Source organism: Rattus norvegicus, chromosome 4 (assembly GCF_021556685.1).
Source record: "Rattus norvegicus strain SHRSP/BbbUtx chromosome 4, alternate assembly SHRSP_T2T, whole genome shotgun sequence".
NCBI classification, from domain to species: domain Eukaryota; kingdom Metazoa; phylum Chordata; class Mammalia; order Rodentia; family Muridae; genus Rattus; species Rattus norvegicus.
Window position 1 is genome coordinate 146742688 of NC_141537.1, and position 72089 is coordinate 146814776.

General features: G+C 46.9%; 2 protein-coding genes across 12 annotated transcripts; one reads left to right on the top strand and one right to left on the bottom strand.

Annotated features, from left to right (window-relative positions):
- The first annotated feature begins 14994 nt into the window (after positions 1–14994).
- On the top strand, positions 14995–30993 carry Cav3 (caveolin 3). The gene is made up of 2 exons (NM_019155.2): positions 14995–15243; positions 29888–30993. Exons 1-2 carry the CDS (start codon positions 15130–15132, stop codon positions 30227–30229), a joined length of 456 nt encoding a protein of 151 aa, NP_062028.1. The 5' UTR covers positions 14995–15129; the 3' UTR covers positions 30230–30993.
- Positions 30994–31399: 406 nt separating this feature from the next.
- Oxtr (oxytocin receptor) lies at positions 31400–49282 on the bottom strand. Of its 11 annotated transcripts, none has more exons than XM_087656107.1 (4): positions 48186–49282; positions 47629–47782; positions 46498–47531; positions 31400–34947 (listed from the first exon to the last, which is right to left on the bottom strand). In XM_087656107.1, the coding sequence occupies exons 3-4, from the start codon at positions 47414–47416 to the stop codon at positions 34700–34702; spliced, it is 1167 nt and encodes a 388-aa protein (XP_087512233.1). In that variant the 5' UTR covers positions 47417–47531; positions 47629–47782; positions 48186–49282; the 3' UTR covers positions 31400–34699.
- Positions 49283–72089: the final 22807 nt, after the last annotated feature.

A 72089-nucleotide genomic window follows, 5' to 3' on the forward strand; every position in this document is an offset into this window, starting at 1 on the left:
TCACATGATTTCTGTTTTTTTCCCTCAGCCTCACAGAGTTTTCAGGCTGCCTCTGTGCACTGCTAATGTTGCCTGCATGTACTCTCTCCCTGGGTCCCTATAGTGCCCAACTGAGGACCAGGCAGGCCCTGTTCTCCAGGAAGTTCAACTCTAACTGCTCAGAACTTCTCACTGTTTCCCATCAGTCTGTTGCTGTCAGGCATTTCCTTTGGTCTGAAAGGCCAGTACAGATAATTCCTCAGTACACACTGTCAGAAACCTGAAGATCTTGTAGTCTCATTTATTCCCTGGTTAGGCTGGCTTTATGAAGGAAGAGACTGTCATTTCCTGTGCTGTGTTACTTAAACCCACCCACTCGACAGTCTCTGCCCATTCTATTTCCCATCTCACTCAGTGTGCAAAGCCTCCTTCCTTTCATATTAATGTCTCCCTGCCTCAGCTCTTGTATCCATTTTCTTTCTATTGCTGTGATAAACATGATGACCCAAAGCAACTTTGAAATAAGAGTTTATTTGGTTTATATAACCCAACCATGGTCCATTACTGAGGGCATTCAGGGCAGGAACTCTGAAAGGAATGGAAGCAGGAACCATGGAGGAAAGCTGCCCGCTGGCTTGCTTTGACATTAATATTTAGCTACCTGTCTTATACCTTCCAGGTCCCATGTCCACAGTAGGATGAGCCCTCCCATATTAGTCAACAATCAAGAAAATGTCATAACAGACAAGCTTCCAGGACAATCTGATATAGGTGACTATCAAAGACTGGCTTTGATACGAGAAATAAACTGAGGTGGGGCCAAAAGCTGGTAGCACCTAAGAAGTCAGGGCTTCCATTGATCACAGCAGGCAGCCAATGGGGAAGGGGGTGGGGTGGGAAAGGAGTCAGAGCTGGTGGCTCTGACAGTCCAAGCCTAGCACTGCTTACAACTGGCAGGAAATTCTGAACTCTCTTTTACTCTGAGGCAGGAGCTGATTGCTTCTAGCAATCGCTTCCTGCTGATAGCAGCAGGTGATTAGAAAAAGAAACCTAATTACTTGGGACAGTACTCTGTGACCAGTGAGAAATTCTGAATTCTATAAACTCTTCGGCGACCAGTGAGAAAGAAAGAGAAAAAATCACATATACACACATACACACACACATACACACACACACACACACACAGCACAGACACACATGCACACGCACACACACACACACACAGCACAGACACACATGCACACGCACACACACACACACAGCACAGACACACATGCACACGCACACACACACACACAGCACAGACACACATGCACACGCACACAATGGATGAAGCAAAGGGGGCTCCAACAATCAAGTTTATCAATTTCATATGTGCATATGCATACATATACATATATCTGCATACATTCATATATACCTACATATATGCATACATATGTACACACACACATATTTGGTGAATGGAGAGAAGCTCCAATGAGCTGACTCCAACAACCCATGAACTTACATATATACATATACACATATATACTTACACATATACACATATATACATATATACACACATACATGCAGTTGGTGGATGGAGCAGAGCCCCAACAACCCACATTTTTATTCTTTTCTCTTTGCCTCCTTATTCTAGGACAAATCTCCCTATGTGAGAAGAAAGACTACCTCATTCAAAAACAAATAAGATGTTACAGAAGAGGGAGTTACAGCAGGATTATTGGTTATAAGTTTAAAACAGACATTTTATCTCTCATTCCATATGCTCATTTTGACTTGAGAGCAATAGTTTTACATGTTCATGATCTTAGATTATCATGGTGTACACCTGGGGCTTTATCCATGGACCTGACCTAGAATGCTTTTCTTTGATCATGAATCTGTCTCAAGCCTATTTCTCCTCTTAGTGCAATTTTCATGCTTTTGACATATGAAGGATTATAAAACTCTGTCATAGCTTTCTTATTCTGCAGGTCATGGAGGAGGGAGCTTAAAATTACTTGAATCAGTTCAGGAGTTCTATAAAATCATTATCAGGAATCATAAAATCATCAATTCATCTAAACAGCATTTTTTTAATGAAAGTACATCTTCATATGATTCTGCAGGAGATCTGCCCAACAGAGTGGTTTAATACTCAGGACACAATAGGCTTTGAGGGTCTCTCCGTGTCATGTCAGATACATGAGAAATACAGCCATGGCAGGCATGGAAAAACATATCACCAGCAAGAAGCGATTTTTGGGCCAAGTCCCTGGGGCTCATGCCTCTTCAGGGTATACCCATCACAGCCATGCAAAATAGTAGACCACCAGAAAATTCATTTGCTGGCCCAGCCTTTCCTGAATGTCTTCTGCCTGGTGACTCCAGTTTGTGTCAAGCTGACAAAACCTAAGGAGTACAATTCTAAATCTATTTCCCACTGTGGTGGTTTGAATAAGAATGGCCCCCATAGGTACCTTCTTATTCTGAATGTTTGTTCCCTAGCTAGTGGAACTGTTTGGGAAGGATTAGGTGTGGCCTTATTAGAGGAGGTATATCACTGGGGTTGGCCTTTGAGGTTTCGAAAGCCCATCCTCTTGGCTGTGGTGATCATTTGAATAAGAGTGTCTCCCATAGGCTTTTATATTTGAATGTTTTGTTGTTAGGTAGAGGAACTACCTGACAAGGATTAGGAAGTATGGCCTTGTAAGAGGAAATGTGGCACTGGGCTTTTGGGTTTCAAATACTCAAGGCAGACCCGGTGTCTCTCCTTTCCTGCTACCTGTGGATCTGGAATATTGAACTCTCAAGATTCTTCTCCAGAACCATGTCTGCATGCATCCTGCCATGCTTCCTGCCATGATGGCAATGACCTAAACCTCTAAAATGAAAGTGAGCCCCAGTTAAATACTTTTCTATATATAAGAGTTGTCTTGGTCATGGTATCTCTCTAGACAAATAGGAGACTAACTAAGATAGTGAGAGAGACTGTTCCCTCAAAAGTTTGGTGGAGTATGACTAAGGAAGATATCCAGTGTTACCTCTCCACCCTACACACACACACACACACACACACACACACACATCCACACAAACACGAAGATGCAAATCCTAACATGAAGGACTACAAAGAGGGCTCACTGGAGAAAGTCCCTGTTGTACAAACATGAAGACCTGACATCTATAGAACCCATAAAAGCAGGGTGCTGTGGCACATATGCCTGTGAACTAATTGTAGGGGGGAAGGCAGAGACAGGAGGAGCTCGGACATCACTGGCTAGTCATTCCAGCCAAAATGGCAAGTCCCTGCTTCAGTAAGAGACCATATCTCCAAAAAGGTAGAGAATGACAGAGTAAGACACCTGATGCCAACCTCTGGGTTCTGCATGAGCATACATGCACCTGCAAGTGTACATACATACATACACACACACACACGCACACACGCATGTGCACACATACACCAATGCTTGCTCACTAGAACACATAAATATACAACAGCAAAAAAAAAACTATACATGGGCAACAGTTAAGTTTCTCCTTGCAAACTTGTGCCAGCTCTTTAGGTTGAAATGAAATATTATAGTGATATCTCTGTATGTCTGGGAAAATCAAAGAGCTCATGCATCAGAACAAAACAGCGACCCATCACGAGCTACAAAAGCCCCACCATAATAAAATTTGTAATTACCAGGCATTAGCTCCACATTCACAAGATAAACACAATCTGATGAATTGCTCTCCCTCGTGGCCTTTAATGATCCCAGTTGGTATCATTTTTTTTTCTGAAGATGATCAAAGTCCCATGTTTTTTGACACATTATTAAACTTCTGACAGTCCTTTTCTACACAGCCTAGCATGCTGGGGGGGGGTTGTTGCTTTTGTTTTTGTTTTGCTTGTTTGTTTGTTTATGTGGGGTTTTTTTGCAGCAAGGCTCAATGTTAACTAGTGTTAATCAAGCTCACCATGGCTGTTGGGACATTTTTATTCCCTTTGGATTCTGAGCAGTAGCTGACCCAGCACATCTAATCTTAATGGTGCCCACTCCCCAGAGTTCTGTCTCTCCTGTTGTGAACTATTAGAGTGGCTTCTCAGGAGAGATACAATCATGTTTCACATGTTATTTCTATCAATCACAGAACAGAAGGATAGTAAGCAGTACATTTCATGGTGTGGGGGTCGATCAGACCTTCAGTGTCAGTTTAAATGCCATCTATGATGCTTGAGCATTTGTAGAATTGTATAATGACATAATACATTTCTCAGGACATATTCCCAATGAGGGTCACTTTGATAATAGACTCAGGTCCTTGTCCCATATCAGTGACAACAGCCAACACTTTGCGAAGGTAACGAGATCTTGAGAGGGCTTGTGTTATGTGGCAGCTAGACTATCTATCACTCCATATGTGGATCTCTACTCCTCCCCACCCACCCAGTTCCCTAGGGAACTTCTGACCTCTATAATACAGGGTTCTAAGGCTGCAATCATGAAGGTGAAAGGGATTTTGAAAGCAGCTTGAATTCTCACCCAGTCATTCTGTTGTAACTGACAGTGATGGCTTTTCTTGGTTGTCAACTTGACTCCATCTGAAATTAACTAATGCACAAGAAGCTGGATACATCTGTGTGGGATTTTTTTTCTAATTAAATCATTTGAAGTAGGAAGGCCTCCTTTTACTGCAGATAGTTTGAGGTGAGAAGATACACTTTTAATCTAGCTCTTTTGGGGAGAGAAGACTCAACTTTAATCTGGACCACACCTTCTGCTGGCTGCCTACATACAGGACAGGAAGAAGGCGGCTCTCTTCGCTTGCTTGTTCTCACTCTTGTTGGCAAGCTCATTCCTTCACTGGAGTTAGAGCCTACTTCCTTGAGATTCTGGCGTATACATAAGACTAGCCAAGACATTCAGCCTCATGGAATGAACAACTACTGAAATCTTTGGCCTTCTGTTTATAGGCAGCCATTGTTGGATGGGCTGGATTAGCCATGCTTGGATAGCCTGTAAGCCATTCTGATAAACCCTATTATGTATTTATCTACTTATTTTATTTAGACATATTTATCTAGATAGGTAGATTTAGATATCAATTGATGTTGGATAATAGATAGGTAGATAGATGGATAGATAGATAGATTAGATAGATAGATAGATAGATAGATAGATAGATAGTAGATAGATAGATAGATAGATAGATAGATAGATAGATAGATAGATAGATAGGCAGATTCATTCTGTAATGCCTCTTCCTCTAGAGAACCCTGACTAATGCCCTGACCTAATGTGTGGCCTGGACTCTGGAGTTCTCCACAACCTACATGGAACCACACAATTTTCCCCCCTCTCAGCCTATATAACCAATGGGACCCACAATCCTCACCATTCCTTGTTGCTTCCCCACTAAGCCTGAGCACCCCAACTCAAAAGACAAAAGAGAGGTTCTTGGCTCCAAGTCTATCCAACGCAATTGCCATCTAGGCAGGTTTTTCTTCCACCAGGCCTGCTTCCTTCAATGGCCTTCATGGCTGATTGCAAGCTACATTGATCTTACCTCCATTCCTGCCATTGCCCATTCTGTTTCGCTGGGGAAAGACTGAAGCTCAAAGTCAAGATTCTCTCAGAAACCCAAGCTCTCAAGGTCTAGATGCCACGGGACATCTCTGGGCGAGCTCTCAGGTACCCACCCTGTTTGACTCACACAGCTCTGGAAATTGGAAAGACTCGCCTTGCAGGGAGCCCCATTGCTCTTCATCCACCCATAAAATCATGTAGGAAGAGAGAAAGCAAGAGTCTATCATCATATATACTTTTAGCTGACCAACAGGCTCTGCTCGGCTGAGGTCAGCAGGGTCAAGACAGTCTTGGAAAGCTGCTCACTGACAATCACAGAAAGCCCTCCAGAAGCCATAGGTGAGGAGATGCTAGATGATTACAAGCCAATAGGCAAAAACCCTGGGGACCCTTATATACCATTAACAGTGGACCTGGGCAAGAAGAGAGAGAACAGAGGGAAGGCAGGCATCAGGTTCACAGACCTTGTTTTAGAGTTCAGTGCACTTTGATGCTATGAAGGGGATGCTATGAAGCAAGGGATGCAGGAGGCTTCCAGAAACTTCAAGAAGTAAGGAAACTGATCCTTCCCTAGATCCCCAAAGCAGTGCCAGCTTACTGACACCTTAAGTTCAGGGCTTTTGAGTCCCAGAACAGGCATTCAGCACCTCATAGTTAACAAGGTATGAAGACAGAGGTGGAGTATTGGCAGGGCCATTATGGTTTTGAAGATGCCAGGGAGGGGACTCCATGGCTTGTGGCAACAAGATTCTAATACTCATATAAAGGTCTCTGTGTGTGCCTGCTCTGTGTCAAAGTCCAATTCCTTCTCAAGTTTAGAGCAGCTGCTAATCCCTGCATAAGAATGGCACAATGTCAAGTCAGTCACCTTTCCAGGATAGAAGGGGCGGGGCTTGTGAACCTTTGGCTCAGGAGCTATTGACAGTTGATGGCTTCTGGGGAAGGAGGAGTCAGTTTTCATTAAGAGTGTGGCCCCTTGTAGGTCAATCACACTCCAGTCCACAAGCATTGGACAGCACAAATTGGTGGAGGAGAAAAAAGAAGAGAAGGAGGTAGTGGAGGAGACACAAAGTTGGGAAGAAGTAAAAGGTCAGGGGAGGGAGATCTGGGAGGAATTACAATAAGAAGCATGGGTATGAATATGATTATACATTGTACACATGCATGACATTCTCAAATAATTAATAAGAGGATTATTATTTTTAAATGTCAGTCATTTTGGAGTAGAATTCACCCTGTTGACTGTTCTAATGTGAAATCCCCTTTTCCAATAAGATCTCCTTCACAGGTCCTGCGGTTTGCAGCTCCAGCCCCTGACATACCACTGCTCCTAGCTATCTTCCTTACAAAGCCCAGGAAATAAAGAAAGACTGGAAAGCACATGACCCTCTCCTTCCCAGCCTGTTCTCCCCCATTCTTTTCCAGGAGCCCATGAAGCTGATGTACAAAGCTGAGGGAAAGTAGACCCCCCCCCCCGCCATTGGCTCACTGGGACTTCAGGACTTTCTTCAGAGATCCAGCAATTCCTCCAAGGCCCATGTATTCCGTACAGGACTGTTAGGTAGCCAGTTCCAAGGGGGCAGACCTGTGATCCCTCTATTTGAGAGGCTGAAGCACGAGCATCACAAGTTCAAGGTTTGCCTCAACGGCAGAGAGTTTAAAACTAATCTGGACAACTTAGTGAGACCCTGTCATGAAGTAAATGAAAGAGGGCTGAAGATATAGCTCGGTAGTAGAGTGCTTAGGCATGAGGGCCTTGGTTCAATCCTTTCCATCACTAGGAGAGAGAGAGAGAGAGAGAGAGAGAGAGAGAGAGAGAGAACACGCATGAGGTTCCCCCAGACAGAAGCCATGCCTGCCTGAATCCTGGAATCCTGAGGCACCCTTCAAGGACTACATCTCTCTGTGTATACAGGGTTCCAGATCTCTCTCTCTCTCTCTCTCTCTCTCTCTCTCTCTCTCTCTCTCTCTCTCTCTCTCTCTCTCTCTCTCTCTCTCTCCTGCCTGCCAAATTGGGGTCTACATTTTCAGCATTTTATGCTCAATGCCTGCTCTATACCACATCCAGGAAATTCTTGTTGCTTACTTTTTCTTTTGTTCTTTCTCTTAGAGAAAGAGACAGGATCTCAAAGAGGATGACATTTAACTCCTGATCCTCCTGCCCTCTCCTCCTGGGCGCTGGAATTGCAGTCAAGCACTACTATGCCTGATTTATGTACTACTGGTAATGGAACCAATGGCTTCATACACGGTAGACAAACATTCTACTGAGTTATCTCCTCAGACCGATTATTGGTTGAAATAATGCATTATTCATTTTGGTTCTCACCCACAGAGCTGAGAACAAATACCAGCATGAAGTCAAAGTAAGCTGAAGGAGACAGGCCCTGGGAATGCTTCCTTCCACACAGGAGTTCCTGCCTAGCTCAGATCACGGAATGCTATATGCCACTTCTTGTGGCAGCAGGACCGGTTCTGCACGTACCCTGGTGGTAGCGCTCTCTTGCTAGTTCTGGCTTGGGTGGACCACTGGACTAGCGCTAATTTATCTCAGTGGCCCCACACTGCCCCCATCTACTTTCTGACCCGCTGTCCATGAGCCATTCCAACACTGCACCCTGCCAGGTCGCCCCTTCTCACTCACAGTTCTCTTGGCTGGTTTCCACCACACCAGGCATACACATCCCAATTCCATGGCAGGCCAGTACATCCTGTCACCATACACTCTCTTGAACTCAATTAAGTTGCCATATTAAAGATCACACAATATCCTCTGATCCAATTGATAAGATACAATTTGCCCATCTAGACAACACAAAATCTTGTACACACCCATCCCTTGGCTCTGTGAGACTTCCTGCACAGCTCCTGTTCATAAGTCTGGCTGAATGGCATTGATGCAGAGCCTAAGATCCCTTGGGGTTCTGAGTAGACAGAGACAGGAGAAGAGATGGGCAGCTTTTCCCTGCTGTCTTCACCCCACATGACAACAGCATGAGACTTTTGACAGGCCAGAGTAGAGGGACATCAGACTGCATGGTCTTGGGACATTTATGGGTCCCGGGTCAGCCACTACATTCTCCAAGAAATCTATACAGAACCCTTTTTCAGTTTTATCTCTCTGGGCATATGCTGATATGCCGAATGCCTCTGCTCTTCTAACTGCTTAAACATGGAGGCTAGTCTCAGCCTGCTAGAGAACAGTAAGCTTGCCAGCACAGCTCTCCCCTTCCAGCAGTTGACTCCTGCATGGTGCCTTCTGAACAAGGGGTTTCACAATTAGTCCTTGAAGCTGCAAAAAAGGTTCTGGTGGGAGAGTTGATTCTTCCAGAACAAGGTGTCTGCTCATGGGGGTGAACGGAAAAGAAGAAAAAGGTGAAGACATCTCATGGATAGATTCAACTCAGGAAGAGTCTGCTAGTTAACACTGATTGCCAGCCCTACATGAGCTAGAATCAGCTAGAAGATAAATAAAGGTCTGCGTAAGTCTGAGAAGAGTTTCTAGATTGGATTACTTGAGGTGGGAGAACCCATCCTAAATGTTGGTGATTCCATCCCATGAGTGAGGGTCTTGCCTTGGGTAAATTGGAGAAACTGAGCTGAGTGCAGGTATCCATTCCTCTCTGTATCCTGACTGTCAATGTAACCAGTTGCCTCCCACTCCAGCTGCCATGTCTTACCTGCAATGATGGACTGCACTGTCCCACAGAGAGCCAAAATAAGCCCTTTCTTCCTTCAGGTGTTTCTTGGGAGTGTTTTGTCATAGCAACAAGAAAAATGACTAATACAGAGACTGACCCTACCCTGGGTGGGAGGCAGGGAAGCCTGTGAGCATTTCCTGTCCTTAATGATACAAATAACCAGGACAAGTAGAGACTGAACAAGTTAGACTGAAGAGGCTTATTTTAGCACCAACTGCTGTGATACCATGGGCTAGCTGAGTCGCCCTAGACCCAGCTTTCTGCCAGGGCAACTACAGGCCATATGCTTAGAAGATGCCTTGTCAGGGTTGGGATGAAGTGTCCTCTACAGACACTTGTTGGAATGTTTGGTCCTCACTGGTGGCACTGGGAAGGTTATGCAACCTTTGGGACATAAGGTTTTCCTGGCTGATGTAAGCCAGTAGAGGTCAGGCCTTGAGGGCTTTGGTCCATTCCATTTCCCACTTAAGAAGAGAAGAGGTCTGCTTCCCTTCTAAAACCCTGATGCCACCTTCCGTAGGCTGCACAGGCCTCCAGATGAATTTCACTGTCTTTCTGATTCTGATTCTTCTTTCAGAGGGGCTCTTCACATTTAGTATGATATAGACTTGGAAATTTATGTTATCAGTCCTCCTGAAATATTTGCTAACTGGCCCAATAGCTCACTTATCCCTCTTTTCTTCTTACCCTGGGCCATCCCTCAGTTCATTGCCTTCATGAATCTGGACAAGGCAGACTCCCCTTTCCCAAGCAGAACTACATGCCCAGATGTAGCTCTTCTTGGTACCTTGACAGTGGGCCTCCCTTCTGTCACCATCCAGCAACCTGCTGGGAGTCAGGCACTGGACTTAGGAAATTCAGAGTCTACCACTATTCATCTCAGAACCCACCACATCTTCCAGTTATGTCCAAACTTTGGACAATGAGACATGATGTTGACCTCTAGAAAGCTCATATTTAGTTACTGTGCAGTCAAGTTATAAAAGGAAACCCCACAAAACAATCTCGTGATTTTTTAATTAAGTCTAGATTTTGTCCATATTCATGGCTCCCCTGCATCACATATGACCTGTAGGTCATGTTTTGGATGCACTTGAAAAGTTTCAGTAACTTGACAAAAACTCTTTGGTTCCATCCATTTTAGCCATCTCTTTTCCAGCCCCAAACTGTCCTGTTTCTCCCAAGACATGTCTCAAACCCCATTCACTGCACCCACTTACATATGGTGTTGTTACCCAAGACTTCAGTCAGGTGTGGAACCTGAATAAGGCTCCAAGCCTAGTCTGACCTAATCACTTCTCCTTGTTGCTGCGGTAGATTTCTGTTGGTGTCACTAGAGACTTTATTGTCTTATTTGGAAAGTGATTTAAGCCTTTTCAGACTCTCTGGTGGTAGAAAGGGAGGGTATTGGTGTAGTCGTGACACCAGTGAGTTTTGGAACAGTGACATGCTCACAAGGACATGGCAGCCTATCTCCAAATTCCAAGTTCTTCCCTCCACAGCCAAGACTTTAGGGACCTCAGATTCTTTATCTACATGATGGAAAAGCTGGACCTCTTCAGCTCTGTCATACTATGATTTCTCTTTGAAATACAGACTTCAAAGCCAGATAGAGAAGACACCAGAAGCCTTTTGCCCAGTTTTAGAGTCCTAGGAAATACAAAAACCTTTCTTCTCCAAAATAACTCCAGCTTCATAGGCCTTGAAACAGCCAGTTCCTAGTAGGAAGACTACCCATCCCATTGAAAGAAAACAGATACAACCATCCTTGGGATAGGTAATATCCATTCTCTCTGTCATCATCTTGTTATGTCTGTGTCACTCAGACTACTACACTACCACTACTATAGCAAACTACACAAAGTCTTCAACCTGAAAAGAAGCAATGCTTGTTTTGGCTCACAATTTGGAGGTGTCAGTCCACTGCTTAGTAGACCCTGTTGTTTTCACAAGTGATGCAGTGGGCATACCCCAAGCCAGGCTCAGACCAACTCCATAGTCCACCCAAAGCTAAGCCACAGCTTTCCCTCTTTGTCCCAATCCATTCCTAGGACTGGATAACTTAGGAACCCTATGCAGGAGAATGAACAAGACCCCAGTAACTCCTAAGAGACACAGGCAGTTTTTGTACTTGCCTAACATTTGTCTTTAGGGAGGTAACAATGTGGTAAAGCTATAAATATGCAATCCCATCCTGTATGGCCAAGAGAGAACAACAATGACAGACATAAAACATAAATGGAAATTGTTGTGGGGGGAGGGGAGGGTTTCTGATGGGACTAACTCTAATGACAGATACCTTCCCTTGTCCCTCCTCCTTTCCATTTCTTATCTAGACTCAGGTGTGAAGATTGGAGGAATAACATCTACCTATACCTATGAGGTAGCTTTGAGGTGAGCAGAACAGAATATTAGTGATTCAGATGTCTGGCTCACAACGTAGCCAACGCAGTCTTAAACTACTGATTGCAGTAAGCAGGTGTGTGTGTGTGTGTGTGTGTGTGTGTGTGTGTGTGTAGTCCCCATGCTGTTGAAACCACATAATTTCTGCATCTTTATTACGAGCTGTAGACAGAGTCTTGCTGCTTCCAGCTGTACTATTATATCTATACAGAGTCTCAAGCAACTCAGGGCTGGCATCAATTTCCTTTTTTCTGTGTAGCAAAGATGACCTTGAACTCCTGATACTCAAATCTCCACCACCTACTGCTAAGTGCTGGAATTGCAGGCTAAGACACCATGCTTAGATGTATGTAGTGATGGGAACAGAGCCCACGGTTTCTAACAGTTGAGCTACAGTCCCAACCCTTTCAGCTTTCTGACCACCCTTCTTACCTCAAACTTCACCCAGTTCCCATCTACATACATGTGAGCACCAGTGACCTTCCTCACACACAAGCCTGATAACAATCTCAGTAATCAGTTATCACCTCAATGCCATTAGTGGTTTTTCCAATACTTCATGTTAGTCAGTTGTCAATTGCTTCTAGACCTGCATATAAGGAGACAGAACATCCATGTGGAGGAGCAGCACCCCTCACCTCATGGCAGTCAGGAAGCAGAAAGAGTGGAAGGTTAGGTCATGGGATGTGATGTACCCTTCTAAAGCATGTTCCCTGGAGACTACTTCCTCTGACGCTTATGAGTTCTTCAAGGGATGAGTCCATTGACAGAGCTAGAAACCTCACTCTCTAACACCTCTCAACAGAGCCATCATCTGGGGACTAGACCTCTACACACGGGCCTTTGCAGGAGCTGACTCCCATCCAAGCCATAATCCATCTCTAGATAGCAACAAGTGCTTTTCCTGGGATACTTCATCCTGAGGCTACAGCCTACCCTATCTCCTTTCACCTACCCACCCTTTGCCCCACCCACACAGTTATCCAGTCATTCCATGCTTCTCAACACACCAGTTCACACCCCTCTGAAGCCACAGTTAGTCTATTTAAAGGGTTCTCTGGGATTGACTCCTACTTGTCCTCCAACACCTAACTCTACAGCCACCTCCCAGGAAGGCTTCCCTGCGAGCATCAGGGAAACCATCACATCCTATGGGTTTGTCTATAAACCATGTCTTAGGTCACTGGCCACATTGCAGAAGAGTCTATCACTTTCTGATCACTGTCCTAACCCCGGCCCTTGAGGCAGGGACAAAACTTAAATCCTGAGTGAATGTGTAGATTAGTAGATAAGCAAATGTATAGACCTTGGCCTCCAGGACTCAACATTGTCATCCTTCATAAACTGGAGTTTCAAAAGAGAGCTAAATAGTAAGTGGCCTTAAAAAGTGGAGAAGGGGGCACCCCACTGCCCAATGGATTGCCTGTGGACACTCTGAAAGCTGAAACCAGAGCCATGTGAAGGTGGCAACATGGCACTGCCTGACACATTGAGGCTGGAGACATCCCCACCCGCCATGGTTTCCTCTTCCTGTCTCATCCCAAGCCAACCTCACTCTGTAGTTCATTGAGCCTTCACCGCTTGCAAGGGAAACCACAGACCTTCTCCAAGCCACAGGAGAGCAGGGTAAGGTGTAGTCTTTTCTGTGTCACTGTGAACAAAGACAGCTTCTGGTAGGAAAAGTTAACTTCCAAATGCTATAGTCTATTACACCTAAAACAACTGTTATGGTGGAAGAGCCTGCTATAATAACACTGGCAAGATAAAGGAGAGTTTATAACTGGGCCTACAACAACAAAGCCAACCTCAGGCAGGTCCAGCTGGCTTTCAGCTCTGCCCTGAGGAACATGTAAAAGACACTGATGTCCTTTCTCTAGTAAACCTCGCAACACTACAAGACCTTATACCTGTATACAAGGTCCTGATTTCCCTGTAACAGACTGGATTGTGGGTAAGAATGGCTAAGAAAGCCTCTATCTATTCTAGGAAAGGCACTCTGGACCACTCCAGGGGTAAGCAAGATGTAGCAAAAATGGCAGGACAAGACTTACAAATCCAGATACTAGAGGCAGGCCTCCTGCCTTTCTGCAGGATGCACTTAGCCTTTTAGTACTTAGGGTACTAAAAATAAGCTTTCACTATTTGCCCTGGTGTAAATTCTTCTTTCTATGGCATAAAAGAAGCAAGTTTGCTGTGGGTGTTGGGGTTAGAGGAATGAAGGAGAAAGCATCTATGGCAAATCCATCAGGGCAGGGCAACTTACAGCACAGGAGGCAGGAAACAGATGAGAAAAGTAAGGAAACCGGATGAGGTATGCCCTTCAGAGGCAAGCAGCTGGCTCCCAGTGACCCACTTCCTCCAACTACAGCCTGCTCCCACCCCTCTAATGCCTCCAGATCATCCACTTCAGTTCTGAGTCCATTAGCAGACACAGCTGCAGAAACACCCTCACAGGCAGCTCCAGAGGCGTGCTCTTCTAATCACCCAAGGGACTCAGTCCAGTTAACCCGACAGTCCAGATGAACCAGGAGTGGGGAGATGGCTTTCTCTAGAAAGGGCTTGCTGTCCGAGCATGAGGACCTGTTCTCCAGGTGGGTCTGGTGAGATGGCTCAGCAAGTAAAGGTGTCTGCCACCAAGCCCAATCCCCAAGACCCATATGGCAGAAGGAGAGAACAGATTCCTTTGGGATGTCCTCTGATCCTGCATGTATGCTGTGTACTGCTCACTTACACACACACACACACACACACACACACACACACACACACACACACACATAAATAAAATGTAATTTTAAAAATATTAATAATAAAACACACAATGATTAACCACCACAGCCAATCACTAACGTAAAGAGAATCTACCAGACATTTCCAGTTCCAATAGACTCCCCCAGAAGGCCAGTCTCCTATCCTCAGAGTGGGAGGAGTCTTAATGGTAATTTTCTGGTCCTTATATTATCCCCAGTCACAGATAGGGTCATGGTGGCACAGAGAAGGGACATGTGCCAAGGTCACTCAGCAGCTAGCAAGAGGCAGAGCTGGGACTGAGCCCACCTCCCTTCTTGGGCAGCTGCTCCTGGGAGGAGCCTGAGTATTGAGTGGCAAATTCCAGGGACTCCAAGGGGTTTGCTCAGCCCGCCTCCACAGAGTACCGGGAAGGCCAGGCCCTGGAGGCTGGCAGGGAATGCCAGGTCTCCTCTCGCGTGAGGCCAATGGCCTGCACAGCCAGCCCCCTTTAAGGAGCGCTCTGCCATCCAGTCTTAATTTTAGCTTGGAGGCGTGCCACCAACAGCTTTAACTAGAGGCCGGCTGAAGTTATGCAGGACAGCTGTCAGCCGGCATGCTGGGTGGGGCCTATTTAGCCGGCAGGGGCACCAGTCTGGAGACCCTAAGCTTGGTCTTTCTGCCCCAGGACTGTCAACAATACCAGCCACAAGATTCTGATCTCCTCCCGAAGGTGCCCCAGCCTCACAATGATGACCGAAGAGCACACAGATCTGGAGGCACGGATCATCAAGGACATTCACTGCAAGGAGATAGACTTGGTGAACAGAGACCCCAAGAACATCAATGAGGACATTGTGAAGGTAGGCTCGGTGCCCAAGCGGGGCATCATGGTCCTCCAACACTTGAGGTCAGCCTCCTCAGAGTCTCCTGGATGCTGTCTTCTTCAAATCCCAGCAAATAGGCAAAATTATACAGGCCTTAGCAAGGCCTGCACCTGCATCATGGTGCTAAGGGGGAAGATGTCAAAAATGCCTTCTTGCTAGTAGCTCCAAGGGCCTGCCCTTGGCTCCGGCCCCAGGCCCCAGAGGAATCACTGGGAAGATTCAGAACCTGGGCCAAGTCGGTTGCTTTGCTGTGCCAGCAGCACTTAGGTTGTCTCCAAAGTGGGCTTGGGGTTAATCTGAGGCCAGCTTCATCAGTGGCCCCTCCAAAAGACACTGGCCACCCTGCAACAGTGCGTGGTATTTGTCTCTGTGGCACAATGGGCCCTATAGGCCATCCTTCCGGTTCCCTGCCTCTCTAGCTCCCTGCTTCATCTCAGGCCTAGTGACCAGGATCAGGCAAAGGCCTCTCAGCAGGCACCCGGAAAGGAACACTTATGTTGCCTTGTGTCCCCACGACTTGATCTCTGTCTAAATACTAGAATCCCCCTCAGAGCAAAGTCCCAGCCACCTGCCTCAGAGTCCCCAGAGTGGCTGGGCATCCAGGCTAAGAGGACTGGGCTCACAGGCCAAAGCTGTCTATAGAACTACAGATGCAGTGTACCCCTTGTGCCGTCACCCTATGCACAAATTGTGAAACTGTCTACAGTCCCGCAGTCACTCGTTCCGGCTGCTGTGCTCTGTGTAGGATTGTAGGGACTATGTCTCAGCATGACAGCCACCGTGGCTTGGTGTTACCTGTGTAGTTTCATAGGATTTGACTAGAGTCACGCTGGGTTGAAAGAAACACTAGACAGTACAGAGATGACCAAAGTACCCACCTGCTATGAAATTTAAATTTGTCTAGCAGTTACTTTAAAAAAAAGAATCCAATGGCTGAAATTTGAGGCCAATAAGATGGCTCAATGGGAAATGATGCCCACTGCCAAATCTAATGACCTGAGTTCTACCCCAGAACCTATGTGGTAGAAAGAGACAGCAGATTCCCATAAGGTCTCTGGTTTCCACACATGTACCATTGCACATACATGTACACACACACACACACACACACACACTAATTTTTTAAAATAACTCAATTATAACTCAATTTTTATGTTTTTACTTAATTATATATCCAGGATTGTAGCATGTCAACACCAAAGCTTAGAACCTTGTACGTCTTATACTGAGGACACACCTCTGTGTGGACTCCAGGTTTTCCTCAGAAATACAGGGTTCCATATTTGGTTCATAAAATTTAACATTGAAAACTGATTCATATGCTCAAATTGTGCTGGCCGTTCTTAAGTTTTCCAGCAGTGGAGCCTCATCTCTCTTTTCACACTGTGATTATTTTGACCCAGAATTTAAGAGATGTGGGGGTCACATGAGCCATAGATTTTAGCAACACAAGAGTCCAAACAAAGGCACAGCCAGAGCTGCCATCCTTCAAGACTGCTCCTTTGTGCCTTCTCAGCCTTCTGTGTGCCTGTCCACACCAACATAAGCTGGTGTCAGCTGTTTGCTCTGCCCGGTGACTCCCAGTGCCAGCCCCGCAGACCATACCACTGTACCTTGAGAAGAAATGGTTGTCTTCTCTCTTACCCAACTCAGACTTCAAGGCTACCATCCAATGTCACCCCCTCCAGAAAGCCTTCCCTGACTCCTCCAGGTAGCCAACTGCTCCACACCTCTGTACCCCTTCACCAGGTCTGACCTAACTCACACCATTGTATGTTGACATAGGTCACTAATGGTGGAGATAGAACTCCATGGGATACAAAGCAAAATTTCCCAATTCAAAGTTCCTAGGGACCTGCAGCAGTCATGGTTTCCATAGAGTCCAGCTGAACTGTCTGGTTTCAACTCCAGACGCCTCCCAAAAACAAAGACACTGGATATATCACCTAAGCTTCTGAACCTTACTTCCTCCTGTGACAATGCATGAGTGTCATTTACCTCCAGCAGGCACATAAGCCCAAGACAACTCTAGGCAGCAGAAATGCCATGTGTGAGCTGAAGGTTTACAACACAGTCTCCATTCCCAGGAAGTATGTGGATGCCTGGGGCTGAGCAGAGCCCTCAAGCAGCCTCAAGTCCAGAAGACAGGAAAACTGAGCCTTCTGGAGTCCTTGGTGGGCAACAGGGCTGGGATAAGAAGCGCAGAACAACACAACTTCTTGGGGATGCTGTGATGGCTACCAAGTGCAGAGGGAATTGATAGGGTTCTACTGAGCTGAGAGAGAGCCAGACCCAAAGAAAGAGGCAGTGACATCAGTATAGGTTCCCAGCTCTCTGTCACTTTTCTGAGACAGAGAAGCGTCCTCTCTGGCAGTCCCGATCCCCATACCAATATCTCCCGAAGACTAACTAAAAGGTGCACAATTAATTTTGCTCAGAGGAAATTAACTGGCATTGTTTGGCCATTTTCTGCCTTTGGAAGTTGTCTGGCATTTTCTTCCCTTCATTTTTAATGAGCCAGAAATGAAACATTTAGAAACACAGAAGAGGGATGATATGGGGAGATAAATGCCACACAGTTTCAGAGAGCTGACTGGCTGGGGGTGGGGCAGGCTGTCAGAACCGGACAGCCTTCTACTGCCTGGGTTTCTGTCATCACCATCACCAGGAAAGAAACAAGACAGAAGGATGGGTGGCAGGTGAGGGACAGAGATAAGATAGAGGTCAAGGAGAAGGCACAGAAGCCACAGCAGCAGTCTGAGTAGCTTTGCCAGGGTGTTCTCACATGTCAGCAGGGTCCTCATGGGATAGGACCAACAGCAAAGACAGAATCCAGGAAGCACCGGCTGAGGTCCCCAGCTAGGACAAAAGCTTGCTGACTGTCTTGAAAAATCCTTTTCCCTCTGTGAGCAGGAGTCTCTGGTATAGAAAGAAGCAGAGTGCGGAAGAAGGATATAGCCTTCACTGTAGTCAGATGCAGATTTCATGCAGTAAGACACAAGAGAGAAGGGAGACAGAGCCACGTGGGGAACACTAGCATAGGAAAGTACTTCCTATTGGTGCTAACCTTGAACCCAGGCTGGAAAGTATGAGTCACAGTGAAAATGAAGCCCATATACCTACCAGACTCGGCTCTGACACTTGGGCCAGGCACCTGGCTGAATGTAAGTCTTGAGAGATGAGCACTGAGGAACTGTGAAGAGGGTACCTCATTTCCTTCCTCACCCAACCCTGCCACCAGTGTGGACCCCGACATGCTACCGAGAACCAGCTGCATACCAGGCACCATGCTGCCTAGAGGATTGTGGGATTGCTGTGTGCACACTGCATACAAGGCTTTGGGACTAAGCTCACTTGTACACAGGCCCCAGGCAAGGGCAACTCCTGATGACTCTGATTGTAGATAGTCTAGCAGCCTCCCCCAGACGTGCCTAGAAACCCCAGCCTACCCCAGTCCCTGGAGTCATTTCTGAGAAGGCTCACAGCTGACTCCAAGTCCCCCCCCCTCACTAGCTCACACGTGGGCACTTGCTCCTGAAGCAACTTTCAGCCTGAACACTTCTCAGTTCATGGATTCTCCACCCCACTTCCAATTCACACCTGCCACAAAACACCCTCCATCTTCTGATGGCACTTTCTGCTTGTCACTAAGGCCAAGAAGCACTGAGAGCAGCCAGCAGTCCACCTACAAAGTCCCGCTTCCAGCTTTGGTGGAGCTGTGACACACTGCTGTACAATAATAAAACTGACCCAATGCTTCTTCCTGGGAAGAATCCAAGCCTTGCAGATGAGACTAGAATAAGGAGCTGGGGACAGGGGAAGGTGCCAAATGCCATAAGCTAGAGGAAGTGTCCTGGAACAGCAGGGGAGGAAAGAGACTTGTGCCTGGAAAAATCAAGAGCCATCTTCCTGGCAAAATGACAACCAAGGCACACGTTTTTAAATGAGAAAAAATTGACCAGGCATTCTAAAAACAGGAAGTGGAATGAGCAGCTATATGGAATATTTTCACAGTTCTAGGAAGAATACTGGATGGAGTTGGTAAATGTGAGTGGCCGGTGCCACTGTCACCCCTTCCTGTGTACACAGCAGGCATTACTAATGGATCACAGTACTCTTCCAGGAAGAGTACTTCCAAGACCCATCAGCTAGTCAGAGTTGGTACCACAAATAAAACCTCTTTGCTACTCTGGGTTCTGGAGAATAATGAACTACCCATTGAGGACAGCACAGAGTACCCAAAAGAAAATGTACGGGTGAGAATGCAGAAAGACCAAGCAGAGAATGAAGAACAGATAGTAGTTCATTCTTATTGGCAGCTCCTTTCTATAAGTGTCTTGCCCTCTGTAAACTTCTTCTCAAAATGGCTACATGGACCCTGGGGCGATAGCTCAGTCAGAAGAGTGTTTGCTGCACAGCATAAGGACCTGAGTTTAGCTCCCCCAGAACTCACATAAAAAACCCAGGCAGGGCTGGTGTGTGCTATAACTTCAATACTGGGACTATGGGAGACAAAATGTCCCTGAGCCTTGCAGGCTGACCAGGCTAGCTGAATAGATGAGTTCTGGGCTTGGTGAGTGACAGTTTTAGAAGTAATTGGGGAGAAGATTCAGTGTTGGCCTCTCGCCTACATGCATACATATGTGCACACATATGCATGTGGGCACATGCATGCATACATATATATGAATACACACAGGGATACATGGAATTTATACAAAGGTGTTCTCATCTGGTGATACTGTTTGTCTACACCTTTTAAAGTGTGCTCTCCTTGGGAAGGGGTAGCTTGCTAAAATGTGGTTCCTTGTGTTCTGTCATCATAAAAAGTCTTTATGCAACCAAGGTAGAGAATGTCTTGTCCTTCAGTTTTGAACATCAGCAAAAAATGTCCTGCAGCCTCTAGGAAATGAACCAGGAATCCAGGGTGCCTTCCCCAGTGACACTTTTATCAGTAATCAGCTGCCATGCAGTCAATCCCCAGAAGTTCTGTGGCTTTGTGGAACTGGCTGGGTGGCTCTACTCTCTCTGGGGACATCCCCTGCAGCTTCAGTCAGATGGTAGCCTAGGGCTGACATCACGTGGGGACTCTTCTGAGCTAGAACATTGAAGGAGGTTCTTTGCTATTCTAGGACACAGGTAGAGACAGAGGACAGGACTTGGTGTGGATGCTGGGAGGGCTAAACTTCCATCTCTAAGTTTCAGGACTGTTTCTAGAAGAGCAGGTTGTAACACACATTTAGTACCACTCTAGAGCAAGGTATAAGAGTACATTTCAAAAACCAGTGACTCTACCAGGAGTCCCCAAAGCAGAAGGTGCCAGGACTTCCTGGTGCTTAGTCTACAGATGTCCCACAGCTTTCTCTGTCACATTCTGGTGGTTAAAATGAGTCACTGGCAACCTCAGACTTGAAATGGGACAAGACAACCCACGGCTGTAGATACAAAGAGGTGTGACTCACTGAAGGTTATTTGGGGAGACTTGCTAGCCAGCAGCCAAAAGCTAGTACACCATCTCAGACTACAGCCAAAGCATTTCCATCTCTCCCCACTAGAGCCGACTTCACCAAAGGCACTAGCTGAGAGGGCAAGAGAGATGCCAGGAAGAAGCCAGCAAGAGGCTAAGTGCCAAACTGCACTGGGAAGACAGTGGGGCTCTGCTAGTAGGTTCCAGTCTCACTTCCTATGGTCGTTGTGACTTCTTCCCTGGTCCTTTACACAAATGCAAGTCCCTTTGTGCTCCAGCAAGGGTTCTCCAGGTAGCCTTATAGGATGCTTTCAGTCCAAACTACGGGTAATACCTGGTTACCTCCCTTGAGATTCAGCTGCTGCCAGCATACCTGACGACAGGGAGTGGATAGAGCCTGGATTGAAGTCCTGAGTGATTGTTGACATAGGCTCAAGCCCATGGGGTAATGGCAAAGTCTTCTCCCCATGGGTTAGGGGTCAGAGGTAAATGGCAAAACCTTCCCTTCTGGTCTGTATGTAGTGGTTGATAAACGTGTGCAGAAAATGTCCACATAGCTTTCTTCCCTGGATGTTTCCAGCCTGAAGACTGCTCACCCACAGAGACTGCTTCTACAAAGATAAGCTAAATCTGCCTCCTTGATCTAACTCTCTACAATAAACCCTGCCTCCTTGTTTAACTGTATGCCACAACCCCACCTCTCTGTTCACTCTGTGTAATAAACATGCTGAGCTTCTGGGGTACTGTGTTTTCTCCCTCAGAGAGCTCAGAGCACCTGATCCCAGCTTTCTATGTCTAGCTCTCTTTGTCTTTTCTCCCTTCCTTTACCACCTCATTCAGGTCCTTCCCTGAAGCAGTGCTGGGCGAGAAAGCATGCAGAGGAGATTGGAGCACAAGTTTTGCTGTCTGCCTGGCTTGAATTTCATTCTGCTTGGCTTCTATATACTTTATGAAATGACTAGTATACAATGCATAGGCAGAGATGAGCTACAGGGCCCAGATGCATTATGTGTGTTACCATGGTCACCCTGATCATCCAGAAATCTGCTACTATCATTTCTAACAAAAGAAACAGATCTCATCCATCTTGTTAAACTGTCTTTGCAGCTATCATCTCATTTTAATTTGCAATTTTATACATCAGTGCTTTTCAGACTATGTGGGCAATGGTCAGTCTGACCGCGATTATCCCAATCTGATGTACAGCAATACTTTTTGTAAGGCATAGTAAAAATTATCAGAGAAATGAAAAGAGAGTGTATAGTATAAATCCCCCTTCATATTATTATTCAGTAGTCAAAAACGACTGCATAGAACGTCTATGACCATTTCTAACACCAGCTCAGCTTCTGTACCGACCTTCCGAGACTGAATGGTCCACCCCTTACATACCAAGACAGCAGGCCAGGAAACCAGGACCCAGCCATGCTAAGCTTCTTGCTCCTGTCTTCACGCTCCAAAATGGAAACTATGCTGAGAACCATGTCTCCATCCTCTCTTTGTTGGGTTCAACACAAAAAATAACTAGAGGAAAAGCATAGCACCTTGAATCACTCAGTAACTCATCATCCAAGTGGATGCTGGAAGCCTAGCACTATTGCCCATGCTCCTAAATACCTTATCTGAGTTATCCCAACCCTGGATGACCAAGGACTGAGTTGTGTGGAATTCTGGGTAGAGCCAGACTTTTGGTGCAAGGGTAGGTGTTATCCTCTTCCCTCATTCTTAGGCCACCCAGTGGTCCTGCATCTTGCCAACCCTCTCAGTGACTGCAGGGACTGTGCAGACCTGTGCCAATTAAACAACTGGCTTTCTTGTTGCTCCAAAAATAACTATGTCAGAGAAGACATGGGCTGAAAGAGTACCATCTTCCCTCCCCACCCTCCAGCTACATAAGTGGTTCTGAGGCTTTCTCAGCACCAACACTCCAAGAAAAATCCTTCTCCCACCCACTGCTGTAAAGGAAATGAATTCACAGTGTGCTTGATGCACTGCATGGCCACCTAGATCTGCTGAGTGACTCTTATGGGCTGGACGGCTTTTATGAATGGCTCTCCAAGCCAGAATTTGTGATCAGGCTGCCTCCTCCTAGCACAGCACAGACCTCCAACAAGCATATTGCTGCTTCAAAGAACAGAAACCAGTTGTCACACATTCAGCTCTCAAAGATGATCCCAGGAAACAGCACAAGTGTGGGTGCTAATAGTTTCTGAGAAGAAATGGTAATTTAAAAAAACAACAGAGAACTCCTCATGGAAGGGACAAGCTTCATAAGCAGAAAAGAAAAGATAGAGTTCAATCCATTATCAGCTGTCAATGAGAGGTCCACACAGTATGATGAGGTCAGCTGGAGAGCTCTTCTATTCATGATCTGCAATGTTATCAGAACTTCCAAGTCATAGCTCATAGGAATTTAAGAGCATTTGAACAAGTACTTGTCATTAGTGAGCACCTAGCATGGGGCAGGTATTGAGTACTGAGCACTGGGTGCTCAGTATTTGTTTGTGGATGAACATATGAATAATGGGTAGAATAGAAGAGGGGAGGATAGAGAAGTGAGTATATAGATAGACAAACAGACAGGAAAATGAATGAATAGATAAGAGGTAGAGGAGTGGGTAGATGGGTTTGTGGGTAGAAGATTGGAGAATGGATGGTAAAATGGGTAGTTAGATAAAAAGATGATGACATGTAGATGGATGATAGATTAGATAGAAAGATAGGTAGGTAGGTAGGTAGGTAGGTAGGTAGATAGATAGATAGATAGATAGATAGATAGATAGATAGATAGATAGATGGATGGATAGATGTTAGATGAAAATAGAGTAAGTAATATGTGGCTGGAAATGAATAAATGGATCTATAGATAAATAGGCAGAAGAGGGAATGGATGGGCATGTAAATAAATGGTTAGACAAGTGGATGAGTAATACATTGTTAGAAGAATACATGACTGGATAGATGGGTAAGTAAATGAAAGAAAAAGGAGATGAATAGATGATGTATGGGTAGATAAGTAAGTAGTGAGACATACATGGATCATGAGTAAATAGAAGAAAAATTATCTCTGCTCTTTATACCAATAAAAATATTCTAACTCCTTTTTTTCTAACATTCATTTTCTTTTTTATTTGAAAATAGATTTTTTTCAAACAATATGTTTTAATCACAGTTTTCCCTTTCCCAACTCCTCCCTGATCCTTCCTACTCCCCCACCACCACTATTGGAAAATAAACAAGCACCAAAAACAGTAGAATGGGGCAACACGCACACACACACAACACACACACACACACACACACACACACACACACAGCATATATAAAAACAAACATGTGCACTTGTGCACACAAGAATCCCATAAGAACATAAGATAGGAGACCACAATATCTAAGTGTCTTAGTTTTGTTGCTGCAATGAAATACCATGACCAAAAAGCAAGGAAAAGGTTTATTTGGCTTATACTTGCACATCACTGGTCATCATCAAAGGAAGTCAGGACAGGAACTCAAGCAAGGCCAGAATCTGGGGGCAGGAGCTGATGCAGAAGACACTGAGAAGTGCTGCTTACTGGCTTGCTCCTCCTGGTTTCTCAGCCACTTTCTTATAGAACCCAGGACCATGAGCCCAAGAATGGCACCACCTACATTGTGTTGGGCCCTCCCCCATCAATTACTAGTTAAGAAAACACCTTACAGGTATGCCTACAACCCAATCTTATATAGGCATATTCTAAATTGAGGTTCCTTTTCCTCAGATAACTTTAGCTTGTGTCGAAGTAAACACAACAATCCAGCACTATAAGTAATGTAAAAAAAATAATAAACAAAAATCCTTCAGGAGTACTATTGCTGCTCTACTGCTGGGCATGGGACCTGTCCTTACACATGATTTAAATATCTCCTGAAACTGTTTTGGAAACAACTAATTTTTCCTTTGCCAGTGGCTGTCAGTTGGAGATAGCTTCTGGGTTAGCGATGGGGCCTGTGTCTACTTCTCTCTCAGAACTGGGACCCCATCTGGCTTAAACCCTGTAGGCCCTGTGCATGCCGCCAAGCCTCTGTGAGTTCCTATGTGCCTCAGTCCTATTGCATCTAGAAGCCCTTGTTTCCTTGGTGTCTTCCGTCCCCTCTGGCTCTTACAATCTTTCCTTCTCTTCTGCAAAGTCCTCTAAGCCCTGAGAGAAGGGATTTGACAATGAGATTCCATTTAAGACTTAGTGCTCCAACGTCTCTCACTCTAGACATTTTTTGAGTTGTGTGTCTCTGTGTTTCTTCCCATCTGCTGCAGGAAAAAGTTGCTCTGATGATGGCTGAGCAAAAATGCCGGTCAATCAGTATAGCAGAATGTTGTTAGGAGTTAATTCATTACTAAATTAGCAGAACAGTAGTGTTGTTTTCTCCCTGGCCTCAGGTTTTGGCCCCCAGAGCAGTGGGAGAGATGAACTCCACTTCGTGGAGTGAGCCTTCAATCCAATCAGATAGTAGTTGGTTGCACCCACAGCTTCTATGCCACTATCGCATCAGCATACTGTGCAGGCAGGTCACCACGGTAGATCAAAGAGTCTGTCGTTGGACTGGTGTTTACCTTTCTCCTCTGGTAGCATGCACAGTGCCTTCCAGTGTCGTGAACCACTCAGTAGTGGTGAGGGCTCTAGGTAGGCAGCAGCTGGACTTCCTCATGCTCAATGAGTTGTACAGTTGTTGTCTTCAGCAACAGGGCTTTACCATCAGTTTGTGTAGCACGACCAATAGTCTTGGCAATGGACTAAGTTGTTTTGGCATTTCCCCCCTTTGACCAATTGGATGTAACCCATTCTTGGCATTGGATGTTTCATTTGGTGACAAGAGATGTCTAGTTTAGGATTTGTCTCCCCCATTATTTGATAACTCCATTTAGATTTCTTTCATATATGTACATATTTTAATACACTTCTGTTGTAGTAGGTTTCCATATGACCCTTCAAATGGCTCTTTAGTTTTAGCTAATCCTCCCCATATTTCCTCCCTTAACCCTTTTCCCTCCTTATCTCTAATAAGATTAATGATTCCCTCATTAGTCTTCCCATTCCAGTCCCCTCCCATCACCAGTCCATTACTATATTCGATTTTCTCTTCCTTGGAAACTCCTTCCTTTCCCCCTCCCCTAGTCCCTTACACTATACCTAACCTCTGTGGCTGATAAATTCCAGTTTAAAAGGGAACAATGTTAAAGGGTCACTGAGGTTAAAAGACATGCCAAACCCACCCATCTGGTCAACAGCTGCAGTGACATTTAAGCTCACCTTTGGACTCTAGGTTTTTGTTCTTGGTTGGTGGTTTGCTTGTTTGTTCATTTGTATATTTGCATATTTGAGACAGGATCTCATACTATAGACAGACTGACCTGGCTTCCATCAAACTTAGAGCAATTTTCCTGTCTCAGCCTCCTTGGATTACAGACATGGCTAGCTCTCTATTGAGGAACACACTCTACTAAAGCCTCCCCCTCCAGCAACAGCTCTTCAGTCAGTTTCTGTGTATCAAGTACCCAAGACATCCAACTTATGAATAGTGCAGGTTGGTTTGGGCTCACAGTTTTGGAAGTCTCAGTCCATGAGAGAGGGCCCTGCTGCTTTGATCTATGATGAGACAGTTCATTGTGGCTGAAAACACATGTTGAAGCAAGCTGTTCGCCTCACAACAGGGAAGTTCTCTTGAAGGACACCTATGGTCTAACAATTTTCCACTAGATGCCAACAAAAAAGGTTCTTTGGTCTCCCAGGTGTGCCTCCCTAGAGACCAAGGCTTTAACACTTGTTCCTTTAGATGACATTTCAGATTCAAACTCTAGCAGCAGCTAGTCATTCCTAACCCTGCCATTAAGGGTCCTGAGTATTTGCATGTCTCAATTCATTTAATCCTCTGACAACTCCTACAAAACAGGACAAGAAAAATGCAACCCAGAAAAACATAGTAACTTGCTGGGGTTATACAGCCTTGGCAGCTACTCCGGATCCAAAGCACAGCAGTGACTTTAGAACCAGACACAAACAGGGAAATTACGTAGAATAAAGGAAGTTGCTGGAATAAAGGGGCAATCTGGGCTACAGTGATTAATGACCCTAAGATCTGGGTGAGTGTAAGGAAAAAGAACTATGACTCTTTCTTGGAATAGGTTGTTCTGCCTGCCAAGGGCTAGATCTCACTGTGAGTCCTCGCCCTCCCTAAGGGATGCAGCATAGCCAGCATATACCTTGGGATCTGACCCCAGTTAGGATAGCAAGAAGCCAGTGGAGTTGTCAGGATGCCTAGATTGAGCCTGGTCCTGGACCAGGCTAGAGCTCCTTCCTCTGAGCCCTCATGTTCCCCAGTATTGTGAGGAGGAATGGGAAGCCTGTCATCAGGAAACTCTTGATTACTCAGGACTGTTGCATGAAGAGGAGGCAGGATCAGGACATGTTGGGCAGGGAAGGCAGTGGAAAGGGGCAAGATGGGACAAAGATAGAGAAGCAAGACTCTTTCCAAAAGACTCTCTTTGCTGGCAGAGTTTCTGAGACCACCACGAGGGTCTCCCTACAAGCTACCCCAGGAAACATTCTAAGGAAGGGTCTTGACTACCATGGAGGTTGGGAAGGCCTCTAAGGCCAGAACCTTTCGGTTCTTTTTTTTTTTTTTTTTTTTTTTTTTTTTTTTTTTTTTTCGGAGCTGGGGACCGAACCCAGGGCCTTGCGCTTCCTAGGTAAGCGCTCTACCACTGAGCTAAATCCCCAGCCCCTAGAACCTTTCAATAGACAGGGTTCCTCCCAGCTTAGGTTGAAAGGGCCCTCCAGCCTAAAACCTAGGATTCTAAGCTTTGGGAGATCCCTGAAGACATAGAAACTCTCTATTTTTGCTCCAATAAACTAGAGGCAAAGATACCAGTTCTGGGTTGGGGTATAGGTAGCAACAGGCCCGTGCATCTTTCCAACTCACAGTTACTACCCCAAAGTAGGTGTCACCAAGTTCTCAGTAGCCCCTGCATCCATTCTCACCCCCAAGAGCTCCCACTTCCCAGCTGCAATGACTAAACAAGCTACTCAAAACCCGGATGCAGCTGAGCACCCCCACCACTTTAGAGAGGCCCACAGTATCGAAGTCTCCTGCATCCCCTGTCCAGTGTCACACCATCCTTGCTTACATCTGCCCTTGGGAAAGCACCTGCATCTCCTGCAGGTCACAATGTACATAGCCCACTGCCTTCCGGCAGTTTCTGTTTCTTCAGCCCAGGGCCTCTTTCCCAACCTGCAAGTCCTCCACCCGCCTGGTAGCCTTCAGACACCAGCTTCCCCCAGGAATTTCCTAGCCCCGAAGTCAGAGTTAAATCCCCCATCCCCAACATTACAGCAGCACTTGTTGCTGTAATGAAGTTGTCTACATATACATAAGCTTCATGAGGACCAAAGGTCATGACGTAAGTGACCCATAAATCTCTGCAGGATAAATATAACCATCCAACTTCTTTTTGGTTTCCTGTTTTGTTTTGCTTTTGGTTTTATTTAGTGACAGGGGCTTGTATAACCCAATGTTCTTTAACACTCTATATACTTGAGGGCAACCTTGAACTCCTGGTCCTCTTGCCTCCACCTCTCAAGTTCTGGAATTACAGGCGTATGCCACCATTCCTACTTTGTATGCCACTAAAGATTGAAGCTAGGGCTTTGTGTATGCTAGACCAATGCTCTACCAACCAACCAATCCTCACCCTAGCACCTGGCTGTCCAACTTCATTAGGATCAAAAGATTAATAGAATGTGTATGTCTTAGTTGGGGTTTTTATTGTAATAAAACACCATGGACAAAGCAACTTGTGGGGGAAAGGGTTTATTTCAGCTTACAAGGATCAAGTATATTTCACCACCAATGGAAGTCAGGACAGGAACTCAAGCAAGACAGGAACCTAGAGGCAGGAACTGAAGCAGAGACCATGAGGAACACTACTTACTGGCTTGCTTGGTCTGCTTTCATGTACACCCCTACACCACCTGCCCAGGGATAGCACCACGTCAAGGGGCTGGGACCTCTCTTCCCTCTTCCCAAATGACTCAAGCTTGTGTCAAGTTAACAATTAGCCAGGACACTAGCAGTGTCATCTCTCCACCTCTACAACAAACACCTGAAATAAGCAATGTATAAAGAAAAAAACATTTCTTGTACCTCACAGGTGTGGAGGTGTATGGTTGCTCTCAGTCCTTTGGTAAGACAAGAACAGTGTAATAGGACCACATGGTAGAGCCAAACTGTTCCTGATGGCCAGGGAGCACAAAGGATGGGGGAGACCAGGCTTCTCAGCATCCCCCTCCAGAGCACATTTCAAATGCCCTAGCTTCTTCCCTCTAAATCCCACCCCTCAAAGATCTCACCATCTCCCAGTAGTACTGGTTTGGGAACCAAGCCTTTAACATGTGGGCCTTTGAGGAACATTACAGATCCAAATTATAGCAGGCACTGTGACTCTAGCACTGCAGTATTGAACAAGCTATTCAACTTCTGGGAGTCCTCTTAACACATGCATAGAATGAAGAAGCTGAACAGGCTTCAGAGTACCTTGTAGCTACAGTGCATGGCAAGTCAGCAGGGCTGGCAGAAAATATTATTGTCCATATTGGACACTCATTAGGGATACAGTCCTAGACCCTGTCAAGACACCATCAAGAAGCTCAACAGACACTACCAGAGTTTCTTCCCTTTTCCTGTTTTTGTGTTTGCTTATTTGTTTGTTTGTTTATTATCAGTGTAACAGAGCCCTGGCTGTCCTGGAACTTACATTGTAGACCAGGCTGTCCTGGAACTTACATTGTAGACCAGGCTGTCCTGGAACTCACAGAGATCCACCACCTCTGCCTTCCAAGTGCTGTTTCCCAAAAATATATATTCATTCTGTGAATGCCTGGTAACCCTGGAATTCAAAGGAGGATGTTAGATTCCTTGGAACTGGAATTATGGGTGGCTGTAGCCATTCTGTATATGCTAAGAAGCAAACTCAGGTCTTCTGCAAGAGCGACAAGTGCTCTTAGCTGCTAAACCATGTCCCTGGACTCACCCCCAGGATTTCCGATGCAGGTAGGCAAGCAAGCAAACACTAGAAAAGCCCACGCATGCTGTGAGTTAATCTTTCCCTTCTGGCTCCTGCAGGTGGATTTTGAAGATGTGATTGCGGAGCCCGAGGGCACTTACAGCTTCGATGGCGTGTGGAGGGTGAGCTACACCACTTTCACCGTCTCCAAGTACTGGTGCTACCGCCTGCTGTCTACACTGCTGGGTGTTCCACTGGCCCTGCTCTGGGGATTCCTGTTTGCCTGTATCTCCTTCTGCCACATCTGGGCCGTGGTGCCCTGCATTAAGAGCTACCTGATTGAGATCCAGTGCATCAGCCACATCTACTCACTGTGTATCCGCACCTTCTGCAACCCGCTCTTTGCCGCACTGGGCCAGGTCTGCAGCAACATTAAGGTGGTGCTGCGAAGGGAAGGCTAAAGCCGGGCTGGGCTGTGGGGAAGGCTGGGCAGGGGGAATAGGGCCAGGTGTACACCCATGGCTCTGCTCCACATGGGCTGCTGGCGAGCTCATGCTTTTAAGATTCTCCTCAGTTCCACCTCAAAATGGGAGTACATGGTGCAGGGGAGCCAAAAGGAAAAGACAGCCCAGTGTGGAAACTGCTCAGCCTACCATGATCCCCAGCGACCCTGCCTGAGCAGAGGGTTCCTTAAGAGGCAGCTATCACAAGGCTTTGCGATCACATGTACTGTAAGAGCACAAACCAACACCAGTCTTCTAGAGGGGTAGCCCGTCTCCTCATGCTAGGGAGAGCAAGCGGTGACTGCCAGCATGAGGAAGGTGCTGCAATAAAGGGTTTCGGCTGCACCAGGGAACACTATGCTCTGTGTCTGTAAGGTGGTTGTGTGTCCTTTTCTAGTTCTGAAACCCAGAAACTTCAGTTGGTCCTCTGCAAATTGAAAACCAGAACTAAGTTTTGTTTCCTTCAGGATTCTACTTGTTTGCTGGGCATAAATAGGGTTTCCCATATGAGGAAATTGTTTCCAAATGACTTCTGCTGTCTCTGAGGCAGCTGAGGTGGACTGAGGGCAGGTGAGCATCCCCGGGCACTGCTGAAAATGGGCCCCAACTTCAGACCCCAGAGGAATCCCCGCTCTGGCTCAGACACGGAGCGGGAAACACACTGGGCCTTTCCATGCAGCTTGTGCGCACCACCAGCCGTAATAAACACCATGAATGCAGAGGCCCAGGGTGTGTGTATCTGAGTTAGCTGTAAAAGGAGAAGTAACAGTGTGAACTTGCCACACCATCCCACCCCAGAGCGGAAACACACCACACCTCAGCAACCCAGTGCTCGGACTGCTTTCCCCACATTCCCGCTTGGGAACCTGGTCCCTTCAAGGTTACACTGAACGATTCCACATTTCCATCTAGACCACAGCACACTTTGGCTCAAGATCCTTGCATTTTTCCACAAACCAATGAGCACACCTAGGACTCCAGAGAATAATACCAGGTCCCCTCTGGCCCCTGCCAAGCCCATGCAGCTGTCATCAGCAGAAGATGAGCCCAGAGCCTGCCAGGAAGCTAATATAAGATGCCATTCTTCTTGGGTGTCGGGGTTGCGGGGAGGAAAAAGGCAATGAAATATACAGAAAAGAACGTTTATTAAGTGCACCATTTATCAAGCAGCTGGTAAAGCAGGAGGCTGTGTCACTCACCAGATGCAGGGGACACTGGGCATCACACAAATGTCCATGAAATCACAATATCAAGGAATTCACACTGTGTGATGAGGGGCATCTCATTGCAAGTGAATACAAAAGTTACAGACTGGAAGCCAGGACCATCATCCGGCAGCCTACACCCACACCCCATTGTGCTCCCTGAAATGATGGCTCAGATTTGTCCCAAAAAAGGGGCTACAGATTTCTAAATGTAGGACTCTTTTCTTGCAGGGCCTAAATAACTCTCACAGTTTGCACACTGACTCCTTGTGGTCAGAACGACAAAACATTCCAGAACATTCAGCATGCTCCAATTTAATACAACCTCCAACCCTACACACAGATTTTAAACAGGTTGGAAAGTAGGAAGAGACATTGGAGATGTCTAGTATGGGGTCCGAGGAAGGAGAATGCAGGCCGCAAGATTGGGAGGGAGTGTGTTTGGAAGCCCTAGAGATCCTTGGCTTTCATTGGGTAAACAAAAATTGGAGAAATGTTAAAAATATTCACGCGTGAGATCGGGACAGTACGGTGTCAATCCAATGTTGCTGGTGAAGTCAATTGTCACTTATGTAACAGATACGGTGTCAGTACAAAACCCAAGGAACCAGCTAGAGCTTTCACATAGACTGGCAGCAGCACCCTAGTAGGTTTCTATGCCCTCTGGGGCTCTCGGGAACACTGCCCGTGGTCAGAATATCTGAGTCATTGCTTCCCTTGACTCCTAGTGACTCCTCTTGACTCTAAGGTTAGCAACTTCTCTATGAACTCCAGGGACTCGGAACATCTGCAAGGCACTGATGCTAACAGGCTCCCACCCTACTGTCATGTCTGCACCCAAGCGAGCAGGATGGTCTAGAACACAGGCACAGACACCCCAAAGCAGAATCTTGTTAGCTTCTCAAAGAGCAGGGACTAGCAGGTGGGACACTGCATGCATGAGGGTCAGTGTCCCTGGGTCCAAAAACGGCATTGCCTCCTGTCTTCAGCTTGCCCTAAATTGTGAGTGTTGAACATGGACAGTGTGGCACACGCTTCCCTCCTCCCTGAACATTGGACGGTACTGGTTCATATTCTTGTGTGCATGTGTGCATACAGGTATGTGTATGGGCTGGGCAAATATTGCAGTGTAGCAGAAGAAAATGTGCTCAGAAGTGGGGGAGGGGCAGTAGGGTGGTTGACAAAGTGGATCTACAGATTCTAGGTATTTTGGAAGCGCCCTTGATACATTTCAGTAAGTCCAGAATTACGTCTGGGTATTTCAAAGGGACTCCAGAATGCACAGTAACCAGCCACAGACAGAGAGCCAATATTCAATCGTGTCCTATATTTAATAGCCAATGGTATTTCTGAGACAGAGTCATATCCTGCCCTCAAGGCTGAGAGGACACTTGAGGGCATGTGTATCCGATAAACAAAGCCTTTAAGCCTCCTGGGGAAATGCTGCTCTAAAGAAGACAGGGCATGGAGCCTCGGAACATCCCTCTCTGGCCTTCGTTAATGCCAGACGGGGATGAGCACTGCATTCACAGGCCAGCATAGGACCCGCCTCTCCTGCAGACACTTGGTGGGTCACAGGGGAAACTGCACTAGAGGAAAATAGGCCAAGAAAGTCATCCATCATTTGGGTTTTCCCAGAACTCAGCTCTTAAATTTTTTTCTCATTTTTAAGTGTATATAGTTTAGTGTTTTAGTGTGTGTGTGTGTGTGTGTGTGTGTGTGTGTGTGTATACGTGCATTCGTGTATGTTGTCTATCCACAGATACATGTAGAGACCAAAGGTTTTCCTCCATCACTCTCCACCTTATTTTTATTTACTTAGTTAATCTTGAGATAGAGTCTTTTGCTGAACTCAAAGTTGATCAGTCTGCTAGGCTGGCTGCCCTGTAAGTGTCTGGGATCCACCTGTAAGCCCCCACCCCAGGGCTGAGGTTAAGATGCACTGAGCCTGGCTTCTACATGGACGCTGAGGTGCTCAAGTTGGGTTCTCACACTTGCTCAGCACACGCTTCTCTGAGTGAGGCAGCTCCTCAGCCTCCGGGGGGTTGTTTATTAACTTTTAATACGTTCTCAGAACCGTGCGCCCATCACAAATTCCAAGGCATCCTAACCACCCCAATTCCCATCTCCTTGGGAATTTTAGGACCACTTTATCAATTTCTTCAGAAGCCAGCTAGGATCTTGGTGAGGATTACATCAAATCTGTTCAACAATATTATGTCTCTGACCCATAAGCGCAAGGTGGCCCCATTTATCTATTCTCCTTTATTTCCCTCCAGTTCTTGTTTGCAGCTTTGAGGGCGCAGGGTTACATTTCCCTTGTTATCCCTAACCCTCCTTTCCTCATTCTGGGACTTTTATGGATGGACGCCCCTTCACTTTCCCATTGGTCACCAGCAGTATAAGGAAATATGAACAAACTTTGTAACATTGATCTGACACTAACCTTGCTACTTCTCTGTCAGCTCTGGGGAGAGACGGGGTAAGGGGAAAGGAGAGAGGGAGAGGAGGGGGGAGAGAAGGGCTACTTGCATGTGTGTGCACGTACGCATATGTATGTGAGTGCTCCTAGATCACATATGCACGGGTCAGTGTCATGTACAAACAGCTCCCCTCCCTCACCTGTCCTGGATGACTCTCCTTTTCCTTCCTAAATGTTTGCCAAGCAGCAGCATCTTCAACATTTTGGCCTCGTTCTCATCACCTTTCAGAGCCAGGCAGCCTCCCAGCTCAGTTTCCGGTTCCCAGTGCTTTCCAGGATGCCCTAAGGATGCTAAGATCTGTCCACACGACTCAGGTCAGGGGGAAATTAGCACCACTCTGCGTCCGCAGCCTCATTTCCCACTCCTTGTCAGCCCACTGGGCTTCAAGTCACCTATCCTAGGCGTGCTGTCTTTCACAAGATACCAGGATAAACAAGAGGGAAAGGGACAAAAGCCAGGTGTCCAAGAGTCCACCCACCACCCAGGAGCACTTGAGTCAGGGTAGTAGAAACACAGGTGGGAGTTCAGGTGACCCTCTGATGGCTGAGTGACCCGATCATCCCCCATAGAGACATTTCCCCACCCCACGTCAGAATATGACACACGCTCTAGCCAACTCAAGGAGAGAAGGGATGCAAACCAATAGACACCTAATGCAGCTTCATGCACAGCCACCACGGGGGAAGACTGGAGTCCACACCACCAACCCTGCGGCTGGCCCGGTGGGCCAGGCCTATGGCTCATGCTGAAGATGGCTGAGAGCAGCTCCTCTGGCTTGAGCTGCGACGGCTCAGGACAAAGGTGGATGAGTTGCTCTTCTTGCTGACACTCGTCTCGCCGGGCCGGCTGCCCTTCAGGTAACGAGCAGAGCAGCAGAAGAAGCGCTGCACGAGTTCGTGGAAGAGGTGACCTGTGAAGAGCATGTAGATCCACGGGTTGCAGCAGCTGTTGAGGCTGGCCAAGAGCATGGCAATGATGAAGGCAGAAGCTGTGGGGTGGGGCGGGAGGAAAAGAGAACAGGGGGTCACTCTGGAGCCATCCCAGACCTTCCTGACTCAGCCATGGCTGCCGCAGCAACAACCATGCCAGGTACCACTGACTGGATCCCAAGACAAGGTGCCCACCACACATGTTATATCTTTGACCCACATCCTTGTTCAGGGTTCACTCCCTGATCTTACCAGGGCACAGCTCGGCCCTGAGAGCTACCTCACCCTTGTTCTTTACTCCAGCTTCCCAGGCACTGAAGGCCTCTGTCCTTCACAGGTACTGTATGCATCCCAGCCACCTTCATCCTTCATCCGTTACCCAGCAAACTTGGACAACAATAACAGCGGGGGTGGCGGGAGCAGTGGGGAGGAAGGAGATGTCAGCCTTCGTTTGCACAGCCCAGCCAGTACCAATCACTACATCTAATGGCCAAACCTCCCTCGGATGCTTCGGTCACTTCATCTTTACACAAAACAATGAGAATTTCCACCCTGCCTGAAAGTCAGCAAGAATCAAAGAGCACCAGGAACACGGGAGTTCTCAGGAAGAGGTAATGGCTGTCAACACATGCCAGGCACATGCCAGGCACATGTCAGACACATGCCAGGCACATGCCAGGCACATATCAGGCACATGCCAGGCACGTGTCAGACACATGCCAGGCACATGCCAGGCACATATCAGGCACATGCCAGGCTCTGTGGGTACCGGAATGAAAAGACAAACTTGCTCCTAGGTACTTTTAAGCAGGAGGAATAAAAACAAAACCTATGCTTCTTTCACTGGCCTTAAGTCTGAAGACCGAGACTGCTTCTGACAAGAGGTGATTCCTGGCAGCTTCTCTAGAAACGCAGGAGGGAAATGACAGTGAGAGTGAGAATCTCCATGTGGCCATCACTTATGAAGAAAGCTTCCCCTCAGAGCCGGGCAAACCCACCAGTTTTCTGTCAGGTTAAAAAAAAAAAAAAAAAAAAAAAAAAACTTTCAAGACTCACTCCGGAAGTCAAATCTCAACCCAGGTACAGATCTTCCCTGGGAGGCTGGGGTAGCAGAGTCTGGGTACAGAGAGGGTCTGGCTTGCTGGTGAAGTCCCCAGCAGCCACGGACAAGTAGCAGCTGGGAGGCCTGGGTGGCTCTCAGAGTGGCAACCCCAGGCAGGCAGCTCCTGAGAACACGGATGCAATGCAAGCTGTAAGACCCCGGGGAGGGGGCTCAGCAGTGGTAGAACGGGCCCCAGGGTTCTGAAGAGCAGGCAAGTTTAAGAGCTATTGATACAGTTCATTGCATTGGTGTGCCGGCTGGCACAGAAGCGAGCTATGATGGACAAAGAGTAAATAAATGAACCTCGCCAAACGAGTTTTCAGACATCCAAATAGGGACATCTAATCCCCAAAATGAACACAGTAACAACTAAAGAACAACAAAGGAAGAAAGGCCAATGTGGTCAGATCCCTTATTTTTATTGAGGAGATTTTTCTGTCTATTTTTTTTTTTTTTTGGGCTGGGTAAAGAGAAAACAAGGACCACTGATGGGATGGATGCCTTAAGGTTAAAGTCGCCCACAAGACTAAAAATAGAATATGTTCAAAGTCATAAAAGAGGCAAAAAAAATCAATAAAGGCCAAGCACAGTGAAACAAACTGTCAGCCCCTGAGAAGATGGAGATGAAATAAGAGGGAATCTCAGATCCAGACCCAAAGGCACCAGACTAACCCAGGCTGCCCCACTGGGAACGATGACAAAGTACAGGCTGGGCGCACCTGATGAGAAAACTCGGCATCCCGAGTGCTCCCGAGTTAGAAAGGTTCTGTATGCTGACACGATTACCCAGCTAGAAAGAGTCACACCAGACCTCATGTGACACATCAGTCACACCCCAACCGCACCAAAACCCCAAGTAAAATTCCCTCTGGGCTGCATGGACGTGCAAAGTGTGCATGAAGCATGTGTGAACTTCAGGGTTAGACTCAGGTCCGCCCCCAAGGTAGATGATTGCATTCGTGCAAACCAGACACAGCTCTGGTTCTGGGTATTTGGAGGATGGATCCTCTCCCTGCATAACCTTAGTGGGTCACCCTAAGGGACTGACAGCAGGGGTTTGCATTTAGAGTGAGTGAAGCATGGGGACACTGTCAGTCCATGCTACGGTGCTGTTTCCAGAGGGGCATGGGACCATGCAGGCAGGGTGACGTCAGCACCCCTGTGTAAGGCTTCCCAAATGATGCAGTTCCCAGAGTGGTCTGCACCCCAGTTTATACAGAAGGAAGGCACACACTGCACCTTCCCATCCAAAAGTAACAAAGCTGGTTCCTTTTGAAAATAGGTTCTCATTCTCATGGTCTAAGGAGCTTCCCGTCAGCAAATCTCAGCCCCAAAGCCAAGGCACAGGCTGGCTGAGCAGGTGCAGTGTGGGCCACAGAGAGAATAACCCTGTTCCTAGGACAAATACAGAGTCCCTAGAGGTGAGTGCTTGGGCAAGGACTTCAGGATGTCCAGTGGATCATTATCTTTCTCAAGGACAGACCCAGAGTCAGCAAACTGCAGCTCATGGGCTAAAAATCTGCCTGCCCTGTTTTTATCAATAAAGTTTTATTAGACTGTATCCATGACCGCCCATTCACAGGCTGTCGATGGCTGCTTCTGCACTTCAGGGGCAGAGTCGAACAGCTGTGAACAAGACCTTGAACCCCACAGGCCTAAGTATTTGTCATCCTTATGGAAAGTCAGGCAATCTTTGATGAAATGTCTGTAGGAGGGGCAAGTGTTAAAGGGTAGATGCTGAGGGCACGGGAGGAGGGAGCAAGTGCACTTAGAGCAGCCTAGGTCACAGGAAGAAGCCACTCCCACATCACAGTCAGCAGGAAGAAGCTACCCCCACGCCCCAGTCAGCAGAATCCAATTGTGCCTTCGCTTCTAAGACACACAGATCTAGGCGAGGATCTGGCTGTACATTGTGGAGCTGTGTGTTCTCAGGGAAGTCACTCAACGTCACTGTACCCATGATTCCTCATCTGTGAGATGGGAAGCGAAAGCGCTTCTTACAGGAATGTCATGAGACTGACAGGCAAGGGTGGTTCAGAACTCAAATTCCTTGTCAGCGAGCAGGGCCTCATCGTCGCCACCAATTCTGCTGCAACGACAGGGATGCACTTGAGACACCACATTGCTTTTGTAATCCTCAGTGGTGTTGTCTCCTACATGGAAAACGGGCCTGCTTGCGTTCCCTGGGCTGGGGTATGTCTGGGAATATAGAACACTCTGGGTAAAGAAAAGATCCAAGACCCTGTGGCTGAGCTTCTGGAAGCTTCACGACCGTATCGCTACGTCTGTCACTGACTGCTTCCAGAGTAGAGCATTCTGACCAAGAAGGCCAGCAGACATGTAGACACTTGTGCTGGCCTAAAAAGTCCACAGCCTGAGGCCTGCACAGTGGAACTGCCACCGCCACCAGCCTGTCAGCTCCTGGTAGGTTTAAGCACTTTGTGATGAGGGCTTAACTCCACCACAGAACAAATAACTCAAAATGGATACAGAGACCCTTGGCTTGCATAGTCTTTCTCGGTGTCCTGGCAATGTCTAACCTTGTACTGCAGATGTGGGGGACCTACATTACTGGGAAGGGCTAAGACTTGCTTCAGCTAGGGCACAAGCCAGGACTCACCAGCTCAAAGCACATGCAGTCGCCCCCTCTGCCTTCTGCTTACCAGCTCTGCAGCCTATAGGTCCAGGGCTACATCGGCCCTTGGTGTTCTCCCACATTGAGATTCTACCTGTTTTTATCTCCTTTCCCAACTTGCAGCCTGGTTGGCTAATGCTTGGCAACTATCCCGCCTACAGCCCACAGGTTATATACAGCCCAGGAAAGCTGTAAATGCAAACCAATATAAAGTTGTAAATTTACTTAAAACATCACACTATTTTTTAAAGCTTGACTGCAGTTCTCAAGTAAGAACTCTGTCAGGGACAACAACGTGTCTCAATGTCACACAAAATAAACATATGCATGTTCTCAAAATCTGCAGCTTGTAGATTAGACATCCTTGAAATCTAAACATGTAGCCCAAGACAATCTGTTATCTTTGTCCTGTGTTGCCAAGAGAAGCTAAAATGTTGGCCATATCTGCTTTCTAAGGGTATTAACTGACCTAGTCTATGCCTTTAGGTAAGCACAACAGGGTAATCCCACCCCTTCAGGAAGAGGATGCCGCAGTCCCAGCCATTCCAGAAGAGGATGATGTCGTCCCATCTCTTCAAGTAGGGGAGACTGCAGTCTCACCTTCAGGACTCAGAGCTCACTCTTCAACTGCTAGCACAGGCTACTCAGTGCTCCCAGTGGAGCCTCATGTTACCTCCCTGGCCAGAAGAGTAGCCATCTCTTAGGAATGCTCAGTGAAGAAGATCAAAGAGGCCAGGAACCCAGCCTTCATCTGTCTTCCTTGCAGAGACATCCCAAATTGCAAGATCCTGTAAGCCTAGCCTGTGTCACATCTCCCAGAAGACAAAGCCATCATGGCATCAGGATAGAGATAGAGAGATACAGAAGCCAGAGTGGATGTGTGCACAGAAGTTGCCAGGGGAGGGAGCCAAGACACAGAAGGAGACCTGAGCCCAAGAGAAACTCCTCTGAGGAGGGATGCCTGGAATACAAGATTCCTCCCAAACCAAACCTCCCAGGTCTGAATACCCCACTCCATCCCTCTCCAAAACACATCTACCCTCTGAGTGTGGCTTTCCTCATCTGGACATTGAAGGCCACACAGGAAAGTGGGAAGAAGGAAAGGGTCTTAATGCCAGAAAGGACTTCCTATTGCTGAGGATAAAAGATGGGATCAACTGTGGTCATTCATTGAAGTCCAAGGACGGGGTCCCGATTAGAGGCTAAAGGAACTACCCTTAATTGCTTTTCCTTAGAGAGGGGGGAGAGGGGGAGAGGGAGAAGGAGAGAAAGAAGGGAAGGGAAGGGAAGAGAGAGAAGAGAAGAGAAGAGAAGAGAAGAGAAGAGAAGAGAAGAGAAGAGAAGAGAAGAGAAGAGAAGAGAAGAGAAGAGAAGCAGAGCCCTATCCATTTGGGGAAACTTTCACTGCCAGCACTGCCATTAGCCCAGCATGGTAGGTTTCTGCAGCAGAGTGAGACCTTCACCCTTCAGGAGAATCACCAGAAGAGTCAGCTGTAAAATCTTGTCTCCCACTATCCTAAAATGAAAATCACACCCTCCCATGAGCAGAGGTCTTGGGACGGTGCCCAGGCTGTCCACCTGGTAAGGCTGTTCCCTGCCAGAAAGGGACAATGAGTGGGCAAAGCTGAGCCATCCACTTGCCCAGAAGCTGCCTTGGGGTGGGGGAGTTCAAACATCTAGCCACCCTCTGAATCCAATGAGTTTATCCTTGGCAGGTCTAAGCTGGCACTGGGGACCCGTGTAGACTCATCGAGTTCCTGGTCACAGGGATTCATGCATTGGGTCAGCTCTGAATGAACTGTGAGCGGTAGCATCTGGGGGAGAGGCCGAAGAGGCTGGGATGTGGGGGCACCTGAAAATGGGAGCCCCCACTACCAGGCAGGAGCACAGGCAAGAGCAACAACACAATGCTAGCCATAGGTGCTGGGGTGCCACACGCCTGAAAGAGTGCCTCCTGTGCATTTGCCTCCTAGTTGTGAGTCCTGGGGGGAAAGAAGCAGAAGGCTGTGGGGGAACAGCACCAAGCATTCCATCCCCACCAGACCAGCCTTACTCAAGTCCCTAGAAGTTCCTCTTTTGTACTTCCGGGCACTCACTGTACCCTGCATCAAGGACCCAAATTATCCCAGAACAGCTGGTAGGCAGCTGGCCACAGCCCTGCAGGCTGTGTTGTTCCTGAGGCAACCCAGGCATTCACACACAGTGCAAACAAAGGCTTATGGTCTCTCTCCTCTGACTCACATCCACTAGCTACTTCTGAAAATTTTAAGTCAAGAAGCCAGCCTCCTGGGCAGGGCCTTCCCCAAATATGTAAAACTGGGGGTTGGGGGAGCTCCTGTTTCTCCAAGGACTTGTGCTGGGGTCGCAGAAGGGCTCTGGCATGCCTTTCAAAATATTCCTTTGGAATGTATGTATACATAAAGATGGGGTTCCAGGATATGCCACAGGGATGCATCTTTGCAAAGACTGAACTTTTACAACTGCGATTGTTCTAGAACTCTCTGTGGTGTGCTAGCTCCATGCGTTTTGGGGCTGGGATGAAGAGCATCTGGGTTACTGAGGTTAAAACAGCCTTTGTTTAGGCTCTGGTCATAGCTGGCTAACCTGTGAGGCCCTTGGGTTGGGCTGCAGGAGAAAAACCAGATCTTCCTCCATACTCTATGACACCCCGTTCTCCAAGAACAGTTCACACGGAAGCATGTGGGAGGCAAGGGGCAGGCTCAGGTCACAGTCTACATCGAGAAGCTCTGCTACACGAAGTGTTGTTGAGGGCCGGCTTCATGGGTACCACTTAGCATCACCCCAATGTGCCCAGTCAGATCAGCCTTTTAACCAGGACCTCAGTGATTGCTGTGCAACTAAAATTCTTTCCAACTATCCCAGCTCATATGAGTAGAGAATGGAGAAAAATAATAAAGTAGCTGTCTAATGCTTTCAACTATTGATGTATGCCTGCTTCTTTGTACAGAAAGCTCCTACTCGGCCATCAGAACGCTTTTCAAACATTGATTCCTCTCTGAAACCCTCCTGATACCCCTCTCCCCCCGAGGGATACAGAATCAGCCACTGTCTGCCTCCAACGAACATTCACATTACATGGTAAATGAATACTTCTAGTGTGGAGACATCCCATCATGTTCTCATTATTTTTTTATACTCCCAGGCTGGGGACTATGTCCCATTTGATGTTGTGTCCCCGGCTGCAAGCAGAGACTGGAAAATAAGAAGAGGTCGATAAGGGAATGACCTGAATTGAAGCATGAAATTAGCAGACAGGAAGTCCTGATAAGTCGCCCACCTCCTCCAGCACATCGGAAAGGCAAAAAGACGATCTCCCTGTTAGATGACAGAGCATCGCCTGCTAACTGGGTGACTGGACTCAAACGCAACGCCCGCTGGGAAAACTAGGTTCACACTCAGAGAGCGAAGTGAGTAGGAGAAAACAAACCAGAGTGATTGTTCAGGCGTGAGGTGTGGCCAGGGGGAGAGGCCTGGCACAGAAGCGCCATCTCCTGGCCAAGAGCGGTTTGAGAGGATGAGCAGAAGCTGCTCCCAGTGACTAGGAGCAAGCAGCCCAGGAAAGGACACTGTGGACACCTGGTCTCTTCCTCTCTCCCTCTCCAACGGGAGGGACACTTCCAAATCCAGAGCTAGGCACTGCTCCGCCCTTCACCCTGCTTCTTAGCACCCCAGTCCAGCTAGCTGCTACCACTGCCCCAGCCCACCACACTACTGCTCTCAAAACCACTCCCTGCTCCCCGCAACTCCCCTACTCCCTAAAGCCTTGGCATTTGTTAAATTTGCTTCTTACTTTTCAAAAGCAGACCCGGTGTCAGGCTCAAGAAACCACTCAGTTGGGAAAGTGCTTGCCTTGCAAGCATGAGGACCCAGTTATATCGACAGCACCCACGTTGGAAAGCCAGCACAGTGGCACAGGCTCGCCCTCCCATTGTTGAAGAAATAGAGATGGAAACTGAGGCCAAGTGGCCTAACCAAGTCAGTGGGTTCCAGGCCAGTGGGAGACAATATTTGAATAGCAAAGTGGCCCCTGAGCCACTGATAAGGTTGACCTTGGATTTCCACATGCACATGTACACAAGTGCATGAGAACCTAAACACACATGCATAACCATTCATACACATGCGTCCACTCTCACGTGAACATAGCACACACACACATACAATGCACGTAGTCACACTAATGCTCCCTCACCCCACGTACACCAACATACACAGGAACACACCTGATAAACAACATGACACACACATGCATGCCCACATGCAAATGAACCAACACCGACACAAGTAAATATACAGTACATACACATAAGCATGAACATGCACATATACACACATGTATATGCCCAAATTCATATGAACCAACACCTACACAAGGAAACACACAATGCATACACTCATGTACCCAGCCAACGTGAAAGCAAATGCATGCACAAAGGCAAACACAGTTATGCAAACCCATATGAACACACATAAACATACAAAGCATACACACAAACACACAAACACACACCAACATGAATACACATATACAGAGATTCACCCACAAGCCTACACCCAGATAAATACACACACACCTTGAGTCATGCACCCTACCCACATGAACACATGTGTATACACAGAGATATGTACCAACACACACGCACACATACATGCCGACACTCACCTGTATAAAATGGACACACAGTCACATACACACCAGGTGATCTGTCCCAAACCACCAAGAGTGGTGAGACGGAAAGCCATGCTTTTAGCCAAGGCAGCAATGGGAAGAAAAAGGAGAGGGCAGATGATGGGGGCCGTGGCTAAGGCAGCAGAGACTCTGTATGGCTTTAGGGGTCCCAGCAATGGGGGGTTTGGAACCTGGAGTGCCGAGAGCACCATGTTGTTGGTTGGGGCATGATGGGATGGGGCACACACAAGTAGGTTGAGAAAAACCCAGAATGCCAGGATCGGGCTAGGGAGGAAGTGTCTCCTCTGTTCCTGCAGGTCTTCAATGGGGAACACAAACCAGCATTTTGACAAGAGCCCAGGAAATCCTGGTGCTGCGGTTTCCCTCAGCGGGTTGCAGTGAGAGACGATTCAACCTGTCTATCTCCTGTGGGAGCTTACATGGGTCTAAGGACTAAGGTAAGAAGTATGGATCCTGTCTCCTGGCTTCGGTCTCCTCCCGTTCAGACGGAGCTTATCTACTTGCTAAGTTTGATGCGAATTGTAGAGAATCCAGGCACACGCAGATGACACACGGATGAGCATTTGTCTGCCTTCTCAAACTGATACCCAGAAAGGGAGTCTCCCTCTGTCACTGCTCTTTCCCCTTTCTCAGATGGGAATAGCCCTGATGCTATTGAAAGGCCCCAATCCTACAGGGGGAAGCCAGTTTCTCATGCACACTTGCTCCTTCCTGCGCATGAGGACCTCTGTCAGCAGAGCCTCATGAAGTCTGAGAGCCTCACAGCCCAGCCAGTAGGGGGTGCCTTTGGTGGACACTTCTAACTTGCTAGGACAAGGTGATGGGGTGAAAGCAAGCAGGCTCCAGCCCTAGTCCCAACCCAGGCTCAGGGAAGAGTATGCTGTGGTCCAGGCTTAGCTTCCCAAATCTAAGGCCTCCCCAGCTGCAGGCTAAGCTCCCAGAACCAAGGCCTCCTGCTACGTTTATCACCTCCAGCACACTGGTACACCTATCAGATGGGGAAAACTGTGCAGCAAGCTTCGCTCACTAGTCCCCAACATTAATCAAACCTTTGAGAGTTGGAGAGCTAAAGTCACTTGCAGCAGAACCCAGGAAAACAAGGGAAACAGCTCTACATAAGTGTTCACATCCTCCTCCCGGAGCCAAAGCAACTGGAAACTGCCCATCTGATTGCAATGTTTAGCCTGCAGGATCAAGCTGGAAGGTGTTCCGGGGCTAAGAAGGAAAAACCTGCCCAGTATCCCTGTGCCCACCCTCTCCATGGCTTTCCACTGTGCTAGGTGACTAAAGAGCAAGGTCCCCCAAGGCATCCCTACTACAGGCACTGCAAGGAACATTCCTTATCCTAAGAGCTACACACAGAGGGTCAGGGAGGGACAAAGAGGCCCTGAGCCAGCATCTCAGAGCCGGTTAGAACAGGAGACACCTGAAGGTCAGATCTAATGATTGACAGGACTTAGAGTCTTTTAGGAGATGCATCCTGGACCTGTCTGTGAGGGTGAAATTTCCAGAGAGGTTTACACAGGGGGGAAAGACCCACCCTGAATGTGGGTGCCACCATCTGTAGGCTGGGCCTAGACAAGGAACATCTCAGCTAGATAACAGCACTCTGTCTACTTCCTGCCCGTGGCCTCGATGTGACCATAAAGGTAAATAGCCTCACACCTGCTATTTACCCCTTGCCACCATGACGGACTGCACCCTCAAACTCTGAGCCAAAAGAAACCCTTCTTCCTTGAGTTACTTTTGTCACAGAGACAAGAGAAGTTACTAATACAGCAGGTATCCCCCAGACTTGCCCCAAGAGGTGCCCATCTTGGATCTGCCACCACAGGTATTAGAGTGCCTCTGTACCACAAGGGCTAGGATCCTTAAGTCCTGCTGAGGAAGCAGCTAGGCCTGGAGCCTTCTTTTAAAACTCCCATTTCAGCCTTACACCTCACTCGGTTCTCCAGCCGTGGCTCTTCATTTCCTGGCTCGGGAAGCCCCAGGTTGAGCTCTTGTTCTGGCCAAACTTGCTGTGTGACCCAGTAGAAATGAGTTTTTTTAAGTCTTTGTAATGTGTGACCAGAGACCACACAATGGACAGAGTCCTCACAGCAATCTTTGCTCTGCATACCACAGGCTATCAGTAACTACTGACTGACAGGAGTCCTGGCCACTGTGGAGCAAGATGGCTCAATGAATCCAGGGGTCTGTGGTTTCCAGACAGGAGCACAGAAGAACAATGACCCTCTGGTCCCCTGCTCTGAGAACCTAGCTTCCCAAGAGGAGGGATTTGGTGCTGGGAGTGACAGTGATTCTATCCATAATAAGATTTTGCACCACCTAGAGTTAGAACTTTCTGACTGGTCGGTGAAAGGAGACCAGGTCCTCCTACATGTTTCCCCAGCTGTCTGGTTCCCCAGCCCCTTCTTCCTTCTTCAACCCCCACCTGGCTTCTAATGTATGCAGGCCACCACCCTACCCTATAACTTCACTGGTCCTCCTGAGGGAATGGCTCTTTCCTCCAGAGTCACAATCACACAGCCTCCTGGTCAAAGCCAACCACTGTCCTTTTGGCTCCCTTCCTCGGCACCCCAGCCAGGTCCCTGTCCTCTAACCTACTCACCTCTCTTCATTACCTCTGCCCCATGAGACACTCTGGAATTGTCTTGACCACCCCAGAGGTCCCTTGGAAGACCTATTCAGCCTCCATTCACCCAGTCAGCTTTCACCGGACCAACTGTCCCTTCTGGAGGTTGACCCTATCCACCCTCGACTTTGTGTATTCTGACCGACTTAAAATATACAGTGATCTCAAAGCGGTGGGAGCCTGAGCCTGTGCTCAGGTTGAAAACCCACTTCCGTTCTCTCTCTGTAAAAGGACAGTCGCCTGCCTCAGCTTCCCACTCCACTATAAGAATTTTCACACTGAAAGTTGCCTAAGGCCTCTGCAGGATATCTGGCCTGCCTTACTGGCAAGAGTTTGTACTTCGTGGGTATTTCCATGCTGTAGTCCTGGAGACGCAGAGAAGTGACTGTCCCAAAGTCTATGAACCAGAGAATGATGATGCTGTGAGACCAGCTCATGCCCCAAGAAGATCCCAGAACCTTGGGAGTACAGAGATAGGGGAACTAAGACCTGACCCTGCCACCCTCTTCCTCTCCGCCCACACTACCTTCCTTGGGCGCATTGACGTCCCAAACGCTCCACATCTGCACGAAGAAGAAAGGTGTCCAGCACACGATGAAGGCCAGTACGATGATGAAGGTCATCTTCACCGTGCGGATTTTGGCCTTGGAGATAAGCTTGACACTACTGACCCGTGCCAACGCCGCACGCCCAGCTCCACCCGCCGCGTCATTCCCCTCGGCAGCCGCCGCCGCCGCTGCCGTCTTGAGTCTCAGATTCTGCCAGATCTTGAAGCTGATGAGGCCGTAGCAGGCGGCCAGCACGATGACCGGTACAATGTAGACGGCGAGCGTGATCCATGTGACGTAGGCCTTGGGTCCCCAGGGTTGGATGAAGACCGCCCAGCAATCGAAGACTCCGTCCGCCACTTCGCGCAGCGAGAAAATGTGCACCTGCGGAGCACTGGCCACCAGGCAGCCAAGCCACGTCCCCAGCACCGCCAGGCGGTCGGTTCGGCGGCGCAGGGAGCGCAGCGGCTGGCAGATGGCCAGACAGCGGTCGAGCGACATCAGCAGCAGCAGGTAGGTGGAGGCGAACATGCCCACCACCTGCAAGTATTTGACCAGACGACACAGCAGGTCGGGCCCATAGAAGCGGAAGGTGATGTCCCACAGCAGCTGCGGAAGCACCTGAAACACAGCCACCACCAGGTCAGCGATGCTCAGGTGCTTCATGAAAAAGAAGAGGCGCGAGTGCTTGTGGCGCGTGGTGCGCAGCGCCAGCAGCACACACGCGTTGCCACTCAGAGCCAGGAACAGAATGAGGCACAGGACCGCCACCTCCACGCGCGCCAGGGCCTCGTTGCGTTGTGGTGGCCCGGCCGTGCGGTTGCCCTCCTCCCCTGGTGGCACTCCACTCCCGAGGTCCAACTCGACACTCCAGTTGGCTGCTGGCGTGCCCTCCATGTCCGCGACCGCGACCGCGACCTCCAGGGAGCACTAAGTCTTACGATTCTTTAAAGCGTGGCACGTGGGGCGGGGCCTGGTGCTCGGTCCAGGTGTCTACCTGCCTGTCCTCTCCCTGAAACAAACCAGAAGGGCTGTGACCAGACCGTTGTGCTTCACTTGGGACGCAAGTGTGGGGCGTGCAAGTCCCCTTCCTGGGAATCTGAAGTTACCTGAGTCTCACTCAGGGCACGAGCCCAGTCATGGGACTGCTCAGTGGCAGTGATTTCTCGGTGGTGACGGTAAAAATCCCGGTTTGAGGTACCTTCTTTGAGCCTTTGGAGGTGCCCTTGCACTTGGGTCCCAGGACAGGGTCAGCCGCTCTGCCTACCGAGAGAGGAGGCTTGCGATGAACCACTTTCCCCAAGAACAAGAACGAACACACACACACACACACACACACACACACACACACACACACACACACACACACACACACACACACACACACACACACACCAGCGGCCTCTCCTGCAGAGAACCCCCAAACCTATACCTATACCTATCCCATCCGGACACAGAACAACCACCTCCTAGGGGATCGAAGCCAGCCCCCATCTTAATAGCCTTTACTCCAAGTACATCTTCCTGGGGTCCCCCCAAAAGCTCCAGCTCAAGCCCATCCTTCTTCACCTCCTGCTTCCAAGACTCAACCCCGGCTTCCAGAACTTCCCGACGCCGCTTGCTTCCGGAGGGACTCCTGCCTACAAGCGTAGTGCCCCCACCTTACCTCCTACCCCAGCGCAACGCAAGGCTGCTGTGCCAGAGACCCCAGGGGACGCCTTTCACAGGAATCCCCCCAGCCCAGGAGCCCGGACAGTCAGAGACTTTGCATCTTCGTCCAAGCTTTTCAGGCTCTCAGAACATCCTGAGCACCTCCTCCGGGAACCAGAGGTGCGAGACGCGCCAGATCCTTCCCTCCGAACCTGATGGTCCTACAGGTAGGTCCTAGCCATCCTGTCCCCACGGTCCAAAGGTCCCAGCCACCTAAAGCGAGACTGCAGGTTAGCCCAAAGTTGCCTTGCCAACGGGGAAGTTGCACTGCAGTGGATGGCCTCAGAGATGCGTGGACTCTCCGCCCAGGATGGGAGAGCTGCTGGCGCCACCCTCCGTGCTACCACGGGGTAGATCTCGGCGTCTTTGAAATCCCCTAGCTTGCGGCTTTGCTGGTGGCTGGATGCCGTAGGAAGACAAGAGAGAGCCAGCGAGGCTGTGAGCCGCCGGCGTCAGCACGCGGTGCTGTCTGAAGGTGCGGGTCCACAGCTGGAGCCGGAGGCTGCAGCACCACGTATGTCCGCTAGAGGGCAGAGCAAGTCGCCCGCGGCGATCCCAGAGAGCCTGGTCAGCTAACCCTTAGGTCAGATTTATTTCATTAGTGGCTTGAAACTCGCAAACAACCCACCTAACTTCTTCCTTTCTTGGTTTAGCTCTTTACGTTCTCAGAGATACTGGAACCTTGGAAAGTGACGTTTGTTTTTCCCTGAGTACATTTTTAATAAAGTTGCATTTCTTTGCCTTTTTGGTTTTTTTTTTTCTTTACATCTTTTTTTTTTTTCAGAGAGCTCAGGTAAGTTCATTCTTTGGAATGGCTTTGCTCACATTCCTATTAAGGATGAATTGGAGATACCTGTTCCTCCTATCAGCCTTGAGAGAAATCTTTATTTTAGGTAGTTTGATCACACACACACACACACACACACACACACACACACACACACACACACCCTGTATTCCCACACACACAGCCCGGAGTCCATCTATGTTTAAGGTTAGTCTACTCCTCAGTGAGTCAAAGGCCACCTCTGCCTTCTTACACGATTCAAAATTAAAACCCTAACTGGCGCCAGAGCCAGATTAAATGTGAAGGGCTGTCCCTCCACTTCCTGGTCCTTTTCTATTTTGAAATCACTTTTTGAAATGATTTACAGTGACCAAGGACCAAAGCAGAAACAGAAAGGGCAAAGACTGAGAAATGAACTGGGCTCTTTAACACAAATTAAATGCATATTTCCTTCTGACATTTTACTTCTCCCTCCTTCAATAATGTGGAGATACTTAAGTGAGCCAAGAGCAGTGTTTCCTCAGTCCCCGATTATAGTGCTGTGCCAGCGACCCCGCTCCCAGGTTCTACATGAGCATGCCAAGGTGGTTCCCTGAGCATCAGTTAATGGCATGAGGTAAAAGCTCTATCTTCTTCTTGCTTTGGGATTGTATCACAATATTACCAGAGGTATCTGTCACACAAATGACAGCCTACGGTTATAGAACACTCAGGTCAGGTCCGAAGAGACCTAACATGAGCCCCAGTCTTCCCATATGTAAAATGAGGGGCTGGTCCCATCATTCTTGTTTTCTTTCTATGTGTCTGTGGGGGAGGTCACCCCACACCCTCAAGGGTTAGTCTCAATTTTCCACCTTGTTTGAGATGGACTGTCCTTTGCTGCTGCACATGCCGGACTAGCTGGCCTGGAAGCTTCCGGACAGTCTCCTGTCTCTGCCTCCCATCTTGACCCAGGAGCTTGGCTTTTCCATAATTTCTGGGGATTTGAACTTGGGTCCTCGCTTTACCCGCTTGCTTTACCCATGAAGGCATCTCCTCAGCCCTCCTTTCTTTCTAAAGTTCAACTACGGTAGTGTTAGTCCAACAGGTCTAATATTCCTGTTCCACCCATGCCTGAATGAGGAAGGATCTGCCCGGTGAGCACCTGAGTAGGACATCTGGGAAGGAAAGTGCTGGGCTTGTAGAAGACAAGCCATTTTCCTCTGGGGGAGAGTGGCTTTCAGGGGCGTTAGTCAGCCACTTCACCAACACTGGCTCCCCTTCCCTACAGGCCCTGACTTGTGTGGTCTTGTGCAACAAATGATTCTATCTTCTTATGGATTTCCTAAGGTCATTCAGCCCAGGCAAAACCTAAGTTCTCTAAGTTGGCCTGCATCTGAACAAAAGTGACTGTGAGCTATCCACAGCCTACTTGTTTAATTTCTCAGTCTGTGTGGAAACCAGGCAAAGAAGAGAGGGTCTGCTTGCCTAGTGACCCCCCTCTAAGGTCCTTGGTGAAGGAGAAGGCACACACTGACATCCTTGAGCCCTGACCAGGGATAAAGGCGCTTGTCTATTTTCAGTGTAGTGAGGATGAATTCTAACAGACAGTGGACAGGGCACTTGGTCCAAAAGAGCTCTCAGCAGGCAGTTTCACCAAGGAAGCCTGGTATCAAGGAAGACAGGCACCCTTCCCTGAAATGCCAGTGGAGTGCGGTGGGTATTAGTGATTCCATGGGGATGGGGCGAAGCGTGGTCTACTTCCAGCACTAAGTACACATGATGCTGAAGGATCAATGGTGTGTTCCCCAAGCTTGGAGGAAATGCTTTCCATGATGGTACTCAATGTGTAAAGTTAGCCTGAGCAACACTAAAAATGGCTGAAAGTATAGGTCTTCCTTTTTTCTGCCTCCTGCTTTTTGGCTCATCGAGAACAAAGTCTGATAGAAACCAAGCCAGGAGCTCTAGGAGCAAGGCCGTTTGTTGTGCAGCAATCTCATGATAAAAGCCCAAATCCGATGGTGCAAGAGGAGCTGAGGCTGGGCAACAGGTGGGCGCTTGGCAGGAGGACAGCCACAAGGAGACGAACAGAGAGACTGGCATCAAAACTCTGGTAGTCCCAGACAGACACTACACCCATGTTTGTGGGGTAAGGGAAGACCAGAAAGTTTATCAACCATAGTCTGCTTAAAAAACGGAAGTAGGGCTGGAGAGGCCTCAGCGTTTGAGAGCTCTTGCTCCTCCTACAGGTCCAGCTCCCTGCAGCCACAATGGAGTGCTTACAACCTTCTATAACTCAGTTCCAGGAAATCTAACACCCTACAAGGATACACACACACACACACACACACACACACACACACACACACACCAACTGGGCTTGTTGGTACATATTCTTTAATCCTAGTACTTGAGAGGCATAAGCAGGTAGATCTCTGGGAGTTCAAGGTCAGCCTAGTCAACCAGAGCAACATGGTAAAAACCTGTTTTAGAAAAGAAAGTTAAAACCCATATGTGCAAAGAAACTTATTTAGTTAGGAGTTGGCCAGCGAGCCCCTAAAATGCAGGGTTGGCTGGGTCATCTGGACCCAAGGGGAGCAATGCTACTGCCATCAAGGCCAAAGCCATCTACTGCGCAATTCCTTCATGATCGGGGGAGGACACTCTTGGGTTGGCATAAGACCTCCAAGCAGTGGAGCAATCCATTCCACTCAGAAATCTTCAATTCAAATATTAATTGTAAGCAAAAACAAAACAAAACAAAAAACCCATACACTCTCATTCCCACAAAGACATCCAGAATAATATCTGCCCTCCAACTGTGGTTCACTTAGCCGAGACCCAAAATGAAATGTCACATAAGAATGTTACACCATGGCTCTTGTGCACACCTCCCCCCTGCCTCAGTGGCTGGGCAAAGTGGGTATTGCATACACTGGTGCTTCTAAGGGCCTGGGACACAGCGGGATGGGACCTCTCTGGGCACTTATTAAATACGGAGTGGTGGATGAGGAAATAAAAGGGAAACAAACATTTCCCATGGTTGTTTCACTCTTCTGAGAGCAGGATCACCACCTGGGGCAGACAATCTGTCTGAAGAACGACCCCTGTGGCATCCCTCTGGGAAAGGATCCTAAGGGTTAGTAACTTGGTAGTTTTCCAATTCTGGAACATTTCATCTCTCTGCAGTCAGTGAGGAAATGAGTGGTCACTGCCTCTGGTCCCTTCTCCCCCTGAAATCATTTCTGCTCGGGCTCCCTCCTCCAAGATGGGTCAGTAATTCACTCAGGCCTGAGGGTGGTGAACACTTTGCCACAATCTTCCTGTTGCTGGCAGCCTTGCCCTTGGCCTTCTTCATTTGCTACTGCCAGCAGGAGGCCAGGGACAGCGGGGCATGTGGACTGGCCTGGCCTGGGATGTTCAGGGGGTGGGTGTGTTCCAGTGCCAGCCTGCAGCTCTAACTTGAATTACTCTCCCAGCTGGCATCATTTTGGACTCCTCACCCTGTATTTTCGTTCCCGTGTTCCTTGGAGGGTGAAAAAAAAAAAAGAAAAATGTGCTTTTGTATTAGAGAGAACCCTGAACTCACAGTGATAAGAATTACTGTGTGGGTTTAACCATCTTCTGCTTGAATGACCAGCTTAATGAACTGCTCTAAGACTCGGTTTCCCCAAATGTTGACCTCCTGAGGCTGTGCAAGCAAACAAGATCTGGTGTCTATGAGGAGCGTCTTACAAGGAGGCCTCCTTCAGTGCTGTTCCTGGAATCAGGTTTCCAGGAAGCAAGGACCTGACCCCTGTGTTTGATTTGTTGAAGGATGTTCTAAGGGAACCATTCATTTTCTGGCCACATTTCTGGGTGACTTGAATCTTTTTTCCCATGTTGACGATCCCAACTCCAGGAGCGCCCTGAAGAAATATTCATGAATTTAGCCACCATCTTTATCAACAATGGAGCTCAGGTGTCTTTTAGTTCAATGAGACAAAGGATATAGGCCGGAGGTATGCCGTGCCAGTAGCTCCTTCCAACCTAATTGCCCTGCTGGGTACACCAAGCCCTCACTTCAGGGGGGGCCCTTCCTTACCGCCCTCAGAGAAGATGCCAGTTTCTGAGGCTCAGCGGGCGGCCACAGATTCTCCTTATGACAAGACTGCTCCATTCTCCTGATGAGTGCTTCCATTTGGTCCCAGCTCCCTGTCCTTTGTAGCACCCATTACTTTTCCCATCATCTGCACCTATCCATAAAAATGTGGCCAGAAAATGACCGATGGCTTCCCGAGAACATCCTTCAATAAATCAACCACCGGGGCCAGGTCCTTGCTTCCTGGAAACTTGATTCCATGAACAGAGCTGAAGGAGGCCTTCTTGTAAGAGAGTATGCCATTCGTATGTGTGCCATTCTTCCCATGGGGAACCGATGGCTGAGATAAGACAGGAGGCTTCACATTGGATATAAGAACACAAATCCCCCTGCTAATGAGTGGCTTCAGAAGTGCAACCTCTCTCCATGGATGATGGCAGCTTAGTCTAAGACTGCAGAAAAGAAGCAGAGAAGAAAGTCTTCCTTAGGGGAATGGGAGAGCTTAGAGTAAAATCAGGCTGTTCTTTCACAGAAGAAAAGGTTTATTGTGAATCAAGATCGTTGGAATCTGTTCATCTTTGGAGGAGGAGAGGCTGAGGGAGGTGAGAGCAGCGTAGACCTGGCTGAGGGCCTCATTAGCTGCAGGATGCTTGGGGTTACAATGCCTGCTCTCCAGAAGAGAAAACTGGGGTTCGAGGATGGGAAGACACTTTCCCAGGGGCACACATCTGGCTCAGGAAGGCAAACCTGGCTGGTGTAGAGAATAGAAAAGCAGGTACCAAGCCGTGAGACCTGGCCAATGGGGCAAGGGACTTTGAGCTCTGAGGGTCCTGGGAGGCTTTGTGCGGTGGGGATGAAGAGAAGAAATGATGGGGTTTGTGCTGATCTATTCCATCAGAGTGGGGCGCAGATTGGGAGGGGACAAATGACACAGAAGAATCAAAAGCTGCCACAGGGCTGAGGGCACGGTTCTGTGGCCAAAGTGCTTTCTCCACGGAGCTGAGGGCCTGAATCTGGCCCCTGGAACCCACGTGATGGCACTGAAGGCGTCACAGCAGTGCCTGAGAGGCTCCCTAGAAGCCACCAGAGACCCAGCCAGGCTTGATTCGTCCAGGAATGCAAAAGAAACAAAGCCTCCCTCCTCATCAGCCAGTTTATCTGCTCATCTCTGGGTGAAGGCAGACGCTCGCTCATGGGAAATTCCTGCAGACTGACAGCTCCAAACATGCCTGTCCCTAGTCATGGACAACCTTAGCTCCCCTCTTCCATTGGCTCCAGCAACCCATTAATTTTCGTATTTTAATTTAAAAAATTTTTTAAAAAAATTAGAAAGCTATTTCTCCTCAAATAGACACACCTGACAGAAGTCTGCCTTCCTGGGATCCAGAGCACGATTTTACAGAATGTTTTGTTTTGTTTTCCTGATCTGTCATGCATAACCATTTGTTCCACAAATATGTTCAAAACACTTATTCTGAATTCAATAGAATTACCCATGAATTATAGCACAGAGGCCACATACTCATTGGTGCTGAACTTGGCCACCCAGTGCTCTGAAGCTAGGGAAGAAACATGGCAATGTAGCTTGGTGGTATATGCTTACCTACCCCTGGGCCCTGGATTCAGTGCACAGTACCTTGGAAATCAAAACAATCAGAAAGCCCAGAATCCCTGCTGTGGTTTTGCATTCCACCCCACTCTGGGGTGTGAGAACGGCACAGTCCTTTGGGCAGGTAGAACACAGAGACATTAGACTGCATTTACCTTCATCTACCACTGTCCAGTGCTGAGCATACACCATGCAGCGGGTGGGAAAGCACAGCATAGGATGTGGGAGGCCAAAGCTGGGGTTCCCAAGCTCCGGGGAATCTAGTCACTGCGGAAAATGACATGCAGTCGTGAATGAATGGTTAGGGGTCCATGGGCCTGAGATGAGGAGCCCGGGGATGGGGGTTCTCAGACTCTGGGACATCCAGACACCGCTGGAAGTTGTGGAAGAGCTAAGAACTCCTTAGTTTAGTGGCATTTGGGAACACAAAGGACCCTTCTGTGGAGGCTTGGGCAATGTAGCTCTGTAGGCCAAAGCCTTCTCCATGTTCCTCATAGAGGTTCTTGTTGAAAGAGACAGTCCTTAGGTTCCAAACTGTTAATTGAATGTTCATCATGGAAAATGGGTGCATACTACCTCCTCAGAGTGGACCAGAGATTAAATACCTTTTGTGGGCAGGGATGTCCTGAAAAGCTCATTGGCTAAACCCTCTGGGCCTCTAGATACCTCATTAGCATGGAGAAGTCTGTTTGGGCTACTGTGACCACAGGTCACATATCCTATGTTCAAGGCCAGGAGTAATTCCACCCTGAATGTGTTTTTCCTGTATGACCTTGGGAAAGTGTCCTCATATCTCCCTGTGCCTCAGTTTCCCCTCTTTTAAATGATAATATAGAATACATGATATATATTGGAAGTCCTTAAGAGTTAATGTTCTCTACTTTTATTAAATCAGGCAACATACACACACACACACACACACACACACACACACACACACACGTGCATGCACACTATGGAAGCAGTGAACACAAAATAAAACATCTCCAGTGCCAAGCACAGCCCACGTCACATGGTAACGAGTGAGTCTGGCGGGACAGTGGGCAAAGGTGAAAGCCCCCTGCTGAGAGGGAATTTCAGACAACCGAGATAGCATTTTCACCTACCAGCCGGTGAGAATGAAGGAGGAAGAGGACTAGGGAATGTGGTACTCACAGACAGGAGCACAGCCCAGGACCGCCAGTGCTCTGGGCCATATGGCTGCATCCCCCGGGATACTTACCTTTTAATGATGGAATAGACAATAATCAGACAGAAATGGAAATCAGGCAAAACTGTCAGTCATCGTGGGAAAAAATAAAAAATGAGTGTCCTCTATGTAGACCATGTAGAAAGAAAATCCATGTACGCTGACATGGATTGAACTTTTATGCATACACATGTATGTGTGCATATATGTGCATGCATGCACATGCTTATCTGCCTATCTGTCTATATGCTGGGCAAGGAAGATGGCAGCTATAGAATGGGACATATAAATACAAGCAGTTTTATGTCTACTCATAGAGAATGATCTAAAAAGGATTTTACGAACAAATTAATCCAATTATTTCTAGATTGGATATTTGTATTATCTGTATTTCTTTATTGTTTCATGGGAATCTAGATTACTTTTATAATGGGAAAGAATCATTTTGCTTACAGTATTCTTTTGGTTAACATACCCTAAAATGAATTTTATTGTGATGTTTTTATACATGTATACATGTGTGTATATGTTACTTTTCTCATTGTTGTAACTTGACAAAATGTTAAGGAAAGGCAGGTTCATTATGGTTCCTACTCTAAGGAGGCATATGGGTCAGCCTGGTGGGAAACCAGGCAGCAAGAGCACAAGATGGCCGGCCATGTTCTCCACAGTCAGGAAGCAGAGGTGAACTTTGGACCTTGTGTCATTATCCCCTCTTTTCCTTCTTATTCAGCTCAGAACCCTGACCCACCTTCAGGGTGCCCCTTCCCATGCTTTTGCTTTTCTTTCATTCCTTCTCCTCCACTTCTTGCTGACCCCACCAGAAACTTCCCCCTTCTGTTTTCCTGACATAAATATTCCATTATTCACTTGTGGTTCCCCCCTCCCTTCCATTAAAGCTCTACTTCCTCTCTCATAGTCCCTTTCTACACATGTGCATATGCACACACACACACACACACACACACACACACACACACACATCTAGACTCTACATATTCCAGCATTTATGTAATGTTATTTTAATGGTGGTCATTACATTAAATGAAATGTTCCAGTAATGATCAGGATCTCCAGGTACTAATCCTTGCTCTTCCCTAGTTGTGGGAAGTGCTGTGCCCTCAGAATGGTAGAGAAACTGGGTTCTCAGCCTGCCTGGACTTGGGTATTTACAAATAGCAACTCCATTCACAGGGACTAGACAGGCAGCCAATCAGCCATCAGGTGGCTTACAGGCAAGGAATGACACAGCTCTGAGAGCAAGGGAATGTTGTTACCCACCCACCCATGCCCCCTCCAACACATCAGTTACAGTTACTTAAATATGCCCAGCTCTAGGGACATGTCCTTGTGAGAAAGCTGCATCAAATTAGGGCAGAATACCCCTCTCTGACCAAGTGTCTAGATCACCAAGAGTTCAGAAATTCTCCCCTGACAAATAACCAGGAAGAACTAGCCTAAGACACCAGAGCACCAGGCACATACACCATGTCAAGTGACCTGAAGACAGGGACACCAGGAGGCCAGAATATCAGGACCTCCAAGAACACCGGATGCATTGTTGTGGTTGCCCTGGAGTTATCTGTATTTTGATGCTAATTCCACTGCCCCAAGGACAGCTGCTTAGTCACAAGCTCAGGACTCAGGTGACTTCATCAGAACCTTCTCTCCATTTAAATTGTAAAATACAGGTGAGGGCTGGAACCGGATAGAAGGAGGCCTGTCATTGGAGAGGAAGGAAGGATGGGCAGGAGAGAACTTTGAAGGAAAAGGAGGAGACTGGAACGGAGGATGAGGAAGAGACAGGAGGGACTGGGAAAGGATCCAAGGGACAACAATGGAGGCCGACGTTAAGATTCCGCTCTGTGTATTTACAGGTTGTTATTAATGTTCTTAAGGGATGGATGGTACTGGGCTTTGTATGTTAAGGTGGGCAATTATATCTTATCAATTGGACCAAAGGTTATTGTGTTGTGTGTTCTTTTATGTGACGGTTTGAGTGTAGGAAAGTGTATAGCAGCAGAAGACACTGGGCCGCCGTGGAGTTGGGATGTGTTTCCACCAAGATATCTAGCGAGGTAAAAGACAACCATACTTTTTGTATTTTTTATATTTTTACAACAACATGCCGTTGCATGTTTCTTAAAGCCTCTGACACCAGTTCAGTCTTGGCCATGCTGATTAAGCCCCCATGAGCAAGCTGTATCCAGCGTAGCACACATCCAAATCCCTATTAGTAAACTCTGAAATCTACTGTGTAATCTTCCAAAATGCTAGTCCACTACCATCATTTCCCTCCTCATCCTGTGCAGAGTTTGGCTTCACTGACAGGCATCTCCAAGTCTACTACTGTTCTCCACTCATGAATTCTGTCTCTGCTAGGGTCAACCCACTCTCCCAATCGGATAACGCTCCTGTTAGTTCCCATAATTACCACCCACCTTAACTCTCACCCACTTTACAGGAGGAGAATTCATAACTTGCCTAAGACTGCCAGGCTAATTGGTATCAGACCAAATCTCTGAGTCTTCCAAGTGTTGAGGCCCTTTTCTGAGAAGCAGGATTTCTGGAAGTGGAGTGAGGGCTGGACTTTCCTAGAATCTCAGTCTTATGGAAGGTTCATGCAGGCCTGGATCTAAATCCCAATGCTGCCACATACTAATGGATTGCCTTGAGTGACACATCAGCATCATTGTGCCTCAGCTCACTAATGAATGAGAGGAGAATAATGCTAGCTATCTGTTTCAGTCACTGAAGCTGTGTAACAAGTCACCCCAAGATGCAGTGCTTATGAAGTGTAGATGGCTCAGTTGAGACAAAGCATCAGCACCTCAGGGTAGGTGAAATGGCGTCTGTGACCGCAAAGCTGAAAGACAGTCATAGGAAGTTCTTGAAGCTCATTGGCCACCAGCCTAGTCTAAACAATGAGCTTCAGGTCAGCAAGAAACCTTGTCTCAAAAAGCCAAAGGTAGAAAGAGATCAAAGAAAGATACCTGATTTTACCCCATACATACTGTTCCCACAGGTGCATGTGCACACATTTACATACACAAACCCAACAAGTTTTTAAACATGGGGTTTGCACACAATTGCACACAATTTTGTTCCTGAAACTGTCCCTCGAGGCAGACTCTGGAAAGGAAGGATCAGATAGCTTCTAGGATGGCCAGGTTAATCCCTGGTACTATGATGCCTCTAATCAGAGGTCTGGGTTGCCAAGCTTTGGATAGACTGTGGTTGGGGTGTGTGTTCACTTCATGAACTTCGTAATAGAGAAGATAAGCAAAAACCTTGTCTAAGCTGCTCCAATTTAGCATCGCCACCACCCAGCTGTCCTCAGTGTCCAGCCCAACCCATCTGGCCCAGACCAGCACTATAGGAGCCAAGGGAACTGGAATAAAGACAGCAAGAGAATCATAAAGATGTAAAATGCTAGGGTCAGAGAGGACTACAGAAATCATATATTATAATCCCTCTGTTTCTCAGGTAATAAAAGTGGGATCCTGAAGGTGAATGAAATTGGCCCTGATTTCTTTTGGTTGCCAGGGCTGTTTCTATGGCTGAATTCCTTCCAAAACTGTGCTCATCTGTAAGCCCTGGGTAGTGAGTCCTCCTGGTTCTGGGCCTTGGGCCACTTGTTCTACAAGAGTTAGTTAGAAATAGCCTGCTCCTCAGGGAGGGACTAAGGATGCTGGCTTTTGCCTCAGGCTTGCCTTGACTATGTATTTTGTAAAAGCCAGAGTGAAATGAAATACAGAGCCCCAGTATACCAGTCTGTTTCATTACCATTAGAAAATACACATATAATATCTAACGTAAGGTTTATATGACTTGGAGGGGCCAGACAGGATCTGCATCCACAGAAGATTGTGATAAGCCCCACTAGTACCCATGTGCCAGCTCTAACTGGAGTCAGCTGTAAAAGCCGTAATCCCAGAGGCCGTATCCAGACAGGCATAGTGCAAGAGAAGCTGAGAGCTCTACATCTTCATCTCAAGACTACTAGAAGACTGGCTTCCAGACAGGTAGGTTAAAGCCCATGTCCACAGTGACACACCTACTTTAGCAAGGCCACACCTACTCCAGCAAGGCCACACCTCCAAACAGTGCCCCTTCCTTAGGCCAAGTATATTCAAGTCATTTACCTCCTGAAACCAGATTGAAAGACTGGAGAGGTGTTTCTTTCTCAGATACCCAAACACTAACCCAAGGCTACACAGATCATGAAAAAGACAGCAAAGACAGAACCGCAGAAACAAACGGGGAAGCTCCAGTAACCAACCCCACAGAAGCAGAAGCGTTTGAGCGAACTCAAAAAGAATTAAAAATAACTATCATAATGACAACCAGAGAATACAGCTGGATAAACAATGCAAGAACCAAGAAAGATTCTTCAAAAACAAACAAACAAAAGAAATAAAAACACGAGGAGGGGGGAAAGAGGCCAGAATTATCTTCATGCCACACTCGGATAAATACAAAGAAATGAGAGAGAGAGAGAGAGAGAGAGAGAGAGAGAGACAGAGACAGAGAGAGAGACAGAGACAGAGAGAGAGAGAGAGACAGAGAGAGAGAGAGAGAGAGAAGACAGGGATGGAGGGGAGTGGAAGAGAGAGGGAGGGGGAGGGGACAAACCGCAGCTTAATATGCCAACAAACAGAAAAATATTCAATAAAAAATACTAGTTTGCTGGGCCAGGGAGATAACTCAGTGGATAAAAGAGTTGCTGTTCAATCGGAATGACCAGAGTTTGGGTCCCCAGAACCCACATAAAAGTATGGTATGAAGGAAGCTACCTATAATTCAGCAAACAAAGATCCCCAGAATGAACTCTCTAGACGGACTAGCCAGAATACTTGAGCTCTGGGTTCAAAGGAAGAAGCCATGTTTCAATCAAATAAAATGGAGGGCAATCAAAGAGGATATCTGCTGTTAACTTTAGGCCTCCACATACATGCACACAGAGACACATACACACACACACACACACACACACACACACACACACACACATTACCCACACATGCTTATATACATACATACTATACATGGCTACATATGTAAACAAAATGCTAATGGACCCAATTCAGAATCACATTAGATGAAACCTATACCCTACTTGGTGAGTTGACTTTCACTTGCTGTGACAAAATGCCTAAGAGAACCAACATAAAAGAAAGAACGCTTCATTTTGGTTCACAGTTTCAAAGGCTTTGGTCCGTGATCTTTTGGCTCATTGCTTCTGGACCTCTGGAAAGTCCAAGTGCCATGAGCAGGAGCACGTGATAGACAGACCCAAGGGGTTAGGGTCAAGGGCATGCCCTGAGGAACTTGCCTTCAGCTAGAGCCTACCTCCCATTTGGATCAGCTCCCAGTAGTCCATAGAGTCAACCAGAGGGTTGATCTATATGATGAGATCAAGCCTTTGTGCTTGGATTACCCTCCATGCTAAAGTATTGGGGACCAGACTGCACACCAAGAGACTTTGGGTCTTTGGGTCTACAATAATGAATTGGGATTTATGCAAGGGATATAAGATCATTCAATATATGTAAACCAACACATATAAAATACCTCACAGCACAATGAAGGACAAAGATCTTATGATCATTTCTATATAACAAAAAATATTGAACAAAAATTCATGTTCTTTTAGGATTAAAAATACTCCTCAAGGAAAAAGGCTTGGATGTTAAGTTGCTCTTGCACAACACTGGGGTATGCTCCCATCACCTACATCAGGTCATTCAAACGACCAGTTGACTCCAGCATCAGGGTATTTGATGCCTTCTCCTGGCTTCTAAAGGCATGTAACTCACGTGGGTGTGCATGTGCATATACATGGGCAAATATAAGCATATGCATAGTGCATGCAACACACATACACACACACACACACACACACACACACACACAAATAAAATAGATCTTTTAAGTAATGAAAAAAAAGACTGAGTTATTTTGAAGCTCCTTGTCTCTAAACCCAGAGGTGGAGAAGAAAACCAGGAGTTTAGGGCGTCTTAAACAATATGTCAAGTCATTGTCTCAACACGAGAAGTGTAGGAGGAACGAAGTGTAGGAGGAAGGTAAGTCAACGTAACAAAGGCACTCCGCCGCTAAGTGTGTACTCAATGGTGAAGAGCTGCAGGCGTCTCTCAGGTCAGGAAGAACTTGAGACACTCCTCAGTTCCACTCAGCACAGGAGTGGGAGTTCTAACCAGAACAATTGACAAGTGAGACAAGAGATCCAGGTCAGCAAAGAAGGAGTGAAGATGTCTCTCTTTGTAGACGGCGTGGTCTTCTACAGAGAAACTCTCCACTCAAACTGCTAACACTAATAAATCAACTCAAAGTCTCAGCTGCATTGCTCTGCACCAACAACCAACAACCTAAAAGGAAATTAAGAAAATCGTCCCAATCACATCCAAAGGAACAAATTTTGTATTACTTTGAAGTAAAATCTAATTAAGAAGGAAAAAGATCCGAAATCATGTTTTCAAAATGCCCATATTACTAAAGTCAACATACAAATTCCACGCAATTCATATCGCAGAAACAGGAAAAATATTCCTAAAAATCATATGGAAACAGAAAGGACTCTGAATAGCTGAAGCAACCTAGACTAAAAGGAAAGCTATGACATCACACATCTGACTTCAAACATTACCAAGCAGAGCATAGTGGTGCGTGTTTGTAATCACAGCACTCAAGGGCAGAGGTAAGAGAACACAGCCAGCTGTGTGTGTTTCTGTGGAGAGCCACAATAACATTCGCCACCACAAGATGGCGCTGGCTTCCGCCGTGCCAGCCCGACTTCCTTTCAGGAAGTTAACTGTGTACGCATGTACAAGAGTGTCTTCGTGCCAGGTCTTTGCCCACTCCGGGGCGTGCCTATGAGATCATGGGTAAGCGACCAATCAGGTGTGGATGCGCCGCGCTAGGGTGTATATAAGCCGCGCCATGCTGGCACCCCACGTCCCCTCTTTAAGCTACAATAAACACTTTGCTACAGAAGGATTCGTGTGTCCGTGTGTGTTCTTGCTGGTGAGATGATAGCGCGGGACATCTGATGCTGAAACCCGGGAGAAACGCCACACCATCGCCAGGCACCGAGGGGGCCCTCCGTCCGCGGAGAGAATCCAAAGCTGCAGGACGCGGGTAAGCTCTGAGAGATATGTTTGGTCTTGACCTCTTTCACTTCTCTCCCCCACTAGAAGATGCGGCGGAAGCTTTTGTTATCGTTTTAGCAGCCTTCATTCTTTCTCTTTTGGTTTTTGATTTTGTGGCTGCTGCTAGACACCGTCAGAGGTCGTGCCTAGAAGATGGGAAATGCCGCCAACTGTGATAGCAGGACAGGGAGTGCTAGGGGAGTTACAAGACAGCATGTCAGAAACAGAGCAGGATAAAAGATTAAAGAGCTCAAAGAGAAAAGGTACAAGTAAGAAAACAGACCCTCCCAAAGACTTTAGATCTGAGGGAGCGAGAGATTGGGGAAAGAACGCCCCAGGAGAGAAACAGAGAAAGGAGAAGAAAGATTTGAAAAGGGAAAGCCTTTATCCGGTAAAGGAGTTAGAGGCTTTAGAGCTTGATAGTTCAGAAACAGACGAGCTTAGCTCCTCTGAGGAAGAGGATTTAGAAGATGAGGCAGCTCGCTATGAAGAAGAAAGATATGGGCCTAGGTGGAGAGCCACTGTGAAGAAACCAAAAGTTATGGATCCTTTGTGGACAAGGCTGGTAATTTTGTTTAAACTTCACAAAGTCATACTGATCAGATTTGATAGAGGTAGACCGCCTAAAAATTTATTCAGGAGAATCAAACAAAAGGATATCTCAATTCTAAACTTTTGTCTTCAGAGTTGTAGTGTTTCACTTCCATACCATTTGTGAATGTCAGTTGTGCTGCTCAGATATCCCGTAATATATCTCAGTATCTTACAGGAATTTGGTTTCAACACGTTGATAGACTAGTCCAGGAATTGAGACAATCCATCGTCCATATCAACTCCACTTGAGTGGATGGTCACCATGGAAGTGGTGGGGAAGGGGAAATCCTACCTCTCTGCTGACTCCTATTGGAATCTGTGTTCCTTTTGTGGAACACCATCTAGTTTTTCCTCTTTGTCTATTGTCTATCCTTGGTGCATCAAGCTGTCCATGTATGTCAGTTTATGTCTGTGGTTTTTGTTTCTTGTTGCTTAAATGTTTTATGTTTCATGTTCAAAAGAGAAAATGGTAAAAACTTTATCTGCCAGTCGTTCACTCCTTGATTTGATTTTAACTCGTTTCAAAAAAGGAACAAATGAATAAAAAGCAGTTTCAATCAGTCCTTGGAGCCCTGTACCTGTAGCCAGGTGTCTAGGTCAGCTGGAGAAGCTGCCCAGGGGTGAGCATCTACATGAGCTGATTATTAGACTCAACAGGTGACAAGGTGCTTCTCTTAAAAATCATAGCTAAAAAGGTAAAAATGGTGTTTGGTCTAAATATTAAAGATATGTGTAGCCACTTCAATTTTGTTTCTCATTGGTTTTAAATGTATAAATAAGCTCTACACGCCTTGGTTATGGACTATTGGCTTTCAAGTTATTAGATATGGTTAAAAAGGTGCAACATTGGTAACAGAAAGTTGGCTTAAAACTGTAATTTGGATGAAGTCATTCTAGACAACATGTGACATGGGCCAACCTAGGGAAACAGGTCTAAATTGAGGTAATATTTTTATGGAATTCTTATTCTAAAAACCAGGCTTCTAAAATAATTTAGGACAATGTCTCTTTGTTGAGGTATTGGAGACTACACCGTCGTGCGTTCATATGTAGGAACTGGCAGTCAAACTTTGTAGCATGAAGGATAGACTCGGTGTCTTGGAGACTGGATTTTAGAGACTAGTTTGTTGGAGGTTGAGTTTTGCTTTCCAAAGTTGTGGTTTGCCCTGGAGTTACCTGTATTTTGATGCTAATCCCACTGCCCCAAGAACAGCTGCCTAGTCACATACTCAAGACTCAGGTGACTTTCCAAAGTTGTGGCTGTGCTCTGGTGTTACAAGGAGAACTTAAGGATTGTGATTAAGGATTGCCAGTGTTACACTGACTAACTCAAACTTATTTGTAATTGAGAAAAAAATCAAACAGGTAGAGATTGTTACAGGATTTACAAAGGATTGATGAGGTTTTAGAACTTGTGAGAACACTACAGCCAATTTGTTTACTCCAACTGCCATTTCAGGATAGATTTAGAGGATTCATTTTGAGTTTTCATTTCGTGAGCTTGCTTATAATTTTAGAGAGCCCATAAAGTGATATCATTAAAAATTTTTACAAAAGAATGGCTAATAGCCTTGTATTATGTAATTTTGTCACTTCTTCAATGTAAGAAGTTAGAACTTAAGTCTTTTCAGTGTATATGGAAATTTTTACTACAAATCTTTGCTCTCAAAATGAGCTTTAATATTTGGGGAGTAGCTGTTACACTACTCCAGAAAAGAATATTTGAAACTAATTTTAAGCTACTAAGGATATGTTAATTGGCTAAGTACCTCACCTTACCAGAGGACTTAGGTCTTTGTTATCCACATTGGAGATAAAGCTTCAGTTGTGTTAATACAGAATTGTAGGCTAGAGTCGTGGAAGTATTTTAAAAAGAAACTATATATTTGTACATACAACCCATAGGAAATGTGCTTACTGTATTTATAGGTGGTTCATCTAATGAAAAGGCTACATATATGATTAGATCACTTGTTTATTCTCTTGAGTTTCTGCTGCTTCAACACAGATTCTTAAATTCCGTGCTTTAGCCACTGTTTTTAAATCAAGCTTTCAATTCACATACTGATAGCCAATGTGTGGCTTGTGGTTTACAATTGATTTCAATTACTTAATGCTTTACTAGAGACAAGTTTTCTACATAAAATCAGTGAGTGATGATTTCAGTGTGAATTGTCTGACAACTCACTGTCCTTTCAGTGCTCTGGCTCAGACAACTAAACAAAACCATAGACCCAGCTCTTTGAAAATGGTAATAGAGTTGATATAAAAAGAAAAAGACTCCATTTGCTTACTTTCAATTCCCAGCTCAGAGATTTCTAGTACGACTAAATTTAGACAATATTTACAGGATTTGGCATTTCTAATTAATGCTTATGTTTAGGTAAATAAAGTTTGTGAGGTGCTAGAGAGATAGATTAGTGGTTAAGAACACTAAATACTGTTACTTTATAGGACATTAAGAACTCAAACTAGATTGCCTAGACCCCTTAACGAGAGAGGACAATGATACTAGACAGTTTATATCTTAATAAATAAAAAGGGGGAGTTATCCCTGTATGCTATACAATTATTTAATAATACTCCTTTTATTTCCAATTTTAAAATTTGGGTGCCAAGGAACACTCTGAGTGTTTATGGCACCCTACAACTAGGCATACTTCTGCCTAGGTGAAATAGAAAGATACACGTATTGGTATGATCCTGTTCAGATATTTTATATGGGGAAGAGGGAATCTTTGTGTTTTTTCTACAGGATGCTACAAGAGTATGCCAGCTGCCAGAAGTGGTTGGTGAGACTTGCTGATCCTGGTTACATGAAGATTCAACTCTCATGGTTTGGGTCCCTAGAGTCATTCCTCTGCCCTGAGAGGACGATAGAAGATGCCCCCTCATTCCCCTGGCAACTCTTGCTGCCTTAACTGGTGTTGTCATCTTACAGTCTGTAGCTTCACAGGAATTCCACCTGCGTGAAGCTGCTATGGACTGGGGAACTCTGCCCTGGTTGTGCAGATCTCAGACATGGTTCCATTGCCTGCTGGTTGTTCCAGAGAAGAATGGCTGATCCTAAACTGTCCTGGGAAAGACCTTGTTACTTTCGCTGCTATTGTAGCAGCCATTAGTGCTACAGCCATTGTGTCTACAGTGTCTAGAGTTACCCTCCCCCCATTCTATTGTTAAGCAAGCACAGTGGGTGAACTTTCTGGAGTAGTTCCTAACAATTGGGAATTCTAAATTTTATTATAGGAGCAGCTTTGACTACGGCCCTTGGTGGTAACAGCTGAGGAGAACCAGATGAGGTGCCCACTACTTATCGGGGGTGGCTCTGTTTGGTGCAGCCCTATGCTGTGGATTAGTGTTCATGCTATGGTTGGTTTGCAAACTCAGATCTCAACAGAAACGTGACAAGGTCGTTATCACTCAAGCACTTGTGGCCATTGAACAAGGGGCCTCCCCTGGAATTTGGTTATCTATGCTCAGGAATTAGTCGGTATCTGAGTTCTCTGCTCTTGCACCCCATGGATCTGTGGATCCATTACACTCGGATGAGAGAGACTCAATGATTCTTTGATTAGCCCTTCTACATCGCTGAGGTTTCCTCATTGCATGCGATAGGGTGATCATGATTTCCCCACTAACTCATTTTCTGGCTGGCCTCTTTTGTAGAGTTCGCCCTAGGTCATTTAACAGTTACTGTCACACAGCACTGCGGTATCCAGAGATGGTCAACTTTCCTCATGCACAGACCAATCTAAGACACGGGGCCCGGTGGCGATAGGGTTACCCTACGACGGATAAGGCTGTGACATAGAGGAACGAACTAAGACAGGAGCCACAGCAGATGGACATAACTACAGGGACCTAGACCAGCCTCATACTAGTAAAACAATAAGGGGGAGATGTGGAGAGCCACAATAACATTCGCCACCACAAGATGGCGCTGGCTTCCACTGCGCCCCACGTGGAAAGCCGGGATAGCATTTGCCATTACAAGATGGCGCTGGCTTCCGCCGTGCCAGCCCGACTTCTTTTCAGGAAGTTAACTGTGTCGCATGTACAAGAGTGTCTTTGTGCCAGGTCTTTGCCCACTCCGGGGCGTGCCTATGAGATCATGGGTAAGCGATCAATCAGGTGTGGATGCGCCACGCTAGGGTGTATATAAGCCATGCCATGCTGGCGCCCCGCGTCCCCTCTTTAAGATACAATAAACGCTTTGCTACAGGATTCGTGTGTCCGCGTGCATTCTTGCTGGCGAGACGATAGCGCGGGACATGTTTCAAAACAAACAAACAAAAACCCTGCAAAGATAAAAATAAGGGAAAAGAAGAGGCATACAAGCCCGGAACTGTGAACATAGTGGAGTATGCATCATTGTTCTATGTTGGAGTATCTTTTGGGTATATGCCCAGGAATGTTATAGCTGGGTCCTCATAGTACTATGTCCAATTTTCTGAGAAACCTTCAGACTGATTTTCAGAGTGGGTGTACTAGCTTGAAATCCCACTAGCAATGGAGGAGTGTTCCTCTTTCTCCACATCCTGCCAGCATCTGCTGTCACCTGAGTTTTTGATCTTAGCCATTCTGATTGGTGTGAGGTAGAATCTCAGAGTTGTTTTGATTTGCATTTCCCTGATGTCTAAGGATGTTGAACATTTCTTTAGGTATTTCTCAGCCATTCAATATTCCTCAGTTGAGAATTCTTTGTTTAGCTCTGTACCCCATTTTTAAGAGGGTTATTTGGTTCTCTGGAGTTTGCCTTCTTGAGTTCTTTGTATATATTGGACATTAGCCCCCTATGTAGGATTAGCCTCTATGTAGGACTGGTAAAGATCTTTTCCCAATCTGCCAGTTGCCATTTTGTCCTATTGACAGTATCCTTTGCCTTACAGAAACTTTTCAATTTTATGAGGTCCAATCAACAGAGGAATGGATACAGAAAATATGGTATATTTACACAATGGAGTACTACTCAACTATTAAAAGCAATGACTTCATGAAATTCTTAGGCAAATGGATGGAACTAGAAAATATTATCCTGAGTGAGGTAACCCAGTCACAAAAGAACACACATGGTATCACTCACTGATAAGTGAATGTTAGCCCAAACGCTCAGAATACCACATAAAGCTCAAGAAGAAGAAATACCAAAGTTGGATGCTTCAGTACTTCCTAAAAGGGGCAACTCACAGAAAGAAATACAGAGACAAAGTGTGGAACAGAGACTGAAAGAAAGGCCATCCAAAGACTGCTCTACATGGGGGTCCATCCCACATGCAGTCACCAAACCCAGACACTATTGGGGATGCCAAGAGATGCTTGCTGACAGAAGCTTGATATGGCTGTCTCCTGAGAGGCTCTGCCAGAGCCTGACAAATACAGATGGGGATGCTCACAGCCAACCATTGGACTGAGAATGGGGTACCCAATGGAGGAGTTAGAGAAAGAACTGAGGTAGCTGAGGTGGTTTGCAACCCCATAGGAAAAACAACAATATCAACCAACCAGACACCCCAGAGCTCCCAGGGACTAAACCAACAACCAAAGAGTGCACATGGAGTGACCCATGGCTCCAGCTGCATATGTAGCAGAGGATGGCCATGTTGGGCATCAATGGGAGGAGAGGCCCTTGGTCCTGTGACAGCTCCATGCCCCAGTGTAGGGTAATGCCAGGGCAGAGAGGTGGGAGGGAGTGGGTGAGTGGGTGGAGGAGTACTCTCATGGAAGCAGGAGGTGGAGAGTTGGCATAGGGAGTTTCCAGAGGGAAAATGGGAAAGGGAATAACATTTGCAGTGTAGATAAAGAATATATCCAATTAAAAAATATGAAAAAAAAGCTGGGAACTGGCATAAACATAAATAGTGCAATCAACCGAACAGCACAGGTAGTTAAAATTTATAACCACACTGTGACAATTAAGCTTGGTTGTATCCTTGACTGCATTTAAAATCAACAGAAGCACAAAGTTTCATCGGGCTTCCTGTAAGAGATTGGACTGGATTACTTGAAGCACAAATACCCAACCAGAATGTGTGTGGCACCTTCCTGTGGCAGCGGGGATATAAAGACAAGAAAGAAAGCTGGGTTGTGCCTGCTTGCTTTCACTATTGCTGGTAAGTCCATCTATCTTGCTGTTGCAACATTCCTTCACCAACATTAGAAACAACTTCTGGTTCCTAACTTAGGTCACCAGGAATCCTCCGTAAGTGCCAGGTTAAGATGGCTCAGACATTCAGCCTTGTGAACTGATATTCATCCTGTCTATTCTGTTTCTTTAGAAAACCCTGACTTAATACAGGTACCAGGAATATGCAATGATAACACTCCTCAGAAAACTCTCAGTGAAAAACTAGATATCTGTGGGCCTGTGTATTAGAGACCTCCATGGAGATCTCTGGTCTGGCCAGGTACAAGGATTCAGGCAAAGGGGAGCGACCTCGAGCAGGGAGGGGGAGTCACCCACTGCCTCTGCTGCTTCAGTTGCTCCAAGACATTGGTGGGCTGAGCCAGCAGGCAGCTGACCAGACAGCAAGGAGTACAGGGGAGCTTTTGGATCTCTTCCCCAAGGGGCGGTGCTGCAGCTCTTATGGCAGAAGCTCTCAGACAATGGAGTTGTTCTTGCAAACCTTTAATCGTTTTGGATAGGATTCTTATATACAGTTTTGGGGTGGGTCAGGGTCTGACAGTAAGTACTTCCTATTGGCTTGGTCTGAGAGTTTGGGGATACCTTATCTACATGTGGGAGGACTTGGAGTACTGCTCCTGCATGACTGATGGTCACAAACCTCTCTACAGGCGCCTGTGGGAGGGACTGTGGCTATGAGACAGGGGCCCTGTTTCCTGGGAGCTTAGAGAAACACCTACCATCCCTTGGGGTCACTGGGGTTTCAAACCTCAGCTCAACCAGGAACCAGAATACTTTTCACAGCCCACTGCCCTACAGATATCAATATCTCTCACAAAATTATCTGACAGCAAATCCAAGAAAGAATGGACCGATGGAATGAAGGGAGCACCCAAGTCAGCCTTGACAACAACCAAAAGCAAACACATAGGCAAAAAAGAAGAACCAAGCAAAACTGACTACAATAAATCAAAAAACAATGAAAATAACTAGCAAAACGAAAAGGCGGGATAAAGTATGAGCAAACTATAACTGATAAAGAGTTGGTGTGAAGATAAGGGACTCCTACAACTACGGGAAAAATAAACACCAAACAAGCCAGTGTTTTAAAGAGCCCAGATAAACTATTTTCTTCAAAGAAAACATAGAAATAATGGCCACAGGTACATGCGAAGGTGCTAACCATCACCACTCGTCAAGGAAGCGCAAATGGAAACCTTACCTGTTAGTGTTTTAAAAAGAGACAAAGTGCTGGAGGGATGGCTCAGGGTCAAGAAGAGCTCTTACTTTCCTTCCAGAGGACCAGTGCTTTGTTTCTGGTGCCTAAGTCGAGTAGCTCATAACTACCTATACTCCAGCTCCAGGGGACCCAGTGGCCTCTGTGAACATCCATAGAAACGAGGCATAGATTCACACAGAGACACACATATACATACAGATAAATAAAATAAAATTTGAAGAAAAGAAAACAGGTGTGCCCTTGTATCATGCTGGTGGGATTAAGTTAGGGTTACTATCACGACAATGAAGCAACATAACCAAAAGCAAACTGGGGGAGAAAGGTTTATTTGGCTTATACGTCCACATTGTAATCCTCATTGAAGGAAGTCGGGACAAGCACACGCAAACAGGGCAGAAACCTGGAGGCAGGAACTGATGCAAAGACCATGGAGTGGTGCTGCTTACTCTCCCTGGCTTGTTCTGCCTTCTTTCTTATAGAACCCAGGATCACCATCCCAGGGGTGGCACCACTCACAGTGGATAGTCCCTATCAGTCACTAATTAAGAAAATGTCCTACAGGCTACCTGAAGCCCTATCTTAGTGGTGGCATTTTCTCAATTAAGGTTCCCTTCTGTCAGATAGCTCTCATTGTGTCAAGTTGTCATAAAACTAGCCAGCACACTTAGTATACCAATCGTGGAAAACAGTGTAGAGGGGTCCTCAAAGATTTAAAAATAGAACAAATGGTCCAGCACTCCTACCTCTAAATATGCATCTGAAGTGTCCTGTGGAGAGATCTGCTCTCTCAGGTTCATCCAGGCATTCACAATAACTCACATATGAATCATCCCAGAGCTGATGGATGGATCGATGGTTAAAGAAAGTGTGAAACAGCCCAAAGATGTCCAGCCTTTGAAAAGCCTGCCACTTTCAGCTGTGGTGGTTGAATCTGCAAACACTTGGTGTGGTGAGATGAGATAGATGCAGGTGCTTGCTATATGATCACACTTACACGGGAAATCTTTAAACTCTGTCAAACTCAAAGAAGCAGAGAGCAGAATGGCCCTCTTGCTACTGATTAGGCTAGCAGTCCTTCTTACCCCACACTC

Bases quoted from the DNA above. Each gene is read 5' to 3' on its own strand.
- Cav3 (NM_019155.2), top strand. From the start codon at position 15,130: ATGATGACCGAAGAGCACACAGATCTGGAGGCACGGATCATCAAGGAC. The intron at 15,244-29,887 runs GTAGGCTCGGTG...TGGCTCCTGCAG, and splicing joins TCAATGAGGACATTGTGAAG to GTGGATTTTGAAGATGTGAT.
- Oxtr (XM_087656107.1), bottom strand. From the start codon at position 47,416: ATGGAGGGCACGCCAGCAGCCAACTGGAGTGTCGAGTTGGACCTCGGG. The intron at 34,948-46,497 runs GTAGTGTGGGCG...CCCACCCCACAG, and splicing joins CGTCAATGCGCCCAAGGAAG to CTTCTGCCTTCATCATTGCC.